The following is a 72,089-nucleotide window of genomic DNA, read 5'->3' as shown; positions in this document are numbered from 1 at the left end:
TATTTTTTTTTTTTTTTTTTTGAGATGGAGTTTCGCTCTGTCGCCCAGGCTGGAGTGCAGTGGCTGGATCTCTGCTCACTGCAAGCTCCACCTCCCAGGTTTACGCCATTCTCCTGCCTCAGCCTCCCAAGTAGCTGGGACTACAGCCCCCCCCCCACCTCGCCCGGCTAGTTTTTTGTATTTTTTAGTAGAGACGGGGTTTCACTGTGTTAGCTAGGATGGTCTCGATCTCCTGACCTCGTGATCCGCCCATCTCGGCCTCCCAAAGTGCTGGGATTACAGGCTTGAGCCACCGTGCCCGGCCTGAAGTGTGTTTCTTATAGGCAACAGATGATTGGGTCTTGTTTTTTCATTTATTCAGCCAGTCTGTGTATTTTGATTGAAGAGTTTAGCTCATTAAAATTTAATATTATTAATTGATAAGTAAGGACTTACTCTTGCCATTTTCAGATTTGTTTTCTGGTTTCTTTGCAGTCTTCTCTTCCTTCCTGTCTTCATTTTCATAAAGGTGAATTTCTCTGGTGGTGTCTTTTAACTTTATGTGTGTGTGTGTGTGTGTGTTTATGTGTGTGTGTGTGTATGTATGTATGTATTTGTTGTATGTCTTTCAATTTTAGGTTACAACAAGGCTTGCAAATACCATCCTAAAATGCATTATTTGAATCTGATAACAACTTAACACTAGTTGCATGTACAAACACACAGGCACACACACAAATAATAAAAACTCTACATTGTAACTTTTCTCTTCATTTTTTAACTTTTTGCTGTTTCTCTTTATGTCTTGAAATTCTTTTTATTGGTTCATCATCTAGTTTTTCTACTTAAGATAAGAGTAGTTTACACACAACAATTACAGTGTTATACTATTCTTTGTGATATAGTTTGGCTCTGTGTTCCCAACCAAATCTCATCTTGAATTGTACTCCCATAATTCTCATGTGTTGTCAGAGGGACTCAGTGGCATATTATTGAATCATGAAGGCAGTTTCCCCCATAATGTTCTCATGGTAGTGAATAAGCCACATGAGATCTGATGATTTTATCAGGGGTTTCTGCTTTTGCATCTTCCTCATTCTCTCTTTGCCTGTTGCCATCCATGTAATATGGGACTTGCTCCTCCTTGGTTTCCACCATAATTGTGAGGCTTCCCCAGCCACATGTAACTGTAAGTCCAATTAAACATCTTTATTTTGTAAATTGCCTAGTTTCGAGTATGTCTTTATCAGCAGCATGAAAACAGACTTAAATTTTGTGTTTTTCTGTGTGCTTACTCTTACCAGTGAGTTTTGTGCCTTCAGGTCATTTCTTTTTGATCATTAACATCCTTTTTGTTGAGACTGAAGTACTCCTTTCAACATTACTTGTAGGGCAGGTCTGGTGCTGATGAAATCCCTTGGCTTTTGTTTGTTTCGGAAGGTCTTTATTTCTTCTTCAAGTTTGAGGGATATTTTCACTGGGTATACTATTGTAGGGTAAAAGTTTTTTTTTTTTTTTTTTTCATTCATCAGCTTAAATATGTCATGATATTTGCTTCTTTCCACTGAAAAGTCTATTGCCAGACATACTGGAGCTCCATTACATGTTTTTTGTTTTTTCTCTTGCTGCTTTTAGGATCCTTTCTTCATCCTTGACCTTTGGGAGTTTCATTATTAAATATCATGAAGTAGTCTTATTTGGGTTAAATCTATTTGTTGATCTATAACCTTTTTGTTCTTGAATGTTGATATCTTTCTTTAGGTTTGAGAAGTCCTCTGATATTGTCCCTTTCAGTAAACTTTCTACTCTACTCTGACCTTTTAGATTCACACTTTTGAGGCTATTTTTCTAGATCTTATACGTGTGCTTTATTTTTTTTCTTCTTTTTTTAATCTCCTCTGCATATGTATTTTCAACTAGACTGTCTTCAAGCTCACTAATTATTTCTTCTGCTTGATCAGTTCTAAAATTAATAAACTCTGATGCATTCTTCTTTGTGTCAGCTGCATTTTTTAACTCTAGATTTTTCTGCTAAACTCTTTTACTTATTTCAATTTATTTGTTACATTTATCTAATAGAATTCTGAATTTTTTCTCTGTGCTGTCTTGAATTCATTTGAATTTCCAAAGAGAGCTATTTTGAATTCTCTGAATGAAAGGTCATATACCTCTATTTCTCCAGAACTAGTTCCTGGTGCTTTATTTTATTCATTTGGTGAGGTCATGTTTTCCTGGATGGCGTAGGTGCTTCTTGATTTTCACTGGTGTCAAGGCATTGAAGAGTGAGGTATTTATTGTAGTTTTCACAGTCTGGGCTTGTTTGTGCCTGTTCTTCTTGGGGAGGCTTTTACAGTATTTGAAGGGGCTTAGGCCCTTGAATACCAATAATGCTGTGGTTTTGCAGACTCATAGAGATACTGCCTTGGTGGTCTTGGGTAAATGCTGGAAGAATTATCTGGATTATCAGAAGGAGTCTAGATTTTTTCTCTTATTTTCTCCCAAACAAAGTGTCTCTCTCTCTCTCTCACTGTGCTGAGCCACCCAGAGCTGGGGGTGTTCTGAGGAAAGGACCCCTGTGGCCATTACCACTGAGACTGCACTGGATCAGACTTGAAGCCAGCATAGTACTGGGTCTTGCCTAAAACCCTTTCCTATAAGGCCATGAGTTCCCCCAGGCCTCAAGTATTTCCGGAGATACTGTCTGGGAGTCAGGGATTAGAGTCAGAAATATTAGTTAGCAATTTACATGTTCTATTTTCCTGTGGATAAGCTGACATTCATACCACAGTACGAGTTCTTCCTGCTCTTTCTTCCTCTTTCCACAAGCAGAAAAGCTTATCCCTATGTCCACCACCAGCACTGTTTGTGCCAGATGACTGCTGATGTTCAATCGAAGTCCAAGGTCTCCTCTGTCAGCTTGTGCTAAAAGCTGCCAGGCCTAGGACTAATCTTCATGGCTGTGCACTCCTCTCTGGCCCAAGGCAGGTCCAGAAATGCTATCCAGGAGCCTAGGTCTGAACTCAGGTACCCCAAAACCTGCTTGTTGCTCTATCCTACTATGGCTGAGCCAGTACCTAATGTGGAAAACAAAGTCTCCTTTACTTTTCTCTTTGTTTCTCTCAGACATAAGGAGTCTTTCACCATAGCCACAAGAGCCCACAGCACATTTCCTACATATCACCGTTGGTTATTCAGGGTCCAATTTCTCTTTAGTCAACAACAGCCAAGACTGGATCTTTTTCCTCAAGGCAGAAGATTTCCTTTTGGCCCATGGTGTGTCTAGCAGTATTGTCTAGGAGCTGGGATATGGAATGGGAGCCTCATGACTCCTTCTATTGCCCTATCTTACTGTTGTTGAGCTGGTATCCAAGATGCAAGACAAATTCCTTTTTACTCTTCATTCTCATGTACTTATTCACATTCCTTTTTTTTTTTTTTTTTTTGAGATGGACTTTCACTCTTGTCGCCTAGCTGGAGTGCAGTGGCACAATCTCGGCTCACTGCAACCTCCACCTATCGAGATCAAGCAATTCTCCTGCCTCAGCCTCCTGAGTAGCTGGGACTACAGATGTATACCACTGCACCTGGCTAGTTTTTGTATTTTTGGTAAAGATGGGGTTTCACCATGTTGACCAGGCTGGTCTCAAACTCCTGACCTCAGGTGATCCACCTGCCTTGGCCTCCCAAAGTTCTGGGATTACACACGTGAGCCACCATGCCCAGCCTCTCATCTTCTTAAGCAAAAGGAGGGAGTCACTTTTATTGCTGTAAGACTCACTGCCTAAGATTGGAAAAGGAATGGTGCAAGCATTCTTATAGCTGTGCCAGCTGGTGTCTCCCTAGGTCATGTGCCATCCTACTACACTGGCTCTAAGCCAAGCTAGCATTAGGAGTTGCCTAGGTATCACAATCTTTGTATGTTAGACTGCTTTTCAAGTTTACCTAAGAGCCTACGATGGCAAGGCTCGCCAAGAAACTCAAGTTCTGACTGCTGGCACAAGCAGTCCCACTCTGGTGAGAGCTGGTCCAAATACTCCCTCCATGCATGAGTGCAAGCTGAGCCCAGCATGGCTTTATTCTTCACTGTGACAGGGAAGCACTGAGTTCAGTAAAGTCCCCCATCACTGCCCTCTCCCTCCCCAAAGTGTGAAGTTTCTTTCTCAGGACTACGTGGCTACTGCTGGGGGATGAGAGAAGTGTGGCATCAGAGATTCAAACCTGTCTCTCCTGCCCTCCTCAATGCCTCTTTTAGCAATATGAAGTTCAAAATAGTTACTGTGATTGCTCACCTAATTTTCGGTTCTTGTGACAATGTTTTCTAAGTGTAGATAGTGGTTAAAATTTGGTGTTCCATCATGGGGGACAAATGGCATAGGTTTCCTTTTGCCATCTTGCTCTACACCTTGGTTTTTCACTTTTGAGTACCATTTCCCCTGAGCCATTTGGCCAGGTAAACCGTGACCTCCCCTATGGCTTTACCATTGGTAAAGATGCTAACTTGATTATTTTCTGCTACTCTTCTTTCACAACCTTGCAATTGTTTCAAAGCCAGAAATATTAATTATTGACATCTCAAATATCATAAATGGCATAGTGTGTCATAATTGCTCTCAGATTATTTCTTATGCAAATTCTTATTCACTCCCACAGTGCCATTGCTCCAATGGGTCTTTTTTTTTTAAAGTTAGGATCACATAAATCTACCTTTAAAATCATATGAAAACTCCAGAAAGGATAAGGTAGAAATCAATTTCTTAATTAAAATTTGTAGCAGAATGAGATCTTCTATGGCCTGTTTCCATGACTATATATGTATTTATTACACCCCATTGTCCGTTCTCCATTTTCATTCTCCATACAGCAGCTGTATTAGTCCGTTTTCATGTTGCTGATAAAAACATACCTGAGACTGGGCGGTTTAGAAACAAAAAGAGATTTAATGGACTCACAGTTCCATGTGGCTGAGGAGGCCTCACAATCATGGCAGAAGGTGAAAGGCAGGTCTCAGCAGCAGAAAAGAGAGAATGAGAATCAAGTGAAAAGGGAAACCCCTTTAAAAACTATCAGATCTCGTGAGACTTATTCACTACTACGAGAACAGCATGGGGTAAACTGCCTCCATGATTCAATTATCTCCCACCGGATCCCTCCCATAACATGTAGGAATTATGGGAGCTGCAAGTCAAGATGTGGGGAGATTTGGGTGGGAACACAGCCAAACCATATCAGCAGCCGAATGAATGTTTAATGCAAATTTGATCATCTGACACCCTGGCTGAAAAGCACCTTCCAGTTTTCCATTGCACCTGAGATAAAGACTGAAACCAACTCGGATGACAAAGTGCTAAGTGAGCCATCTCAGAGAATCTCTGGAGGGTCGCCCAGTACGATCCACCCGCTTGTTTCTGTGGTCCAGTTATACTCATCTTCTCTCAATTTTCCAACTCCCTTGTGCAACCTTTACCACAGAACTCCTGCATCTGTGGTTCTTCTCCAAAGAAAAATTCTATATTTCCTACCCCACATACCCTACTCCTGTGGCACCTATTTAACAATAAATTTCAATAAATATATTACTTCTTTAGGTTTATGATGAGCCATAGCACACTGTGACCTTCTTGGTTTTGTGTGTGTGTGTATGTGTGTGTGTGTGTGGTGTGTTTGTACATTTTCAAACACTTCTGTTTCACAGTTTAATAATGTGTAGATATGCTATGATATTGATATATATTGTATATATGCATTTATAGAGTGGGCATATGTATAACATCATTGCTATTTGTTTCTCTTATTTATTTATTTTGTCATCCCCAGGAAACTATAAGCTCCATGAGAATAGGCAACAAACATTAGTTAAGTTAGATTTTCTCAGCATTTTATTGCAAGTACCAAACAGAATGCCTAAAGCTCTGGGTTCCTATTGCATCTGGAGTAAGTGAATAAATTGCCTTACCTATTTTACATTCTTTATTACTCTAAAGATAAGCTTGTGTGTATGTGTCTGCATACACAGAAGAGTTTTGATGATTTAGACAACCTGCAAATGCTTAAAACATTAATGAGGGAATAAAATAGATGCCAGATGTTTCTTCCATTTGGCAACTGTTTGGATCCTGAAAAAATTTTTTTAATATAGGCTTTTGTGTTTTCTTACTCTACAGTTTTACTTTTAACTTTTTTTCAATAAACTATTCCAAAAAGAGCATGATAAATCTAAAGACATCCAGGCCCAAGGGAAAAAAAAAAAAAACAATATTAAACTGAATTAAAAGTTAATGAAATATTTTACTACTGCATTTTACCACAGCATTTGCAAGTTGTATCTGAGCATCCTAATAATTTTAAAACCACTATCCTCATCTCAATCAGTGAAAGACTGTGAAAAAGTTCTCATTTTATGATCCAGAAAGTTACTATTCAAAAGAAGAGAAATTAGGTTATAAAAAGAAGGTACTGTATAACTTGCCTAATGGCCTGTAATCTGCTAAAAGTACAGCTGCAGTAGGCTGTTTAACAGGTGCTATGATTATGGAGCATAGCAAACATGTTAGGCTTTGTAGTGCATTTAATACCTTATAAACAATTGGACTAATTTGGACAAGGCTAATAGACTAGTTCAAATGACACTCTTGTAAAAGGTCTGTGATTATGTTGCACAAATTTGACTGAAATTCTAAACTTAGCAAGGTACTCAGCTTTAAAATGACTAGAATACTATTTTTTAATGTTCCAACACTGATTGCTAATGTTATTCGCTCCATATATAACACCATACTTTAAAATGGGGATAGTCATTTTGAAGGTATTCTCACAGTTTCCAACATTACAAAACCATGTATTAGAATGTTCCAATAGTTCTACCATAATAGTCCATGTACTTTTTGAAAATGGACATAAATCCCTGCCCTGAAATCATCAGAGCAAATGGTTTGGGGTTTTCCTGCCAAACAATTAACCACACATGTGTTATTTAAGTACCTCTGAGTAAAGTGATTAGATTTTATATATAGATTGAAAGCCAATCACTTAATAATTGAAGGAAGCTTATCTGCAATGACTGACTTAATGGCAGAACATGTGAACCAAAGGAAAGTATAGCTTGCTTAATGTCAAAAAGAGAAAAAAAGAAAAAAGAAGAAATAAAAGCAATATATATATATATAACAAAACCAAGGTACACTTTGAAAAGTTCACTAAACTTTAAGAACAAAGAACAGATACAAGGGTCATGTAGGAAAAACAAGAAAAATAATAAGTCTTCCGGCATGGGCAATAATACAGCAGCCACCCTATTGATAATGTCAAGAGAGGTATTAGCTTGATCAGTCTCCACTCAGAAGGTAGCACCCGTCTACAGGAACACATTTAAGAATTATTAACAGATATATTTTGAGCCATTTGAATAGGTAAATTAATTAAAAGAAAGTGTGACAAGAAATCAGAAAAGACCTCAGGATCAACTGCTGAAAAGCAATTACATAAATAGATGTAAAGAGAAGAGGCAGCAGAAAGACTAAGAAAGAGAAGATGTTTAAGTACAATAAAAAAAAAAGTGGTGACATTGAAACCAAGAAAAATAAATGTTCAGAGAAACAGTGTGCTTGAAGGTTCTGTTGAATATTTTCCATTAGCATGAACCATTTTGGTTGAGTTGTAATAGGAAAAGCGTCACTGGAGGGTATTAAAGTGTAATTGAGATATACCTATGACAATATGTGACCAGATAAATGGAAACCCCATTTGCATTTGCTGTTTATCACCTAAAACTTCTAGATATTTATAATATAACATCAACTAAAATTCAGTGCTGAACTGGGAATGCAAAGAGAATGTAGAACAACGGAGATTAAAGGAAAACCAAAATTGTCTTTGAAACGTAGAATAGTGGTTTGAAGATCCAATTTCAAACAATAACAACGTAAAACAATGAATCAAACTAAAAGAAAGTAAATGAAAAAATATATCACAAAAATTAAAAAGAGCACACACTTAAAAGTAGTAGAATGAATCAACAATGAGTTTTTGTCAACAGGTGTAATTTTGAAACAGGTGTAATTAAAAGAGTTATAAGAATGCAAAGTAGGAAATGACCAAAGGTATAGAGCACAAACTTAATATCTAAAATGTAAAACTGTATGGTAATAAAATCGAAAAATTTTTAAATTTTCTAAGGAAACTCAGCTTACCAAACTCATATGAAAATAAATATAATGCATAATTAGAATTAAAGTAACTTAGGAGATCGAGACCATCCTATCTAACCCGGTGAAACCCCGTCTCTACTAAAAAATACAAAAAACTAGTCCCAGCTACTCGGGAGGCTGAGGCAGGAGAATGGCGTAAACCCGGGAGGTGGAGCTTGCAGTGAGCAGAGATCCAGCCACTGCACTCCAGCCTGGTGGACAGAGGAGACTCCGTCTCAAAAAACAAAAAACAAACAAAAAAAAAAAAACAAAAAAAATTGCAACAGTAGAAAATAATACACATATGTAAGGCCTCTTTAGAGGTCAGATTTTCCAACTCTCCCAAACAGATTACTTATATAAATCTTATATAAACTATCCCTAAGAAGATAAACATTTTAAAAAGAAATTCTTCCCAATCTATTTAAACTGCAAGTAGAATCTTGAAATCAATGTTAGCCAAGATAGTACATTATTTATAGGTTAAATTAATGAATTCAATGCAGTAACAAATAAAAAATCTTCCAGTATCTTTGAATCATTCTAAAGTGAGAAACGTTTTAGGAATGGAAAGACTAATGCTGGAAAATAAGAAAGGTAATCATATTAACAGATTAAATGATTAAACTATATGATAATCTCAGTGGATGCAGAAATTACTTTGAAACATTTTATAGCCACCAGGATAGAAAGGCAAATAATTTCTTTTAGAATAAATGCTGTCCACCAGAAACCCCAAGCAATATAATATTTAATAGTGAAAAAAGAAAGTGTTTTCTTAAATGTAATGTGGAAAACGCATGGTGCTTCCTATCACCTCTTTTATTAAACTCATTAGCAGATCTACATAATGCAGTAGAATATGCACACACACTCACACTTCCTAGTAGATACGATTTTTTTTCTTTTATATGGAAGAGTAGCATTCCATGTCTTTTGCTGCAACACAGAGAGAACTCAGCCCATTACCTTCGGTAAATGGACTTGGAAAGTCAACCACCTCATGATCTCATGTACAAGCGGGAGCTAAACAAGGAGTACACATGGATATATATCCATGTCGGGTGTGTGTGTGTGTGTGTGTGTAAAATGTACATATACATATATGTGTGTGTATATATATATGCATATGTATATGTGTATGTATATATGCATATACACACCGCATTTTTAATCCAGTCACTTGTTGATGAGTGCTTAGGTTGCTTCCATGGCTTTGCTATTGTGAGTAGTGATGCAGTAAACATATGATTGCAGGTGTCTCTTTGATTAAATAATTTTTCCCTTTTTAGATACCCAGTAGTGGGATTTCTGGATCAATTAGTAGTTCTATCTTTAGTTATTTGAGAATTCTTCATACTGTTTTCCATAGAGGTTGTACTAATTCCTACCAACAGTGTGTAAGTATTTCTTTTTCTCTGCATCCTCACCAAGATAGGTTGTTCGTTGACTTTGAATTAATGTGGTTTAATTGTGCATTTCTGGCTGGATGCATCGGCTCACGCCTGTAATCACAGCACTTTGGGAGGCCAAGGCGAGCAGATCACCTGAGGTCATGAGTTTGAGACCAGCTGGCCAACCTGCTGAAACCTCGTCTCTACTAAAAATATAAAACATTAGCCGAGCATGGTGATGTGTACCTGTCTGTAGTCCCAATTACTTGGGAGGCTGAGGCAGGAGAATTGCTTGAGCCCTGGAGGTGGAGGTTGCAGTGAGCCAAGATAGCACCACTGCTCTCCAGCATGGGTAATGGAGCAAGACTCTGTCTGAAAAAATAATAATAAAATAAAATAAAATAAAATGTGCATTTCTCAGATGATTAGTGATGTTAAGCATCTTTTCACATGTTTGCTGGCCACTTGTATGTCTTCCTTTGAAAAGTGTCTGTTCATGTCCTTTGCCCGCTTTTTGATGAGGTTTTTGTTTTTTTCTTGTTGAGTAGTTTGAATTCCTAGTAAATTTGGGTATTAACGCTCTATTGGATGCACTGTTTGCAAATATTTTCTCACATGTGTAGGTTGTCTATTTTACTTTGTTGACTATTTCTTTTGCATGTTTAGTTTATTTAAATCCCATTTGTTTATTTTTGTTTTGGTTATGTGTCCTTCTGAGAATTTATTCATAAATTATTTGCCTAAAGAAATGGTCATAGTTTTTCCTAGGTTTTCTACTAGAAACTTTATCTTTAAACTTTAATTCATCTTGAGTTAGTTTGTTTATGGTGTAAGGTAGGGGTACAGCTTCATTCCTCAGCATGTGAGTCTCCGTTTTTCCACCACCATTTATTTTATAGCATGTTCTTTTACTAGTGCATATTTTCATGGACTTTGTCAAAGATCATATGGTTGTAGATATGTGGCTTTATTTCTGGCTCTCTACTCTGTTCCATTGATTGTTGTGTCTATTTTTATACCAGTACTGTGCTGTTTTGGTTACTATAACCTTATAATATCATTTGAAGTCAGGTAATGTGATGCCTAGAGCTTTTTTTCATTTTGCGTAAGATTACTTTGACTATTTGGGCTTTTTTTCTTTGCTGATGAATTTTTTGGATTGTTTTACATAATTCTCTGAAGAATGACCTTGGTAGTTTGATGGGAATTGCATCGAACCTGTAGATTGCTTTGGGCAGTACAATTTAATGATACTGATTCTTCTAATCCATGAGCATGAGATACTTTTTCCATTAGTTTGTGTCATATATGATTTATTTAATCAATGTTTTGTAGTTCTCCTTGTAAATATGTGTCATTTTCTTGGTTAAATATATTCCTAGGTATAATTTTTAGCCAATTGTAAATAGGATTGAATTCTTGATTTGGTTCTCAGCTTGATTGGTATTGGTGTATAGAAATACTACTGATTTTTGTATGTTGATTTTATATCCTGAAAATTTACTGAAGTAATTTATCAAATCTAGAAGTCTTTTGGAGAAGTCTTTAGGGCTTACTAGGTATAAGATTATATCAACAGTGGACAGAGATAATTTGACTTTCTCTTTTTCAATTTAAATGTTTTCCATTTCTTTCTTTTGCTTGATTTCTCTAGCTAGAACTTCCAGTACTATATTGAATAGCAGTGGTGAAAGTAGGCATCCTTGTCTTGTCCCATTTCTTAGGGAGAATGCTTTTCCCCATTCTGTTTAATGTTGCTGGCTGTGGGTTTGTTATATATAGCTTTTATTATTTTGAGGTATGTTCCTTCTATTCCTAGTTTGGCAAGGGTTTTTGTCATGAAAGAATAACAAATTTTATTAAATGTTTTTTCTCAATCTTTTGAGATGATTCTGTGGGTTTTGTTTTTAATTCTTTTATATGGTAAATCACTGATATGGTTTGAATCTTGTGTCCCCACCCAAATCTCATATTGAAAGGTAATTCCTAATCCCCAACAGGAGGCGAGGCCTGTTGAGAGGTGATTGGATCATGAGTGTAGTTTCTCATGAATCATTTAGCACCATCTTCTTTGGTCACCATAGTAAGTGAGTTATCATGAGATCTGGTTGTTTAAAAGTGTGTAGCACCTCCTCTCTCTCTCTCTCTCTTGCTATTTAAAATTTGCTAAAATTTATACCTAGGAATATATTTAACCAAGAAAATGACACATATTTACAAGGAGAACTACAAAACATTGATTAAATAAATCATATATGACACAAACTAGTGGAAAATGTATCTCATGCTCATGGATCAGAAGAATCAGTATCATTAAATTGTACTGTCCAAAGCCATCTACAGGTTTGATGCAATTCCTCTCAATCTGCCAAGGTCATTCTTCAGAGAATTATGTAAAACAATACTAAATGGGTTTCACCATGCTAACCCAGATGGTCTCAATCTCCTGACCTCGTGATCCGCCCCCCTTGGCCTCCCAAAGTGCTGGGATTACAGATGTGAGCCACTGCACCTGGCCGCCACATTCTTAAACAGTTAAATCTCACAAGAATGCACTGTCATGAGAACAGTACCAAGTGAGTGGTGCTAAACCATTTATGAGAACCCATTCCCATGATCAAATCACCTCCCACCAGGTCCCCCCTCTGACACTGAGGATTACAATTCTACATGAGATTTAGTGGGGACACCGATCCAGACCTTATCAGGTGGGTTTTTTATATGCAGCTTATGTTTAGAAAGTTTTTATATTTTTATCCATTCTGCCAACTGACATATTTTAAGTGGAGCATATATTCCCTTTACCTTTAAGATTAATAATGATATGCAAGGTTTTCTTCTTGCCATAATGTTAATTATTACATATTTGCTTTGTGATCTCAATTGTGTAATTACTTTATGTGACTTGTAAGTTTTTATGATGACAAGTATACCCCTTCCATTTCCATGTTTAGAACTCCTTTGAGCATTTCTTTTAGGACTGACCTAGTGGTGACAAATTCCCTTGGTGTTTTCTTGTCTCAGAACAACTTTATTTCTCCTTCACTTAGGAAACTTAGTTTAGCAGGATACAAAATTCTTGGCTTGCACTTTTTCTTCTTTAAAAATACTGAAAATGGAACCTTAATCTCTTCTCATTTGTAATGTTTCTGCTGATACATCGGCTGTTAGTCTGATGATATTTCCTTCATAGGTGATTAGATGCTTCTCTCTTGCCCATTTTAGAATTTTTTTCTATCTTGTTGACTTTGTATAGTCTGATGACTATATTCCTTGATGAGTTTCTTCTTGCAGTGTATCTCCCAAGAATTCTTTAAATGTATTGTATCTGAATGTCTAGAACTTTAACAAGACCAGAAAAATTTTTCTCAATTATTCCCTAGAATATATTTTCCTTATGTTTTATTTTACAATTTTTATGTTCTCTCTGGAATATTTACTACTCATAGGTTTGAAGGCTTTATATAATCCAATATTTCTCAAAAACTTTTTTTAAATTCTTTTTGAATTTTTGTTCAAATAGGTTAATTTGAAAAACCTGCCATCTGGCTCTAAAATCCTTTCTTTTGCTTATGCTAGCCTATTGTTAAAGCTTACAGCTATATTTTGTAATTCTGTCAACAAATCTTTTTTTTCAGAAGTTTTATAAAATCATATATCTCTCTTTTATATTCTGAATTGTTTTATGATTTACTTTTATTGGCTTTCAATATTCATTTGGGTCTCATTAAATTTCTTTAAAATCAACATTTTGAATACTTTATTTGGTATTTTGAAGATTTCATTTTGGTTAGGATCCATTGCTGGACAGTCAGTATAATCCTGTTGGGGTGTTTTAACACTCTGTTTTTCCATTCTTCCAGGATTATCTCTCTGGTTCCTTCTTATCTGATTAGCTATCTCCTCTTCTCATGTTTGGATTTACTTTCATTTGAATGAGATTTCCCCCCTTGAAGGTGTGGCTATAATATGTGTTGTGTAGAGTTTTTTGACTTTGGTTCCAGGTGCTTTAGTGGCAAAGACTGTGTAAGTTTCTTGGTTATAGATATCTTTTGTGTGGTGACTTTCTTAAATGCTAGTTGTAGTAGCAATTTGCTGGACATGTGAATGGGCTTATTGCCTCCTGTGGAGTCAGGATGGAGAGGTTTCAGGAAGCTTATCTCATTCCCTAGTGCTGAGGAGTGGGAGGGAGGTGGATCCCATTTGTGCTCACCTGGACTGGAAGCATGAGTCATATCTTTATTTCCTGGTGTCAGATTTTTTGTTTGGTTGTGCAGCTTGACGTCTACACCAGTAGGTGGCCCTATGGGTTAGAACTGGCTGCAGCCAACACATATCTCTCTATGCATGATCTTTGTTAACCTTGAGAAGCTCACTGTTGCCTCAGCCAATGGTGTGTCCTGTGAAATGGATAGTAATCTGAGTTCCCAGCTTAGCTCTGGAGTGGGGAACCAAGCTGAATGGGGCTACACCAAGCAGGCTCGCCTACATGTCACCCAATGGCAGGTGTAAACACCAGCTCCAAGGGGTGGGTATCTGATGGGAAGCTTCCAAGCGCCCAGACAAGTGTCCAGGTGTGGAGTGGAGATAACTCCAATGTCCCAAGTTGGCTGTCTAGGAAGGGAGGGACAGCCTGAATTCATAACCTAGAAGAGTGAGTGTTCCAAATACCTAGATATGTATCTGGGCATGGAGCAGAGCGGGTTCCAATGTACCTAGGTCTCCACAGGAAAAGGGAGAGTCAGCCCAGGCTTTTCCTCCAGGCAAGTGGGTACATTGAATGCTTGGAAGTATGCCTGGGTGTGGAGCAGAGATGGTACTGCAGCACCAAAATCTACGCACAGAAAAGGAGGAGAGACTCAGATTCTAATCCGAGAAAGCCCCTGTGCCGAATGCCCGGAATTCTGCCTGAGTGTGGATGGAAGAGGGTGCCACTGCTCCAAGATTTCCGACCTGGAGAGAGGGATGACCCAGGCTTCTAATCCAGTCAAGAGGGTGGACTGAATGGTTGGAATTATGCCTGGGCATAGAGCAGAGAGTGCCACTGCACTGAGATCTCTTCGCAGGAAGGAAGGGGCAATTCAGGCACCTAATCCAGATGGGAGAGTACGCCAATTGCCTAGAAATATGTCACCTGGCAATAAGTATAGTAATTGCTGCAGAACAGAGGAACTGCTGCTACAACTAGGTCTTTGCAGGGGAAGAGAAGGGCAGCTCAGGCCCCTATTTCAGGGAAGCAAGTGCTCTGAATGCCTGGAAATATGCCCAGGCATCGAGCAATGGGGGTGACACTAGATTAAGTTCTTTGCAAGGGAATAAAGATATGACTCATGCTCCCAATCCAGGTGAGCACAAATGGGATCCACCTCCCTCCCACTCCTCAGTATTGGTGGGGAACACTCTTCTGACTAACTAGGATAACAGGCTGGGGCATCCAGCAATGACATATGCAGATGGTCCCTAGGCCGCAAAGCTGTTTATCCTGGCCACAAATCACCCTCCCCGGGATAAACCGTGGCTTCAGCAACTGTCCGCCCACTCCAGTCCAGTGAAAGGAGATAGCACAATTTTAGTACTTACTCTGGGGATGCACTGCAACAGTCACCACTCAGTTCTGGCTGTGGGGGGCTTTTCCCCCACTACAGAGCAAACACTTCAATTTCTGGGCAGAGATTAAAATATCTATGGTGGCCACTACAGCTGGGTTGTAATACACTGACTGTATGAGCCTGAATTGAAAATGGCATCCTTCTTTCAGTCCCACATCTGGAAAAAATGCCTGCAGTTTTTCTTGGGGTCTTTTCCTCCCATGGTCTCCTGGCTTCTCCCCAGGTTAGCTCCAGGGCTTGGGAGAAACAAGGTGCTCACTAAGAATTTGGTTTTCAAAGAATATATAATAAGATGAAAATATTAAGTTTAAAAGGCCAATACTACATAGAATACTACATGTAAGGTATAATTTGTACTTACTTATGTAATATATATTTGCATATATGTATATATACAGGTAATAATTACATTAGGGAAATAAACAGTTTACACACTCTTATAAAATATATATAGATTTTGGCTTTGTACTTTCCCATATCTTCCAAATTGTACTTATATGATTTTTACAATTAAAAAAACACATTTTATAAATTTGAACAAAAAGATCATGAAAAACAACAGGGAAAAACAAGTCTCTCAGTGTTTTTTGCATATATGTATATGTCAAATTCCAAGCAAACTGACGTGAAAGGTGTACATTTAGTGTCTCCTACACCACACTGTTTCATCAATATTTTTAAAAAATTTTCCCATGAAAATACATCTCAACTCATGTAATGAAAGCCCTTCAAAAATTTCACTGGGAATAAAACAAGTGCATGTATATTTCAGAAATGTGAAAACTTGGAACGAACAGCTGGGACTATAGGCGCATGCTGTCACACACAGCTAATTTTTTGTATTTTAGTAGAGATGGGGTTTCACCGTGTTGCCCAGCCTGGTCTCGAGCTCCTGAGCTCAGCAATCCATCTGCCTAGGCTTCCCAAAGTTCTGGGATTACAGGCGTGAGCCACTGTGCCCGACTGGAAATAGGTTTTAAGGGTGAATAATACTCCATTTTCTGTATATAGCACATTTTCTTTATCCATTTATCATTTGATGGACTCTTAGGTTGCCCCCACATCTTGGCTATTGTAAATAATGCTACAATGAACATGGGAGTGCAGGTATCTCTTTGAGATTTTGATTTAAATTTCACTGTGACCAAGGAGGTAGGGTCACATTTGGCAAGCAAGTGAAATAAATACCTTTTATTGGAAAAATCATTTGCAAATATTTCTTCCATTCTTTAGATTGTTTTCTCATTTTGTTGTTTCCTTTGTGCTGCAGAAACCATTTAGTTTTATGTAATCCCACTTGTATCCTTTTACTTATGTTGCCTGTGCTTTTGTTCTCATATTCATGAAATCATAGCCAAAGCCAATGTCGAGGTTTTCCCCTATGTTTTATTTTAGTTTTATGGTTTTAGGTCTGATATTTAAATCTTTAGTCTGTTCTGAGTTTATTTTTGTGTATGGTTTAAAATAAAGGTTCAATTGTATTTTTCACTTCTTTGCATGTGTATATCCAGTTTTCTCACCATGATTTTTTGAAGAGACTGTTCTTTCCCCATTGTGTATTCTTGGCACCCTTGTCAAAAATCAGTTGAATGAATATGTGTGGATTTATTTCTAGGTTCTCTATTTTGTTCTATTGATCTCTATGTCTGTTTTTATGCCATTTGTAATATATTCCTTACTCAAAATTCCTTTGGCTCTTCAAGAATGTTTGTGTTTCCATATAAACGTTAGGATACATACATATATATATATTAAATATATACATACATTTAATATCATATATTCAATAATAAATAAATATATATTTAATATATATTTCTGTGGAAAAATGTCATTGGAATTTTGATAGGGATTGCAGTGAATCTGTAGATTGCTTTTGATATTAAAGACACTGTCACAATTTTAATTTTTCTAACAAATGAACACAAGATATCTTTTCACTTATATGCATCTGCTTTAAACTCTTTCTTCATTTTATAGTTTTCAGTGTACAAGTCTTTCTCTCCATTGGTTAACTTTATTCCTGAGTATTTTCTTCTTTTTGATGCTATTGTAAATGGGATTATTGTCTTGATTTCTTTTCCAGATAGTTTCTTGTTAGTGTATAGAAATACAACTGCGTTTTATGTTGATTGTGTACCTTGCATTTTACTAAATTCATTTATTAGTTTCAACAATTTGGGATGGCATCTTTAGGGTTTTCTACATGTAATGTCATTTATAAATATAGATAATTTTACATCTTCCTTTCTAATTTGAATGCCTTGTATTTCTTTTTCTTGCCTAATTTATTTGGCTAGGACCTCTAGTGCCATGTTAAACAGAAGTAGCAAGCATAGACCAGGCACAGTGGCTCAAGCCTGTAATCCCAGCACTTTGGGAGGCCAAGATGGGCAGATCACAAGGTCAGGAGATCGAGACCATCCTGGTTAACAAGGTGAAACCCCATCTCTACTAAAAAATACAAAAAGCTAGCCAGGCAAGGTGGCAGGTGTCTGTAGTCCCAGCTTCTCGGGAGGCTGAGGCAGGAGAATGGCTTAAACCCAGGAGGTGGAACTTGCAGTGAGTTGAGATCCAGCCACTGCACTACACCTTGGGCAACAGAGCGAGACTCCGTCTCAAAAAAAAAAAAAAAAAAAAAAGTAACAAGCAAAAATAAGCTTGCCTAATTCCAGATCTTAGAGAAAAAGTTTTTAATTTTTCACCATTGACTGTAATGTGAACCTTGGGCATTTCATATATGACCTTTATTGTGTCAAGGTAAGTTCTTTCTATACCTAATTTATTGAAAGTTTTTAATCACAAAATTATCTTAAATATTTTCTAACATTTTTTCTCTCTATTGAGATGATTGTGTGATTTTAATCCTTCCTTCTGTTAATGTACTGTATTTATTAATTGCTTTGTATATATTAAACAGCCCTTGCATCAGAGGGGTAAATTCTATTTGGCCATGATGTATGGTCTTTTTATTGTGTTATTGGATTCAGTTCGCTAGTATTTTGTTGAGGATTTTTGCGTCTACATTCATTAGGAATATTTGCCTGTACTTTTATTTTCTTGTGTTGTCTTTGCTTTGTGTTGTTATTAGTGTGATGCTTGCTTAATAAAATGAGTTTGGATATGTTCCACCTTCTTCTATTTGAAGGAAGAATGTACAAAGGTTTGGCATTAATTATTCTTTCGTATTTTTTAGAATTCACATGTGAAGTCATCATACCCTGGGCTATTCTTTTTTGAGAGGTTTTGAATTACTGATGCTTCTTTTTTTTTATTATTTGCCTGTTCAGGCTTTCTATTTCTTCTTGATTCAGGCTTGATAGGTTTTATGTTTCTAAGAATTTGTTTATTTATTATAGGCTGTTCCATTTGCTAATAAATAATTTTCATGGTAGTCTCTAATCTTTTTATTCCTGTGGCATCTTTATTATGACTCCTCTTATGTTTCTGATTTTATGTCAGCTTTCTCTCTTTTTTTTCCCCCCATTGGCTAAGGGGTTTTCAGTCGCATCTTTCAGAGAACCAACTCTTTGTTTTACTGTTTTTTTTTCCTAATGTTTTTGTATTCTCTATTTTATTTATTTCTGTTCTGGTCTTTATTATTTCTTTCCTTTTGTTAATTTTGCATGTAACTTGTTCTTTTTTTAGTTTCTTAAAGCATAAAGTTGTTTATTTCAGATCTTTCTTTTAATGAAGGCATTTATTACTATAAACTTCCCTCTTAGTACTGTTTTTGCTGAATCTCTTGTGTGCTTTTATAAAAGGTAGAAACACCCTCAATATATAAAGAGATGAAAAAATGTACTACTTCTGCTGGCAAGGAAGTTTTAGTGGGATTAAATTCTCATTACTTAAAATCACCCAAATTCTCTCAGGGTTCCCACATTCTCTTAACCAAAGTTACATATTTCTCTTGGCGCGGATGTGAATTTTGAACCCATTTTTTAAATTAATCAGAGCTGTAGCTGCTATATATATGGCACTTAAAAAAATAAAAGAAGCTTCTTGATTTTCTGACAAAGCCTTGCATTGGCCATTTAAAATCTTTAAATTTTCATTTTATCATCTTTCCTAATTAGAAGGAATCAACCCATTCCATAGTCTTGAATTTCCTATGGCCCTTAAACTGTCAAATGATAATATCCAGTATGTCTACAGAACTTTTGCACCTTTCCACCCACCTTTCCTTGTAACATACAAAAAAAAATCTTTACCAAATCTTTTGACATGATTTTTCTTCCTCAACTTCTAACTAGAATTCCACAGCCCTTGAACCCATTCAAGTCAGATGCCATCAATTCTTTATTTAGATTGTACTAGGCCTCTAATGTCTTCATTGCTGCCTGCTATCTTAGCTGGACAAAATAGAATACATTCTTGCTAGTTTAAGAAAATAATAATTTAGTAAAATATATAGACTAGAAAATAAAACTTGGATTATACATGGCAGAAAATGGCCAGAAGAAACACTGATGGCATTGTTATAAAACTTGTTTTTCAGTCACCTGAAAGTAGTAACCTCTGATAAGTCACTGTGGTATAAGTCATTATTAACTCTATTTCACTGACAGCTAAATGAATGGAATTTTTTTCTTATTTCAGGACACAGAGAACTATTTAAAACATTCATTCTGAAATATAACGCACTGTATAATTCTGTATAAAATATCTATCAGAGGTTTCAGAAGAGAAACAGCCAAAAGACCAAAACTTCTTCACCCATCTATTTGATCATATTTCTTTCTTCTGCCTGCAAGTTTTATGTGAGTACATCTACCTGAAGAATCTTAGCTTCAAAGGATTTGAGGGATTGTTATTTTGTTTATTTCTAATTTTATAGTCTCTTGAATATATAAAAGAAAACTAGGAGGTTAGAATGAAGACTTAAAGAATATTAAATATGCCCAGGTTTCTCACTTTAGATATGGCTGTGACTTATAACCCTCCTTGTATGACTTGAATGCAAATAATCTGTCTTGGGGATAAAAGACATGATGAGGAATAATATGATTAATGACCTAACATTTCAGTTTACCAGATAAAGCACTTTTCCCCTCAGTTCGCCTCCAGATAGTATTTGGTATTCATTTTCTAACACAGTCAGAACTAAATTATACCAAATACAAAAATGTACAAATCTAAAATAGTATGAAAAATGTATGATCAATTGTGCAGCCCAAGAAAACTCTTGAAAAGATAAACTAATTCTGAAATGAATGATGAATTTTATACACAATTATACAGTGCATGTTATTTCAAAATAAATGTTTAAAACAGTTCTCTATGTCCTGAAATAAGAAAAAAAAAATCACCCATTAATTTAGCTGTCAGCAAAATAGAATTAATAATGACATATCAGAATTATATACATTGTTTAGGGCAATGATTTCCTGGCAGGAAATTAATAATGAGCTAATTTTAAAAAGTACTGCAAATGATTTAAAGACTTTGTCAGCATTGTCTATGGTACTCTGTCATTTTGCTTATGAATTTTTTGTATATTGTACTAGGACACCAAATGGGATTGTTACTGACTCAATATCAGATGTCTCATGTTATGATCCCCAACATCTGTGAGTTGTGAGATGATTTGGGAAGGGATGAGCAAAGAGGTGGTCAAAAATTAATTTTGAATTATTTAGGTTATCTCCTTTGAATGTATAAAGGCAGTAGTTTTGAAAAATCAGATGGGGAGGATTTTTTTGGAAGAAATTGCTGATACAGTGTGAGTGTGACCCTTTTCCTGGCAGTCAAAATAGAGGATGTTGCTTCGATCTTGTTTTTAACCCGGTAGGAAAAAGTTCAGAAGATCATAAAGGAATCTTGGACTGTTTTCTTTGACATCTTGGGTGAAAGGGAACACAATGACTGGTTCCATACTCATGGCTGAGAAACCTGAAATCCTGCAAAGATGATTGGCTAACCATTTGATTGACTGAGGGGAGATGGCTGTCTAGGAAACAGGATTCTCTTCAGAGATTTCTGGGCAAATGATGTCAGAATATATTCCCTTTAGTCTTAAGTAACAAAGATAATTTATCTGGAGCTGCTTTAAAGGGACTTTGTCTAAGACAGTTACCTGATGAAGCACCAGAAGAGAATATCTATGTTGGATCTATTGTTGGAAACCAGAAATTGAGAGCAAAGAGCTGAGATCCCAAATGGAGAACAGAAGTGTTAAGAAATCTACAGAGGAATTATGTATGTTAATGGAGAAACCTCACAAATTCAACTCTAGTAGAATTGAGCTCCAAGCATCTTCATTGTCTATTAAAAAAAACAGAAACATATTAATGTCAATAAAATAAATCAATTCCTGACTTGCCTCCTTTCTGTTCCTCCACACTCCAACTATGGGAGAAAAAGAAAATGAGACTGAAGTACTAGGAGTGAGTTGAGGCCTAGAAGAAAAGCAACATTGGTGTGGAGAAGAAAAGTGATCATGCTTCTTCACCCTACTTCAGACTTCTGTATGAGAAGCAGCCTACACTGAGGGAAATGAGAACCTTGAATTTTTTTTTTTTTTATTATACTTTAAGTTCTAGGGTACATGTGCATAACGTGCAGGTTTGTTACATATGTATACTTGTGCCATGTTGGTGTGCTGCACCCATCAACTCGTCAGCACCCATCAATTCATCATTTATATCATGTATAACTCCCCAATGCAATCCCTCCCCCTTCCCCCCTCCCCATGATAGGCCCCAGTGTGTGATGTTCCCCTTCCTGAGTCCAAGTGATCTCATTGTTCAGTTCCCACCTATGAGTGAGAACATGCGGTGTTTGGTTTTCTCTTCTTGTGATAGTTTGCTAAGAATGATGGTTTCCAGCTGCATCCATGTCCCTACAAAGGACGCAAACTTATCCTTTTTTATGGCTGCGTAGTATTCCATGGTGTATATGTGCCATATTTTCTTAATCCAGTCTGTCACAGATGGATATTTGGATTGATTCCAAGTCTTTGCTATTGTGAATAGTGCCACAATAAACATATGTGTGCATGTGTCTTTGTAGTAGAATAATTTATAATCCTTTGGGTACATACCCAGTAGTGGGATGGCTGGGTCATATGGTACATCTAGTTCTAGATCCTTGAGGAATTGCCATACTGTTTTCCATAATGGTTGAACTAGTTTACAATCCCACCAACAGTGTACAAGTGTTCCTATTTCTCCACATCCTCTCCAACACCTGTTGTTTCCTGATTTTTTAATGATTGCCGTTCTAACTGGTGTGAGATGGTATCTCATTGTGGTTTTGATTTGCATTTCTCTGATGGCAAGTGATGATGAGCATTTTTTCATGTGTCTGTTGGCTGTATGAATGTCTTCTTTTGAGAAATGTCTGTTCATATCCTTTCCCCACTTTTTGATGGGCTGGGAAAATTGGCTAGCCATAAGTAGAAAGCTGAAACTGGATCCTTTTCTTACTCCTTATACGAAGATTAATTCAAGATGGATTAGAGACTTAAATGTTAGACCTAATACCATAAAAACCCTAGAAGAAAATCTAGGTAGTACCATTCAGGCATAGGCATGGGCAAGGACTTCATGTCTAAAACACCAAAAGCAACGGCAGCAAAAGCCAAAATTGACAAATGGGATCTAATTAAACTAAAGAGCTTCTGCACAGCAAAAGAAACTACCATCAGAGTGAACAGGCAACCTACAGAATGGGAGAAAATTTTTGCAATCTACTCATCTGACAAAGGGCTAATATCCAGAATCTACAAAGAACTCAAACAAATATACAAGAAGAGAACCTTGAATTTTTAATGAACTCCAGAGATGTGACTATATATCAGACTTTTTTTTCTATATCACAAACAAGCAAGCAAATGCACATTTTTACATCATTTGCATAATAAAAACTCATGGTAAAATAAGTAAAATAACTAAATATATGGTAGAAATTGAGGCTTATCAGAGTATTGGAGCTCAAAATTAAATAATCTCTTTTACTTCATGGTATTTTTATATTTGAATATTAACTTAAAAAGATATTGTATTTTTGTCAATAAAGATGTTTTGGAAAGTTTTACACCAGATATCTTGAGAAACATGAAAACATGCGTCTATTCTCTTTATGCTGTAAGGTGAATCAAGAAGAAAAAATGAATTATACTGCCAGTTATTTTAACTATAATTATAGCAAAATTCTGTGTTTATATTAACTACTTAACAATGAATTCCCTCAGCTAAACCAAGTACCCTGTTTATAAACTGCTACAACAGTATGTCATTTTACTTTGAGACACATATTACAACTATAATAAAATAATTATAAAGTTATTCATTTAATATCTCCCTCCCTTGTGGCTCTATAAGACTCATTTTCAAATATCATTAAGAAATAAAAATGTATATACTTTACATAGGTTGAAGGCATCGTTGCATGCATGATCTCATTCATTCTTCATTATAAACTTGAGGGAACTTTTTAAAAAACTATATTTAAAGAAAACTAAAAATTACAGCATTTAATGGGTTGGCTCAGTAGTATATAAAGTAGTCATTGAATCCTATGCCTATAATGGTTTTTCTAAATGTATTTCATATTCATCCTGTCCTATGTAATTTCATTGTTACAATTCTCGTTTATTATATCATATCATGTTTACCAAATTTACATTTAGGGTAAGATCCCTGGTGCCTCTATAACCTATTTTTAAATACACCTTTACAGGGTATTTATTTTTAAAAGTTTAGGATTTTTGCATGTGTGTTACCATGGGTAAATGTGAAAAAGGGAGAAAGTTTACAATACGTTGATATATTTTGGTATTTTGGGTTTTTTTTTTAAGCAAAATAACCTTGTACTTCTCAGCAACTACTTCACTTACAAATGAACCTGTTTCTTTAATTGCTGCATTTTACTAAAGAATATTTCCTTTAGTGTTCTGCAATGCTCAACTGCCAAACTGCTAACCTTACACAAATTACTCCATAAATTACATGTAAAAAATACCTTGTGTAGAAAATGTCCTTCCTGTTGGTCTAGTACAAGGATGAATGTCACAAGTGCAAACACAAGGCAAGCAATATTTTCCTCAAAGTAAAAATGCTCACTTTCGGTCAGCTCTTGTTTCTGTTACCAATGTTGGTCATTTCTGGTCTGGTGTAATTACGCTATTTGTTATGAACTGGATGCTTGTGACTTTCCCAGATTCACCTTCTCATATCCTAAACCCCAGGTGTTGGTATTAGGAGTTGTAGCCTTTGTGAGGTACTTAGGTCATGAGGGTGCAGCACTCATGGATGGCATTAGTACACGTATAAAGGGGACAGCAGAAAGCACTCTAGCCCTCCTTCCCCCATGTGAGAATGTAAAGAGAATTTGGCAACCAACAACCTGGAAGAGGGTGCCTGCCAGAACCCAATAAGGCTGACCATGCCCTCTGATATTAGACTTCTAGCCCCCAGAATTGAGAGGAATAAACGTCTGTTGTGTATAAGCCACCTAGTTCACCATACTTTTTTATGGCAGCCTGAACTAACTAAGATATTATTTTAGACTTAATTGAATTACTGTGTACAATTCCTGCGAAAGAATTAAAAGGTTGAAAATAGTTTTTTGTATTAGGTGGAGACCTACAAAAGAAAAAAAAGGCCATTACCAAACAAACCCTTGTTTTGATTGTAAGGGAGATGAAGAAAAGTGTGTCTTTCCTGCCTTGTCATGGACTGAATGTTTGTTGTCCTAAAATGCATATGTTGAAGACTTAACTTCCAGTGTGGCCATATATGAAGTTGGAGAGTCTAAGGAGGAAATGAAGGTTAATTGTGGTCGTACAAATGGAACCCTGATCCCATAGCATTTGTGTTCTTATGAGAATAGACAACACAGGGCTTGCTCACTTTCCCTCTATGCATCAAGAAGAGGTCATGTGAACACACAGGGAGATGGCATTCATTTACCATCCATGGAGAGAGCTTTTACCAGATACCAGCCATATTTTCACCTTGATTTTGAACTTCTGGTCTCAAGAACGGTGAGAAAATAAATTTCTGTTTTTTAAACCACCCATTCTGTGATATTTTGCTATGGCAGCCCTAACAAACTAATACGTGCCTCTTGACCTTTGAATGTGTATTTTTCAACCAATCTGACCCTCACATTATTGACTCATTAACATAACGTCTGTTCCCCCCGATCATTCCCAAGGAATTATTTCAATGCATGTAAAATTTAAATTATGTTAATGAGTTTTGTTCAGAGAACATTGTACTCAATAAGAATCCAATGACAAACAGAGGACAAAGCCAGGAAACAATGCTAATTTATGACTCAGAAGTATAGGTATAAGGGAAGACTTGGTTATCAGTTCCATTAATTTACATTTGTACACCACATTTCTGGAAGTAAGACCCTGGGTTATGATAATAATCTATTATTAATTTGAATGAACCACACATGAATGAGTTGGAGCAGAAGAGAGTGAAGATAATTTGTCCCTAACATGGGGGCAGTTAGCACTTACCTAAGCTTGCTATGATTAGAATTAACCATGTACTTATGAAAAGAAGCCATATGGGAACCTAATTTGTCTTACTTTGAATAAAAAAAAGTGACTGTAGTGAATCCAAGTAATCCTTAAGGTGCCAAAAAATTGTCCATGAGAGGAAATACATACCCTGGAATGAGAATAGAGACCAGGAAAAGCACACTTAATAGATTCAGGTATTTTTTCAGTGTTTTATTTATTATGATTATTAGTTTTTATTATCCCTTCTGTCTTGAAAGTTATATGACCTAAACCCAAAGTATCTCTTTTACTTGTTAGATAATCCGGAGCCACTGGGAATACCACATTGGTTAACAAGCAGTAGTCTTTCAGCTCCATATATTCATAACTCTAAGCATCACAAGCCAGGGCTGTGGCTCTACAGTTACTATTAGAGAGGAATAAAAGGCTACTGAAAGTGAAAGACTTCAACCTGAATGCAAATCTATCATAGATTTTAAAAGAAGGGAAGGAAACTCAGCTCCTAGGAACATGTTCTCTGATATTCTAGATACTATAATCCCAACCTCTTCCATTTATTCCTCTCATTCAGGGGTCAAAAGAAAAAATGCTTATCATCACTAGCCATCAGAGAAATGAAAATCAAAACCACAATGAGATACCATCTCACACAGTTAGAATGGCAGTCATTAAAATGTCAGGAAACAACAGGTGCTGGAGAGGATGTGGAGAAATAGGAACACTTTTACACTGTTTGTGTGACTGTAAACTAGTTCAACCATTATGGAAGACAGTGTGGCGATTCCTCAAGGATCTAGAAGTAGAAATACCATTTGACCCAGTCATCCCATTACTGGGTATATACCCAAAGGATTATAAATCATGCTGCTGTAAAGACACATGCACGCGTATGTTTACTGCAGCACTATTCACAATAGCAAAGACTTGGAACCAACCCAAATGTCCATCACTGATAGACTGGATTAAGAAAATGTGGCACATATACACCAGGGAATACTATGCAGTCATAAAAAAGGATGAGTTTGTGTCCTTTGTAGGGACATGGATGCAGCTGGAAACCATCATTCTCAGCAAACTATCCCAAGAGCAGAAAACCAAACACCACATGTTCTCACTCATAGGTGGGAACTGAACAATGTGAACACTTGGAAACAGGAAAGGGAACATCACACACTAGGGCCTGTTGTGGGGTAGGGGGAGCGGGGAGGGATAGCATTAGGACATATACCTAATGTAAATGATGAGTTAATGAGTGCAGCACACCAACATGGCACATGTATACATATGTAACAAAACTGCACATTGGGCACATGTACCCTAGAACATAAAATGTAATAAAAAATATGAAAAAAAGAAGCTCAAAGTACTAAATGTATATCATCTTTGGAAATAAGGATAAATAAATGTATTGTTCAAAATTTAAAAATAAATACTTTTATTAAAAGCCCATACAGTAAATATTTCAGGTTCTGAAGGCCAACAGGCATCATCAATATTAGTATGTAGAAGTTTATATAAAAGTTAATCAATGTTTACATTGTTCTTAGTTTGTCCTAAAAATGAGGTGACTGTCTGGATTTGGCCCACAGATCATAATTTAGTGATCCTTGCCCTGGTCCTCAGAGTGTAGCTGCTACCTTCACTTACTATTAGTGTGGTACCTTAATTTTTATTATATTTCCCTTTTTCCTTTCCTTTCTTTCTGACTGATAAACATAATATTGATAAACATGCTTTAATTGTACCACCCATCTGCTCAAAAATATCTGGGATCCTGAGAAACAGAAAGGCATAAGAGGGAAAAAATATGGAATGCCATTGTGAAAAGTTCAATGAGGAAATCACTTACTTTAATAAAAATAACTATTGTATGGAACTTGGCAAATAGAAATGTTTTATATTTTACTTATAGAGAAAAAATCAGAAAGCTCATATATTGTTTCCTTTGACATCCATTATTTCTACATATTTGAGAAAGAAAACCTAGATGGGATGAGATTTTGATGCTATAATCTTAGGTTGCTGAGAGTTGGCTTCTGAAATAAAATTACAGAAGAAAGTAGTATAAATAATCAATAGACACATTGTATAAGTTTGAGACTACATTAAGATTAATGGAGAGCTAGGACGGCCACTATCTAGACTAATAAAAAAGAAAGGAGAAGATCCAAATAAACACAATTAGAAACGAAAAGGAAAATGTTTCCAGACCCCACAAAAATACAAATAACCATCAGAGACTACTGTGAACACCTCTATGCATACAAACTAGAAGACCTAGGAGAGATAGATAAATTCCTGGACATATACACCCTCCCATGATTGAACCAGAAAGAAATTGATTCCCTGAAAAGACCAATAATGAGCTCCAAAATTGAATCAGTGATAAATAGACTACCCACCGAAAAAGAAGCCCAGGACCAAACAGATGCACGGCCAAATTTTACCAGCTGTACAATGAAGAGCTGGTACACCATTTCTACTGAAAATATTTCAAAAAATTAAGGAATAGGTACTCCTTTCTATCTCACTCTGTAAGGCTAGCATCATCCTGATACCAAAACCTAGCAGACACAACATCAACAACAAAAACATGAGGCCAATATGATGAGCACTGATGCAAAAATTCTCAAGAAAGTACTTGAAAACTGAATCCAGCAGCACATCAAAAAGCTAATTCACCATAATCAAGTAGGCTTTATCCCTGGGATTCAAGATTGTTTCAATATATGCAAACGAATAAAAGTGATTTATCACATAAATAGAACTAAAGCAAAAAACACATGATTGTCTCAATAGATGCAGAAAAGCCTTTCAATAAAATTTAACATCACTTCATGTTAAAAACTCTCAATAAACTAGATATTGAAGGAACATAACTCAAAATAATAAGAGCCGTGTATGACAGATCCATAGCCAGCATCATACTGAATCAGTAAAAGCTGAAAGCATTCCTCTTAAAAACTGACAAAGGACAAGGATACTCTTTCTCACCACCACTCCTATTCAGCATAGTATTGGAAGTCCTGGCCAGAGCATTCAGGCAAGAGAAAGAAATAAAGTGCATCCACATAGGAAGAGGGGAAGTCAGACGATCCCTGTTTGCAGATGATATTATCCTGTATCTAAAAAGCCCCATTGTTTCTACCAAAAGGCTTATTAAGCTGAAAAAAGAAAAATCCGTGTTTGCAGATGATGTGATCCTATATCTACAAAGCCCCATAGTTTCTGCCAAAAGGCTCCTTAAGATGAAAAAAGAAAAATCTTTAGCAAAATTTCAGGATACAAAATCAATGTACAAAAATTATTAACATTCCTGTACACCAACAATAGCCAGGCTGAGAGACAAATTAGGAACATAATCCCATTCACAATTGCCACAAAAACAGTAAAATACCTAAGAATACAGGTAACCAGGGGGGTGAAAGATCTCTATAATAAGAATTATAAAACACTGCTCAAATAAATCAGAAAGTACATAAAAAATGAAAACATATTCCATACTTATGGATAAGAACAATCAATATCATCAAAATGGCCATAATGGCCAAAATAATTTACACATTCAATGCTATCCCTATCAAAGTATCAATGACATTCCTCACAGACCTAAAATAAACTGTTTTAAAATTCATATAGAACTGAAAAAGTACCCAAATAGCCAAGGCATTCCTAAGCAAAAAGAACAGAGCTGGAGGCATTACATTACCTGACTTCAAACTATAGGACAGGGCTATAGTAACTAAAACAGCATGGTACTGGTACACAAAAAGACACATAGACCAATGAAACAGAACAGAGAGCCCAGAAATAAGGCTGCACACACACAACCATCTGATCTTCAACAAACGACAAAAACAAGCAATGGGGAAAGGACTACCTATTCAATAAATGGTGCTGTAATAACAGGCTAACCATATGCAGGAGACTGAAACTGGACCCCTTCCTTATATCATATACAAAAATCAACTCAAGATGGTTAAGACATAATATAAAACCCCAAACTATAAAAACCATGAAAGACAACCTAGTCAACACTGATCTGGACATAAGAACTGGCAAAGATTTCACAAGAAAGATGCCAAAAGAAATTGCAACCAATAAAAAAAAAATAACAATTGGAATCTGTTTAAACTAAAGAGCTTCTGCACAGAAAGAGAAACTATCAATGGAGTAAATAGACAACCTAGGCAGAGCGAGACTCTGTCTCAAAAAAAAAAAAAAAAAGACAACCTACAGAATGAGATAAAATATTTGCAAACTATGCATCTAACAAAGATCTAATTTCCAGCATCTATAAAAAACTTAAACAAATTTACAACAAAAAAAACCCTATTAAAAAGTGAACTGATGCTTTTCAAAAGAAGACAAATATGGAACCAACAAGCATATTTTTAAAAGCTCAGTATCACTGATCATTAGATAAATGCAAAGCAAAGCCACTATGAGATACCATCTCGCATCAGTTAGAATGGCTATGATTAAAAAGTCAAAAAAATAACAGGTGCTGGTGAGGTTGAAGAAAAAATGGGAATACTTATACACTGCCGATGGGATTGTAAATTAGTTAAACCATTGTAGCAAGCAGTGTGGCAATTTGTCAAAGAACTAAAAACAGAATTACCATTCAACCTAGCAATCCCATTACTGGATATAAATCCAGAGAAATATAAATCATTCTGCCATAAAAACCCATGCACACAAATGTTCATTGCAGCACTATTAACAATAGCAAAGACATTGAAATCAACCTAAGTGTCCATCGATGGTAGATTGGATAGAGAAAATGTGGTACATATATACCATGGAATATTATGCAGCCATAAGAAAGAATAAGACCATGTCCTTGGCAGAAACATGGATGGAGCTGGAGCCATCACCCTTAATAAACTAAAGCAGGAACACAAAACCAAATACTGCATGTTCTCACTTGTAAGTGGGAGCTAAATATTGAGAACTCATGAACAAAGGAAGGGAACAACAGACACTGGGTCTACTTGAGGATGGAGGGTGGGAGGAGGGGGAGGAGCAGAAAAAGTAACTGTTGGGTTCTAGACTTAGTGATGAAATAATCTGTCCAAGAAACTTCCTTACATAAGTTTACCTATATAACAAACCTGCACATGTACCCCTGAAGCTAAAATTAAAGGTAAAAAATTAGCAAATATAATTTATATGTTTCTTCAACAATAGTTCTAAGGTGTTGCCTATATAACTGTTTTATTTTACACATCTTCTGTTGATAGAAATATAAAAACTCACAGTTATAGACTTTTAATTTGGGTAGTGAGATTATTATCTATAATTTTACTTCAAAATAAGATACTGGCATATAGCCAACATCTTTTACCAGTGTATTTATAAGGTGAAGTTTCACTATTTGGGATAAAAATGTGTGTTATGTAGTTCTAATATAGTTATATACTTCAAAAAGAAACAAAATCACAAAAACGGTTTTATAAAACTATTTTGTCAGTTTCAGAATAAAGTGAAGTGACTGTAATATTGATTTAATATTCTATGTAATACAACGGAACTATCATTATGTCTATTTAATTACACTGGCCAATTACGTAAAGAAGATAAATGTCCACTAACTTTCAAGTTGTTTGGACAACCATGGACATAAGGAAAAGAAAGCTTTTCTGGGATGATCCATTGAGTTGGCAGTCCTCTGTCTCATCTGCATGTAATGCTCCTAAGCATCATAGAGAGAGCTTTCTGGACATAATACTCACACTTTCTCTCAGCTTGGGAAAAATGTCAGCCAATTTAGCTTCAGGCACTTTAATGTACAATCATACTCAATGATGTGAATATACAGTCTATAATAAAATGAAAATAGACAAGTTATGCTAGCAAGCGTCAATCCAGATTGGAGTCATCGTGTTACAAACAAGTTAATTATGTTCAACCCTGATATATAATAGATAATATATTTGTTACATGTATACTTCTTTAAAAGGTATTACAGCATATGGCTTATCTTTGAAGCTGCCCTTGTAAGAATACAGTCATACTGTGTATTAGCTTCCTAGGGATGCCATTAAAAGGTGCCACAATCTGGATGGCTTAATAAACTGAAATTTGTCATCTGAAAGCTCTGGAAGCTAGAAGTTCAAAATCAAGGAGATGGTAGGATTTGGTCCTGAGACAAATTAGCAAATGTAAGAAGCCATGTTTGCTTATTTCTGTTTGCCAGCATAATTTCCCAAAACCCCTGACTCTGTGATGACATGCAGCTCTCTGGAAAGATGCTTTGAAGACAAAACAGGATAGAAAACAAGTCCCTCCATGTCTCTTGCCTGAGTCACTATATTCCTTAAAAGATAAATAACCCCAGTCCTTGTCTTTTCCTACACATAAGATAACATCTGACCGAGTTAGTGATTATATTTCTGCAAATTATAACCAGATGTACTCCTGCACCCAAACTTAGACGTAATTGTGCATACTGAATCACCACATATGTATAAACTGTGAACTGAAATACTGCATTGGAGCAGTCAGATCTGATCTCTCCGAACGATTGCTCCCAGGCTGTAGGCCTTGGTCTTCATTAAGACTTCTGAAAAAACTAATGTTAATTCTTTAAAAGCTTGATTTTTTCCCTTTTAATTTGGCAGTTTCTTCTGAGGGCTGTGAGGGAAGGATCTCTTCCAAGTTCTCTCCTTGGCTTTTAGATGGCTGCTTTCATGTTAACATGGAATTTTCCCTCATATGTGGCTGTGTCCAAATTCCCCCCTTGTATAAGGATACCGTTACATGGGATTAAGTTTCCACTCTACTCCAGCATGACCTCATCTTAACTAATTACACCTGCAATGACCCTATTTCAAAATAAGACCTCACTCTGAGATTCTTCAGGTTAAATTCAACATATGAATTTTGGGAAGAAGGAGAATACAATTCAGCTCATAACATAACGTCTGTTGCAGCATCTTAATATAAAGGATCGCAAAGAGATAATACATTACCAGTGATAGATGCAGATCTCCTGTATTCCCAAATGTTCCAAGTCTTCATGCTTTTGCCATGATGACTATAGTGCTTTTAATAATATTAAGTAATTGATGGAACAGTGGTCAAGCATAGAGAATAACAGTAAGGATCAACGGTGATTGAGAAAGACATAAAATACCATGTGATGGTAATGGAGCACTTATGAGGAAGCGTATTGTACTAAATGTTCTTTATTTGTGGCTACAAAAATGTACTTTATGTGACACTAATATGTTCACATTTAGTGTCCAGAGTAGTGCACCTTTTCCAACCATCATTAAATAACAAGAACTTAATAAAGGCTGACTAAATAAAAAACATATTTTCAATTATATTTCAAATGGTTCTAGAAATTAAGTGATGCACTAGAAGAGAAGTTTAAAACTAGCTAATATTTTAAAATTAGATTCTCTTAGCTGAATCACTACTTTAAAAGTGTCTAGCTACTTAGCGTTTCATAATGAGAAAAATTATGAACACAAAATAACTTTTGCTTTAACAAATCAATAATGTTTTAAAAAATCAACACCTATGACTCATGGAGGTGACTGATTTTAATGCAAGTCAGTGCCTTAAAAACCACATTAAGTATTTGTGTTTTACAATTACATATAAATTGGTTTTATTTGGCAGGGTACTCTTATTAAAGTTCATTTGTGAAAATTGTACACTGCCATATTTTCTGCTTCTACAACCCTCAAGGATAAACCTTTTGTGTTTTCTAGAAAAGACCATATGTACATAAATTACTCTTTAAAAATCAATCATTTAGAAAGCACACATTAGAAAGTTAATTATATGTTGATACACTTCAACTGCAAAGCTACATCATACAAAACTAATGCTGATTTAGTGTTATCAAATTAAGAACAGTTCTTGTGTTCCTAAAGATTAGAATGAAACTTTGAGCTAAATTTTTTTTTAATTTCACACAGGTTATAAATCTTTAAAATTAATAGAGATTCAGTAAATTTAATCATTCCTTTATTTGTGGGTCTATGAACAAAATGAATGGACTCATTATTTCTTAAGGTAACAAAGAAAATATGCCCTTTAAAAAAAGCTTAGTGTGGGAAAATGAATTTATAAATTATAACATATAAATTGAGGAGTTGCTATTCCAAATACCACAAATACATTAAAGATATATGTTGACAAATACATTATTTATATTTCATAAGCCACTATGAGACAAAAAGTAGGCATTATAAAGAAGGATATATTTTCTGGTAAATTTGGCACACTGTGATAATATATGCAATAGTATTACACTGATGATAATTGAATGCAAAATATTGAATAAACAAAATCTATGAACACTTTTTGTGTGTGCAAGAGAGAATCAACTCACCACTACTGAAAATCATTATTATAACAAATTCTTACAATGAAAATTTTTAACTAAAGGGAAATAGATATGCATATAAACATTTGGCTTGCCTTGCTAGAATAAATTACAATTCATTTCCACTTGATAAAAAAGACTTTTTTTTGTTTTCCTTTCCTTCTTCCTTCTAAACCAAGAGAATGCCAGGTAATAATTGTAAAAGAAACAATAGTTATAAATCGCCCTCATACCTCTGAAATAACTGATTCAAGCGAGATCGTCATTGGATGCTAAACACTAGAATTTGAAGAGCTAATGTGAACTGATTAATTGCATAGTCTCAGAGTATTAAATCAAATTTTACTTGCTAATTATGAAGAAGGAAAAATTTTACATTTGCAATGGAAAAATCCAGTGGTTACAACCTCAACTGGGTGAGTAAAAAGTACATCATAAAATGGGGAATAATTTGACCTTCTGTACAATATAATATGATACAACATGAAGAACTACACTATCCTCTATGGAACATCCTGCAAAAAGTTCAATCTGAATTTTCAAGCCTTTAGCAGTAATTCCTAATTTACTAGAAATACAGGAAATACAGAAACAAGTTAGATGACAACAGTTAGACAAATTCATACTATGGGACGTTTTATTTCAGTACAACTAGCCTAGTCCCCTCCAAAAGGCAGTACCATCAGAAAGTAAAAAGGTTTGGGGGAAAATAGCAGTTGTCAGTGTACTTCTCTACCCTCTTGCCTTTACATCTTTTGTGTGCGTCAGTCTGTACAGTATGCCAATTGTGAGCGCCAATTTGGCTTCCTGAGACCTTTTTCTTGCCACCAAGGTACAATTTGCTCTTTTTCATGAGAGTGACATGTATCAGGGAAGTAATGTTTGGGGAAGAAGTCCTCAAACTACAGTTCACTAGAGTTAGATTAAAATATTCTCTCCTACTTACCATCTGGTTACCCAGTAATAGACAGAGGATACTTAGAGGTGTTTGCTTTCTCTTCTGTGGCTTCCAGAGTTTCCCTGGAAAGATTGGGCTCAGACACTCACAGTGGTAGCTGACTTGGTTATGCCAATGTACCTCTTTTGTTGTTGATTTTTGTTTGTTTGTTTGTTTTTGAGACGGAGTCTCGCTCTTTTTGTTGCCCAGACTGGAGTGCAGTGGTGCAATCTCGGCTCACTGCAACCTCTGCCTCCCGGGTTGAAGGGATTCTCCTATGTCAGTCTTTTGAGTAGCTGGAATTACAGGAGCCCGCCACCACACCCAGCTAATTTTTGTATTTTTAGTAGAGACTGGGTTTCACCATGTTGGCCAGACTGGTCTTGAATCCTGACCTCAGGTAATACGCCCACCTCGGCCTCCGAAAGCCAATATACCCTTTATTGGCTGCCTTTTTCTTCTCTCTCTCACTTCCTCATTCCCTACCTGTGTTTTCTTCACTTTCCTAGTAATTACTTATGCTTGAGTCATCTTCTGTTCTATTTCTGGGAGAACCCAAGCTAAGACAGGGGCTTCTTCTTGATCAAAATTGAATCCAGAAATATAACAAAACAAGTGCATGAATGTTATTTGGAATCTGGTTAAAAACATAGTAAGCAGTATATTGGGAGAGAGGCATGTCATGATATCTGCAACACAGTTTCCCCTGGTTCCACAATAATTAAATAAATACATTGAGATACACACACACACACACACACACACACGAGATATAGATACATCTAGGACAGATGGCAAATTGCTAAGAATATTTAACACAAACATCAACAAATTATATAAGAAAATTTATATTGAAGAAGAAACCTAGTGATGATAATAATTTTAGTGTTAATATAACTTTATTCACCTTAAGAAAAAGTTGTTGTGTGTCTGTTCTATGTACAGAGCCATGCAGCATACTGAGAGCAAAGTGCAGAACCAGACAGGTAGCCCTCGACGTAGTTTACAATATCTTAGAAGAGCCATGCTGTAGACTAACTACACATTTTGTTTTTTCAATTAGAGTTGCAGTAAGGGCAATAGGAGATGTGCAGAGTGTGAAGGCAATGTGAATGGAGGGTAAGGCTTTCTCAGGTGATCAGGGGAGGTTTCTTTGCAGAATCAACATTCAAACTAGTAGCTGAAGGAGTGTGGACGTTAGCCCAATGTGTGTGTTCTTTGGTGTGTGTGTGTGTGTGTTGTATGAGAGAAAGAGAGAAACTGTGTTGTGTACATGTGCATAGGAGTAGAAATCACCTTATTTATAAATATCCAAAATTTGAAAGAAAACAAGTATTTTCAAGGGAGTAAAAGACAGCCAGTGTGGCTGAAGTATTTATTTTATTTGGGGAAATGTGCAAGGTAAGTTTCGTGAGGAAGGCAGAGGACAGATTATACATAAATCAAAGAGTGCCTTTTAAACTATGTTTCATAGCACTCTAGCTGTAACATGAAAACGACAAGAGGGTTAAATGGAATTTGGTGTCTGTGTTTGTATTAAGAATACCTTTTTATCCCCATGTTTTTTATTCTGACATCTTGGGGCCTTGTTGCCTTCAGAGGGACTGCCCTTCTGTGGTTAGCTTACTCACTCAGGAGTTCACCTTCCATATGCAAACCAACCAATCTGAAGCTCATAGTCCAAACATCTCTTATCAGGCTCTTACAGGGCTTTCACATTTGGGTCACTATTTTATTTTCCTAATTGCCCAGGACCAGGTACCAGACAATTAGAGGGATACTCCACACCCCAGAGCCTGCTGACATTATTCAAATTAACCTAAACCTGGTTAGTCTGCTTACCCTGCCTTGTTTATTTCTTCCTCTAAACAATGAGGGATCTTACAGTGCTTTCCCTGGCTCCATCTGCTTCCTGACTGACGCTGGTGCCTCTCCGTGTGATCTTGCATGCTGTGGTATGGACACTCCTCTTGGGAAGTGTGAGTAAGGAACTATCTTCTCAGTGGCAATTGTCTCCTGATATGTTGGCCTCATCATACCTAAATAACAACAACATCTACATTTTAAAAATTGTTTTTTAAGCAAATGTATAAAAGTATTTGATGCTGGAACAGTAACACAAAGATGTTAGTGAAAAACAATGAAAATTGACATTTGTTTAGTTAATAGTATGATGCCAGTGTTAATCTCCTTGCTTTGACAAATATACCATTCTATAAACTGCTAATATTAGGAAAATGTGACTAAAGTGTCTTCAGGAGCTCTCTGCACTGTCTTCGAAAATTTTCTGTAAATCTAAAATTATCCTTAGATTAAATTTAAAAAATCAACTTTACACATAAAGAAAGCAAGAGTGGATGTGGAAGTACTAGCTAGGGTCTGTAACAAAAGGAAAAAGGTATCGTTAGGTTAATGTCCTTAAGGATGGGTTTGATTTCAGCATTCATTTTCTATTGCCCATTTCTCACACAACTGCACAGAATAAATGTACTGAGTTACACAATTGGTGAATTATAATCATTGATTCATATTTATAGCTTGATGGAGTCTAATTTAAGAATAAGGATTTAGTCTCTTTCTGTTTTTCTGAGTTTGGACAATTTTGAGGCACATATTCCACTATATTTGCCCTGAATCTAAAATTTCTTCCCTGGTAGCCTTGTCCTAAGTCTACTTCATTAACAGCTTGAAACCATAATTCTCCAATCTGATGTTTATCAATAAAATGGTGATAGATTTCCTTCTGCCTAATCCCAAACTCTGCTGTGAAATAGAGAAATCAAGTACTAGCTCCTTTAAATCCAAACCAAAGCAGAAAACAAATAGGGAAGGCATATTTTTTAAAGAATTCAATTTCTATTGTTTCATACCTGTCTGTAACTCAATTCCCAGAAGTAGAGTCCATCATTTTAATAAAGTTTGAGGAGGATTTAAATTGTAAATCCTGCTGAAACAATATTCTTAGATGCTTCCAAATTACCAAGAAAAAAACGTTATCCTTTATTTCCACCAACACCCCAGAAGAAGTTTTAATAAAGGAGAAAAAAAAGGGAGTTCATTTTTTCATTTAGTTCAGTTTTATTCGTGTGTGGCTGGCTACACACTGACTGAGAGTAAATAGAGATATTGCCACAGTTGGTCATAAGGATTGGGCAGGAGGGAAAGAACATTTATTATCACATTTCACGTTGATCATTTTGGCCAGTGACTCTCAATCCCAAGTGACAAAATACACTTTCTCTTTCAGGCTGTATGCTGGTGAATCATATAAACTACCCATTTCAAGTAGCCTTGACTTTAAGGAGTGAAAATGATAATAATTACATTTTTATCCCATCTTTACATGTGTCCTTTTGAAATACATATTTGTTGCACATACTCATGAGGAATGTATGCATTTATCAGTGCTAATTTCCTTATTATAAATCCAGTGAAGTTATTAAAAAAGATTAGAAAGCATTATGAATTTTTAAAGTTTACATATGAAGGAAATTTAGAAAGAAAATAATGCATCATATTCCTTTAAGTCTTGAATTCAAAATCCATGCCCTCTGTCTGCAGAGAAAGAGGATAGTTGGCTTTCGAAGATAGAGAAAGCGCTTGCTTATCTTCACTGGACAGAAATACTTCAACACAACACATCCCTGCCTACCAATACATTGTAGTATGCAACTCAGCATGGCATTTGGTTTTATGATTTATTTCATTATAGTCCAATATATAGCTACACATTTATATACTGGGAAGGCAAATAATTACATAGGTAACATTTCTCATGTAAGTTACTTTTATAATGACCTCATTTGCTTAAATGAAATTACGTTCATATCAACCATTTCTTTAAAAATCTGGATAAAATATAAACATTCAGATTTATTTCACAGAGCACCCAAGCAATACTTCAATTTAAAAATGATTCAATTGTATGATAAATGAACTTACTGAAAATTCTTCACAGAAAAATCTGTTACATACGGAAGGAAAAATTTAATTTTTGTCGTTTAAAAGTCATATCTAAGTATATTTGCTACAACACTGTTTCTCTGTATATATTAATTTTTATTTACAAATTACAGTTTATCTTGCTTTTCAAAGTAATGAAATGCCCTCACCTATTATGAGGAGAAATTTTCTGTAAATTCTTTATTTTAAAGTTTTTCATATGTTAAGTATTAATTATTGCAACCAGAAGTAAAAAAAAAAAAAGGCAATGTAATTATTATCTTCCTGGAAACCTAGCTGACCTCTCTGACTTGGTCAATTCTAAATTATTAAGAAAATATCATGTAAACTTCCATCACGTAAAAATTTGCATTTACTCTGTAATTATTTGATTAATATCTGATATTCCAGATTATAAGCTCCATTAAGGTAAGAACTATTTTTATGACGATTTTATCCTTAGTATTTCGCACTATGCCTAGTATATAAAAGATGCTAAAAATCTTGTTAAATAAATTAATCTATGACTCTTGCACTTAAAATGTTCTTAGAAATATGCTTTACTTGGTATGAAAAAAATTCTAAACCATTCAAAACATTCTTAGCACAGTTCATAACTTTAGTCCAATAAGTATTTAGTCACTTTATTGATGCATACTTGCTTGATTTAACTGTAATTAGAAAATTTAAAAAACAAAAGTTTATAATAATGGCAGTAAAGATTTATGCAGTGCTTGAACACTTATTAGTGCTTAGTAATTATTTAGTACCTTAAACTTTGGTATGCATTTACAAACTTTCTATCATTTATTCCTCAGAATAGCTTTATGACAGTGGAATTCTAGCATTCACTTAATCGATGAATAAGTTTAGACTCAGATACATTAATTTTACTATTGTTATACAACCTGTGGTATTCGAATTCATATTCGAGAAGATTTAACTCCAAAATTAAACTTTCATTAATCCACTATGTCTTATTGGCCCCCCAAATAAACTAAGACAGAATATTTTAATAGTCTTTAAAGTTCTTTAGGTCTTAGTATTCAATTGTATCTTTCTTACACAAATGCAATCTGGTCTTCCAACAAATCTTTCTTAACTTTCTGTTTGGAACTTGGAAAAAATGAATAGCTCTGTATGTGTGTGTGTGTGTGTGTGTGTGTATGTAAACACCATTATATATATATATATATATATATATATACCATTCAACATATGCTTAGCACAGTATATATATACTATGTATTATATAGTATATGTAATGCATATATAATATATAATGTATTATATATATATATAATTCATAGACCAAAATGGATATAGGAGTATATGAGTTTGTGTGTATAGATACACATAAATAACATTTAATTTAATTATATTAAGACTAAATTTTATTATTACATTTAATCTTTTGATACATGTAGACAAAATTTGGTATATTATCATGAGCATATACATTATATCAATTACATAAAATGTAATCAATATGTATTTTTAAATGAACAATGTCAAAACTTATGAAACTTTGTTTGGAGTGGTATATCAATGATCAACATCTTATAAAATGACATATTTCACCTAAATTTTTGCTTTGGCCTTCCTCTATGTAACTAAAGCAAATTTCCCTTTTTCCTATATGAATCATATTCCTGACACAATGATCTGAAAGCTAATCAGCTCCTAACTCCCCCATACCTGTCAGTTTTCCAACTTGTTGGGTTCTACTTAAAATTTCTTCCCACAAAATCTGAATTAAACAAAGCTAATGCATTGTGAATCATTCTAATGTGTGTATTACTTATACCCCTAATTATAGGCATTGTAATAATTGTACTTTCTCTAATAAACTCTTTTGCTTGGAAGAAAAACAAAGCAATGGCTTTCACTTTACACAGCTACAAATTAGAGACCAAGAATAACCTTTCACATATTCCAGCCACTGCAGTCTGATTTGCAAATGGGGGTCATGAATCATCTAATCAGACAAGCTTCATTTGAAATGACACACACTATACAGCATTCACAATGCAGATTTTGGTTGCAGAGGTTCATAGGCCAATTGATTTTTCTCTGTTGCTATTGTTCATGTCAGTCAGTGGATTTTTAGACTTAAAAAGAAAACGGGTTATTCTAGCTAAATAATGTTGTTGTTAATTGTATATATTTATCTGTATACAGCAAATTAAAGCCTAGATAGAATTTCTACTTTTAAGGAGGTCGAGGGGCAAACAGTGGGAGAAATAATAAAGAGACAATAAAGAAGTGTCAACACTTTTTTTTGTTTGTTTGTTTGTTTTTTTGAGACGGAGTCTCTGTCGCCCAGACTGGAGTGCAGTGGTGCCATCTCAGCTCACTGCAAGTTCCGCCTCCTGGGTTCACGCCATTCTCCTGCTTCAGCCTCCCGAGTAGCTGGGACTACAGGCCCCCACCACCACGTCCGGCTAATTTTTTTGTATTTTAGTAGAGACGGGGTTTCACCGTGTTAGCCAGGATGGTTTCGATCTCCTGACCTCGTGATCCACCCGTCTCGGCCTCCCAAAGTGCTGGGATTACAGGCATGAGCCACCGTGCCCGGCCAGAAGTGTCAACACATTTTGTAAACATTGCTGAAGCTTTACAACTGTGCCTGTTTTCTTTAAAATAATATTATTTAACCAAGTTTCTTAAAAGATTTTTTGCACTATTTTTTATTTCTGGTAGGTTTATTTCGTTCTTGGTTAGTTATTTCACCTGATTTCAGAATCATATTAATATAACTATTTTTTAATCTTCATGTAGTCTTTGCTTCATAGTATAGTAAATAAGAAATGTATTTTCAGAAGGAGGTAGGGCCTGGGAAAGAGTAAGATAAAAGGGATTTTAGGGAAAAATGGTGAAATATATATATATACATGAACAATGTATATGTATGTATATATACTTATATACACGTATATATACTTATATAATATATAAGTACTTATATATAATATATAATATATATAGTATATTGTATATAGTATATATACTATATATAAGTACTTATATATTATATAAGTATATATACATGTATATGTCTATATACATACATATACATTGTTCATATATATGTATATATAAGTACACGTATACACATATATACATGTATATATACTTAAATATAAGTACATATATAAGTATATATACGTGTATATAAGTATATATATAAGTATATATACATATATATGTATGTGTTTGTGTGTATATATACACATACACATGTATACACATATACATACACACACACATATATATATACACTGCTTATTGTATGTAGCTTGTTCAACAAAATCATGTTTTTTTTTGTAAAGGATCATTTCCTATTGCTACCATGTTGTTCAACAGGTGTTCAATTCAGGATTAACCCTAACAAAGGCTAACAGGTGTTTCTTTTTATAGTTTAAATATATGCGTGAAGAACATGAGTATAGATTATATTTCATTTGGATTAACAGTTTTGAAATGAAGTATTCTTCAGAAAAGTTTTTTTCATTATTTCAAATGCTGAGCACAACTTGATATTTTAAAACATTTTGTTAATGTTTAAAAACATTATAATCACAATTTATGAAATGTGACCCCAGTGTATAAATTGGATATGAATATATATTTCTGAAATATATAATAGTACAATGCATGTTTTATATAATCCTTTGTGAACAAATATAATCTTTACTTTTCTATAAATACACCCTTATGTTTTTCTTTCTAATAGACGTATAAAATATAGTTTTATGTACCACACAAGAAAATATAAAATATTTAGTAAAAATGTGAATGTCAGTTCCAATAGAAAGATTGTATACAATAGACAACCAAGAGTTTTGTCTTAAAACGCAAATTGTGTGTGTTTGTGTGTGCTTATATGTTGTCATCATATCCTGATATTTTGGATATGATGATTTATGTGTTACTATCCTATCTTAATATATCATCACCTTAATATTTTCTATATCATTCATTAAAATGATAATATTTGAATAGTTCAATGGATAAAAACAGTGGGTTGTTTTTGGTGGAACCTCATGAAAAACTCAATAACACCCTCTCAGTCCCACTATTTGCCTAAAGGGCTGAGAACATGACATCTTAAGAACACACAAATCTTCACATGAGTTAGAAATCTCTGTTATAGATACATTTTCAAATGAGAAAGGTATTTGGAATTAAAAAATACTTTATGATATTAAAATAATTATTTCTTATGTCACATATTTATTTTTGAAAAACAGTAAATGTTCTGTAAATACAAATCCAAAGTAAGTTTTCTTAGAGGTTAAAAAGTGCCATACAGTTTGTTTAAAGTCTTATATTTCATGGACAGACAAAAATATAATTACATTAAGTTGATGGCACAAAAATGCTTTTTGACATGTTTTAAATATTTAATTGTCATTTGTAAAATATTAGCAGAGGTTTTTATTTAAAAAAAGCTTCATAAATGTAAATTTATTATGATAAACATGCTGAATTGATGTGGGATTTATGCATTATTATATATCCACAATAAGAGTTATAAAAGTATAATTTACTATACGATCAATCTATTTTAGTACCAGTCAGAATTTCATTTCTCTATAATCAATATTGGTGCCCCTTAAGAAAAAAAAATTATGGCATATAAACAGATCTGATGAGTGTTTTAAATTGCATATATATTTCAAAAAATATTCTTACTAATTTTTTTAGAAAATGAAGCATTAATATGATCTAAGGTTCTTACTCCCTAATGGGAGTACTCATCAATATATTGGCAAAAAGCAATAAAAGCTAGAGGATAAGCTAATTCTAAAATATGTCTGCTAAAGAATATATTTTTTCCAGATTTTGAGTATATGCCAAAATACTTTTTGTAAAAAAAGATAATTCAGGCAGGCCACAGTGGCTCATGCCTATAATCCTAGCATTTTGGGAGGCTGAGGCAGGCAAGTTGCTTTAGCTCAGGAGTTCAAGACCAACCTGGGCAACATGGTGAAACTCCGTCTCTACAAAATATGCACAAAAAAAAAAAAAAATAGCTGGGTGTGGTCAAAAAATAGCGCACACCTGTGGTGCCAGATACTCAGGAGGCTGAGGTGGAAGGATCACTTGAGCTCAGGAGATCAAGGCTGCAGTGAGCTGAGCTGTGATCAGGCCACTGCACTCCAGGCTCGGTAACAGAGAGAGATCTTGTCTCAAAAATTCAAAAAATCAAAGTTTATAAACTAGAATTGTTTTTATAATTATTTGTGTAACCACTACTATGTAGCTATTTTAATTACCAAGTACATTTGACTTTTTTTTTTTTTTTGGAAGAGAGGATCTCACTCTGTCATCCAGGCTGGAGTGCAATGGTGTGATCATAGCTCACTGCAGCCTTTAACTCCTGGCCTCAAGTGATCCCCTCACCTCAGCCTCCCGAGTAGCTGGGATACAGGCATGCACCACCACACTTGGATAATTTTTTTTTTTAATTTTTGTAGAGAAGGGGTATTGCTATATTTTCCAGCCCTCAAGCAATCCTCCTGCCATGACCTCCCAAAGTGTTGAGATTATAAGCATGAACCACCACCCCTAGCCTGATACTTTTGAAAAATAGCTTTATTAAGATATAACTCACATAACAGAAAATTAATTTTTCAAAGTTTACAATACACTGACTTTATTGTGTTTACAAAGTTACATAAACATCAAAACAATTTAATTTTAGAACATTTTTATTACCCCTAAGTGAAACCCTTGGAACCATGAGTAGTACACTTATTATTCCCAAGCACAATTCTAGGCAAATACCAATCTACTTTATGTCTCTATGGGATTTCCAATTCTTCACATTTCAAATAAATATAATCAAACAATATATACTCTTTTGTGACTGTATTATTTCACTTAGTATGCAGTTTTCAATTTTGAGGCACATATAATTACTTTGTTAATTTTGATAACTAATATTTCATATGTGATACAACTCATTTTTGTTTATTCAGCTGATAAAAATTTGTGTTGTTTCCATTTGTTGGCTATTGCTAACAATGCTGCTAACAGCATTTCTGGACAAATATTTATGTGGACATATATCTTCTTTATTTTGGCAGAGCACATATCTGTATGTGGAATTGCTGGGTTGTAAGGTAACTCTATGTTTAACACTTTGAGGATTGCCACACAGTTTTTGAAATAGATTGCACTATATTACATTTCCACTGGCAATGTGTGAAAGTTACCATGTTTTTGCTTTTCTTTTTCATTTTGGCTATTTTAGTGAGTGTCAGGTGGCCTTGCTCTGTGGTGTTGCTTTCCTAACAACTAAAGGTGTTGAACATATTTACGCGTGATTATTAGTCATTTGTTTATCATTTCTGATGATATGTTTATCCAAATTATTTGCTTATTTTTAAATGTTTTTTATTTGTATCAATTTAGAAGGTACAAGTACAGTTTTGTTACATGGATATATTGTGTGGTGGTGAAATCTAGGCTTTCAGTATAACCGTCAGTGGAATAGTATATATTGTACCCATTAAATTATATCTCATCCCTCACCCCCTCCCACTCTTCTGCATTTCCCAGTCTCTAATACTATGATTTCACAGTCTATCCACGTGTCCACTTTATTTGGCTCCCACTGCAAAGTGAGAACATGTGGTATTTGATTTTCTAATTCTGAGTTGTTTCACTTAAAATACAGTTCCATACATGTTGCTGCAAAAGACAAGATTTAATTTTGTATGGCTGAATAGTATTACAGTGTTTGTGTGTTTGGGTATGTGTGTGTGTGTGCACCACAATTTTTTAACTACTCAAAATTTAGAAAGTATTGGTCATGATTTTTTCAACTGTTCATTGTGATTTTCTCTCTTCCCTCTCCTTCTGGGATTACACTATGAGTATATTGGTATGTTAAATGGTGTCCTGCTATTCTCTGAAGAGAATGAACATCAAAATCAGTTCTTTTTTAATTCTTTTAAAATATTTCTATTCCTAAGAATGTATAGTGTTAATTGATCTATGGCGAAATATCTAACTTATATTTTCTCTGACAGTTCAAATCTGCTTTTGAGACCATCTAGCGAAATTTTCATTTCAGTTTTTATATCTTTACACTTCAGGATTTCTATTTAGCTCTTTTTTATAATTTCTATCCCTTTATTAATATTCTTTAATATTCTTTTTCAGTGAGACATTGCTGTCATCTAGTTTTTAAATTCTTTAGATAATTTTTCTTTTAGTCTTGGAACATATTTATAATATCCATTTTAAAGTCTCTCTATAATAATTCCAACATCTAAGATCCTAAAAAAAGTTTCAATTGACTACCTTTTTCCTGTATATAAGCCATATTTTTCTGTTTATTTTTATGTCTCATAATTTTCTGTTAAAAATTGGATATTTTAGATAATATGTTGCAAAACCATAAAAATAAAACAAATACACACTTCACCTCAAGATTTGCTGGTGTTGCTGTTTTAGGGATTAATTTGTGGTGTCACTATTTGTTTAATAACTTTCCTGTTCTAATTTTCTAAAGTCTATATATCCTGAGGGTTTCTGCTCAGGTAGGGTAATGGTCAGCTAATGCTTAACAGAGAGTTCCTTAAATACCTTGAACCAGAGTGTCTTCCATCCTTTATTGGGGGATGTGGACTGTGTGTTTGGACACACCTTCAACACTCCAGCAATCTATAAATCTATCTTATCATTTACTTTCTACTTGCTCAGATCCTTAAAATCAGCCAGAGTTGAGAGATTGAGGACCACTCAGTAATTTCTTGTACATTCACACAGGTCTGCACATGTGCAAATACTTCTGGATCTCAAGAATTATGTTAGAGCTTTTTAAAGCCAACTATGGGCATCCTGTACTCCAGATTTTTCTTTTAAATTTTTGACAAGGCTCTTTTTTTCACTACTGATATTGCAATCTCAAGCAACTGTGAAGTTAAGCAGTTGCCATTGATTGTTTTCAACAAATGTCCTAAGAGAATTGGGCTCAGAGTCAGATCAAATAAAAGCAATGCTCTGTTTATGAAGATTTTTATAGAAGCTGAAATATATGTCAAAAAGTCACAATGTTCTGTAGAGGACATCTCAACCCTGTCTTCTCCCTCTGCAAGTTGGAAGACAGGTGTTTTTCACAACTGCCTTGGTTGCAAGTCTACTGGTTTTCAAGGGCACTATGGAGCTGGATGTGGGAATGGAAGAGAAAATGCTAGTTATAGTGTGACAAATTCTACTATTATTTTGGAGGTTCAGCAGTTTTTATTGAATAAATACTGCTTTATTTTTTCACTCTTAGGTGAATTTTCAAAGTTCTATAAACACTGACTTTGAAAAATTTTCCTAGCATTTCTGTTGCTCTTATGGAGCAGCAAAATTACAGATATTGTCAATCCACTATTCCTGAAGTCTCATCTCATGATTTCCTCTTATGATCATGAATCACATGTTGCCTTTCACATTTCTATTTTCTATTTTGGGTAGGTAGTGAAATTCTTAAATAAAAAGGACAACAGTTCAAATAAAGTTAATGTAGAACATTAATTTTTCGAAACACTTTCATTTGAGATTTTTAGCTTACTTCCTTAAAATGAGAAGTTGAGAAGCCAAGATGAAAATCAAACAGGCATTCCCTTCCATGTTTGTGACTATGCACAGCTGTGCAACGGAATCATACTTTTCTCATCCTTGTAATTATTTTCTTAGTCCTATCTTCCTAAAGCTAAAAAAAGCATAATTAATTTCTGTGTATTAACATTATTCTTTTCTCTTTTGGTCATCATTTCATCTAAGACATTGGACAATACGGCCTTTCCTTCCTTCCTTCCTTCCTTCCTTCCTTCCTTCCTTCCTTCCCTCCCTCCCTCCCTCCTTTTCTCTTTCTTTCTTTCTTTCTTTCTTTCTTTCTTTCTTTCTTTCTTTCTTTCTTTCTTTCTTTCTTTCTTTCTTTCTTTTCTTTCACAGAGTTTTGCTCTTGTTGCTCAGACTGGAGTGCAATGGCAGACTCTCAGCTCATTGCAATGTCCACTTCCCAGGGTCAAACAATTCTCCAGCCTCAGCCTCCAGAGTAGCTGGGATTACAGGCATGTGCCACCACACCCGGCTGTTTTTTGTATTTTGAGTAGAGATAGGGTTTCACCATGTAGGTCAGGCTGGTCTCGAACTCCTAACCACAGGTGATCCATCCAGCACTTAGCCTCCCGAAGTGCTGGGATTACAGGCATGAGCCACTGACCCTGGCCAGCATTCCCTAGTTTCAAACTGAACCTCCATTGCTGATGACAGAATAAAAAAAGGTAATTTGTAGAATGATGTTTAAAGCATTTTGACAATATGAAATATGAACATTTCATTTCTTCTGAGGGATAGAAGAAAAACAATTATGTAAATAATAGCATACTAAATGTTAAAGAATATGAAAGTTTTAGTATGAAGGATGTGGAGGTAAAAGACATAAGCGTAATGATGCAAGAGGAAGTGAAGATTATGAAATTGTTGTTAAACCTTCTATAAGTAAGATGCTTGTGATTTAACTTGAAAAATATGATGTAATGCAAGATATCTCTCTTCAACCTCTTGAAACAAGATGTGCTATTTTAATTTTGGACTATGCTTAATTTCCAGTATACTAGAAACTGTATACTAAGCAAATCAGTCTTAGGAAGAGTCATACTTTTACTCTCCATCAAAGCTTAGAGCTAATTCTGAGAAATGATACAGACCACCTTTTTTGTTTCTTTAATAACCTAACAAACAATATAATTAAAATACTTTAAAATAAGGACATGAAACTTTGTACCAGCCTTGGGAGATATGTATTTTACATGAATCTGAAGTAGGACAGATTAAATTAACAATTAGAAAATACCTTGCAATTAATTATTAGATTGGCAATTTCCAAAAGTATTCTGAAATTAAGAATGCAGCAAAAATATTGAAGTCATTTCAGCAACATTTGAATACATTTTATATACTGTGAAAGAGAAAAATTATTAAAGTAATTGTATTAATTACAGTGAATATTTTTGCTCTTTTTCCAATGCCAAATTCTTTTGACTTGCATATCAAGCATTTAGGGGGAAATTGAAATATTGGTTACATTTACATAGATTTCTAATAATATTTGTATATTTTAAACATAAGTGTAAGCCATATATTGACTTGGGGAGAAAGCTGTTTAACTTCGATTTTTTTTTTTTTTGGTATTGATAAATATATATTGATAGATGACTGCAAAGTTATGTGTATTACTTTAGTACATAGGAATGTTTTGACAACCTTTCCCACTAAACTTCCTTTTTATAAACTTTAAACTTTGCTAAGCATTATCAATTTTGATTTTCTATAAAACATGCATTTTTAACAAATGTCATAGACATAATATTGCTTACTAAATCATTTTATCCTAGGAAAAAATGATGATGACATATAATTCACACACACACACACACACACACACAAAATTTAGAGCTTTGAGTTGAACACTCTCATCCATTAATACAGAACAAACTAAATTTGTGAACGTGGTAGATAGATGCTTCTCACAGAGGTGAAGAATATCTTTATTTCTTGATTAGAATTGTGAACTTGAGATAGGTTAACACACAGGAAAATACTACATATCTCCTGAGAAACAGCATCTAGTCTATTAATCTTAAACAATTTTCTTGTTTAATGGCTATCATTTTGGATTGGGTAATAAACTTGGAGGATGTGTAGGGTACCATTTAAGATTATCAGCCTGTTAATACTGACAGATACTAAATCCCATATTTCAGGGATTTCCTATTTAAACAATATTATTTCAATAGGAAATTGTTTTGTCTTTCAAAGCAACTTTTTAAAAAAATTTGTTATTTCCATAGGGTTTGGGGGAACAGGTGGGATTTGGTTACATGAGTGAGTTCTTTAGTTAGTGGTGATTTGTGAGATTTTGCTGCACGTATCTCCCAAGCAGTAGACACTGAAACCAATTTGTAGTCTTTTATCCCTCACTCCTCTTCTCACCCTTTCCCCTTGACTCCCCACAGTCCATTGTTTCATTCTTATGCCTTTGCATCCTCATAGCTTAGTTCCCACTGATGAGTGAGAACATATGATGCTTGATTTTCCATTCCTGAGTTACTTCACTTAGAATAATAGTCTCCAATTCCACCCAAGTTGCTGTCAATGCTATTAATTCATTCTGTTTTAGGGCTGAGTAGTGTTTCATTGTGTATATATACTATGGTTTCTTTATCCACTTGTTGATTGATGGGTATTAGGGCTGGTTCCACATTCTTGCAATTGCAAATTGTTCTGCTATAAACATGTATCAGCAAATATCTTTTTTGTATAATGACTTCTTTTCTTCTCGGTAGATACCTAATAGTTGGATTACTGGATCAAATTATAGTTCTACTTTTAGATATTTAGTGAATCTGCATACTGCTTTGTGGTTGCACTAGTTTACATTCCCACCAGCAGTGCGGAAGAGTTCCCTGTTCAACACATCTAGGCTAACATCTATTTTTCGGTTATGGCCATTTTTGCAGGAGTAAGGTTGTATTGCATTGTGGTTTTGTTTTGCGTTTCCCTGATCATTAGTGATGTTGAGCGTTTTTTCATATGTTTGTTGGCCGTTGTTATATCTTCTTTTGAGAATTGTCTATTCATGTCCTTAGTCCACTTTCGATGGGATTGTTTTTTTCCTTGCTAATTTGTTTGAGTTCATTGTAGATTCTGGACATTAGTCCTTTGTCAGATGTATCAATGGTGAAGATTTTCTCCCACTCTATGGGTTTTCTGTTTATGCTATTGACTGTCCCTTTTGACATGCAAAAGGTTTTTAGTTTAATTAAGTCCCAGCTATTTATCTTTGTTTTTATTGCATCTCTTTTTTGGGTTCTTGGTCATGAAATCTTTGCCTAAGCCAATGTCCAGAAGGGTTTTTTCAATTTTATCTTCCAGAATTTTTATAGTTTCTCACTGCATATTTAAGTCCTTGATCCATCTTGAGTTGGTTTTTGTGTAAGGTCAGAAAGAAAGGTCCAGATTCGTTCTTCTTCATGTGGTTTGCCAATGATGCCAACAGAATTTGTTGAATAAGTGTCCTTTCCCTACTTTAGGTTTTGTTTACCTTGTTGAAGAGCAGTTGATTGTTAAGTATTTAGGTTTATTTCTGGGTTCTCTATTCTGTTCCATTGGTCTATGTGCCTATTTTTATACCAGTATCATACTGTTTTGGTGACTATGACCTTATAGTATAGTTGAAAATCATGTAATTGTGATTTGTACTTTTTGTACAAATTATATTATCTGATTTCCAACTATACTATAAGGCCATAGTCACCAAAACTTTTTGTACTTCCATGTGGGCTCTTTGGTGGTTCCATATGAATTTTAGGATGTTTTTTCTAGTTCTGTGAAGAATGATGATGGTATTTTGATGAGAATTGCACTGAATTTTTAGATTACTTTTGGCAATATGGTCATTTTCACAATATTGATTCTATCCATCCTTGAGTATGGCATGTGTTTCCGTTTGTTTGTGTAACCTATGATTTCTTTCAGCCTTTCTTTGTAGTTTTTCTTGTAGAGGAACTCTTTCACCTCCTTAGTGTGGTATATCACTAAGGGTTTTGTTTTGTTTTGTTTTGTTTTTGACAGCTATTGTAAAAGAGTTGAGTTTTTTATTTAATTCTCAGTTTGGTCGCTGTTGCTGTATAGGAGAGCTACGGCTTTGTATGCATTACTTTAGTATCCGGAAACTTTGCTGAATTATTTTATCAGTTCTAGGAGCATTTTGGAGGAGTCTCTAGGATTTTCTAGGTATACAATTAGATCATAAGCAAGCAACGACAGTTTGACTTCCTCTTTACTGACATGGATGCCCTTTATTTCTTTCTCCTGTCTGATTGCTCTGGCTAGGACTTCCAGTATTATGTCAAATAGAAGTGGTAAGAGTGGGTATCCTCCTCTTGTTCTGATTCTCAGAGGGAATTATTTCAACTTTTCCCCATTCGGTATTATGTTGGTTGTGGGTTTGTCATAGATAGCTTTTATCACATTGAGGTATGTCCCTTTTATGCCGATTGTGCTGACAGTTTTCATCAAAAATAGATGCTGGATTTTGTCGAATGCTCTCTCATCAAAAATGGATGCTGGATTTTGTCAAATGCATTTGTTGAGATGATCATGTGATTTTTTTTGTTTTTAATTCTGTTTATGTGGTGTATCACATTTATTGACTTTCATATGTTAAGCTACTTCTGCATCCCTGATATGAAACACACTTGATCATGGTGGATTATCTTTTTGATAGCTTATTAGATTTGGTTAGCTAGTAGTTTGTTAAGGATTTTTGCATCTGTGTTCATCAGGGATATTGATCTGTAGTTTTCTTTTTTTGTTATGTCCTTTCCTGGTTTCAGTATTCGGGTAATACTGGCTTCATAGAATTATTTAGGAAGGATTGCCTCTTTCTGTCTTGTGGAATAGTGTCAATAGGATTGGTACCAATTCTTCATTGAATGTCTGGTGGAATTCAGCTGTGAATCCATCTGCTCCTGTACTATTTTAGTTATTGGTAATTTTTTGATTATTTCAATTTCACTGCTTGTTATTGGTCTGTTCAGGGTATCTAATTCTTCCTGATTTAAGCTATGAGGGTTTTATCTTTCAGGAATGTATCCATCTCTTCTAGGTTTTCTAGTTTATGCATGTAAAGGTGTTCATAATAGCCTTGAATAATCTTGTATTTCTGTGGTGTCAGTTGTAATATCTCCCATTTTGTTTCTCATTGAGCTTATTTGGATTTTCTCTCTTCTTTTCTTGGTTAATCTTGCTGATGGTCTATCAATTTATTTATCTTTTCAAAGAATCAGATTTTGTTTCATTTATCTTTTGTATTGTTTTGTTGTTGTTGTTGTTTCAATTTCGTGTAGTTCTGCTCTGATCTTGGTTATTTCCTTTCTTCTGCTGGGTTTGGGTTTGGTTTGTTCTTGTTTCTCTAGTTCCTTGAGGTGTGACTATAGATTGTTTATTTGTGCTCTTTCAGACTTTTTGATGTAGGCATTACGGCTATAAACTTTCCTCTTAGCACCACCTTTGCTGTATCTTACAGGTGTTGATAGGTTGTGTCACTATTGTCATTCAGTTAGAATAATTTTTAAATTTCCATCTTGATTTCTTTGTTGACCCAGTGATTATTCTGGAGCAGGTTATTTAATTTCTTTGTATTTGCATAGTTTTGAAGGTTCCTTTTGGAGTTATTTCCAGTTTTATTCCACTTCGATCTGAGACAGTACTTGGTATAATTTCAATTTTCTTAAATTTATTGAGAATTATTTTATGGCCTATCATATGGTCTAACTTGGAGAAAGTTCTATGCACTGTGGAACAGAATGTATATTCTGTGGTTGTTGGGTAGAATGTTCTGTTAATATCAGTTAAGTCCATTTCTTCCAGAGTGTAGTTTAAATCTGTTGTTTCTTTCTCGACTTTCTGTCTTGATGACCTGTCTAGACTGTCAGTGGAGTTTTGAAGTCCCCCACTATTATTGTGTAGCTGTCTATCTCATTTCCTAGGTCTAGTAGTAATTGTTTTATACATTTGGGAGCTCCAGTGTTAGGCTCATATATATTTTGAATTGTGATATTTTCCTTTTGGACAAGACCTTTTATCATTATATAATGTCCCTCTTTGTCGTTTTTAACTGTTGTTGCTTTAAAGTTTGTTTTGTCTGATGTAAGAATAGCTACCCCTTCTTGTTTTTGGTGTTGATTTGCATGGAATGTCTTTTTCCACCCCTTTACCTTAAGTTTATGTGAGTCCTTATGTTAAGTGGGTCTGTTGAAGGCAGGATAGTTGGTTGATGAATTCTCATCCATTCTGTAATTCTGTATCTTGTAAGTGGAACATTTAGGCCATTTGCATTCAACGTTAGTATTGAAATGTGAGGTACTATTCCATTCAACATGTTATTTTTTGCTGGTATATATATATATTTTAGTTGTATTTTTATTTTATAGGTCCTGTCAGATATATGCTCTAAAGAGGTTCTGTTTTGATGTGTTTCCAGAATTTGTTTCAAGATTTAGAACTCCTTTTAGCATTTCTTATAGTGTTGGGTTGGTAGTGGCAAATTCTCTCCGCATTTGTTTGTCTGAAAAAAACTGTATATTTTCTTCATTTATGAAGCTTAGTTTCACTGGATACAAAATTCTTGGATGACAATTTTTATTTAAGGAGGCTGAATACAGGGCCCCAATCCCTTCAGCTTGTAGGGTTTCTGCTGAGAAATCTGCTGTTCATATGATAGCTCTCATTCTTTTCTTTATAGCTTATCTGGTGCTTTGGCCTTACAGCTCTTAAGATTCTTTCTTTCATCTAAACTTTAGATAACCTGATGACAATGTGCATAGGCGATGATCTTTTTGTGATGAATTTCCCAGGTGTTCTTTGAGCTTCTTGTAATTGTATGTCTATGTCTTTAGCAAAGCCAGGGAAGTTTTCCTTGATTATTCCCCAAATACATTTTCCAAACTTTCAGATTTCTCTTATTCCTCAGGAACACCAGTTATTTTTAGGTTTGGTTGTTTAACATAATGCTAGACTTCTTGTAGGCTTGTTCATTTTTTCTAATTATTTTTTCTTTGTCTTTGTTGGACTGAGTTAATTCAAAAACCTTGTCTTTCAGCTCTCAAGTTCTTTCTTCTGCTTATTTGATTCTATTGCTGAGACTTTCCAGAGCATTTTGCATTTCTCTAAGTGTGTCCATTATTTCCTTAAGTTTTAATTATTTTTATTTATGCTGCGTCTTTCGCTGAAGACTTTTTATTCTAGTATCACTTTTTGTTTATTTCCTTAAATTGGACTGTAACTTTCTCTGGTGCTTCCTTGATTAGTGTAATAACTGACCTTTTGAATTCTTTTTCACGTAAATCAGGAATTTCTTATTGGTTTGGATCCATTGCTGATGAGTTAGTGTGATTTTTTGAAGGAGTGTTAAAGAACCTTGTTTTTTCATATTACCAGAACTGTTTTTCTGGTTCCTTCTCATTTGGGTAGGCTATGTCAGAGGGAAGATCTAGGGTTCAAGACTGCTGTTCAGATTCTTTTGTCCCGGGGTGTATTCCCTATACATAGTACTCTCCTATTTTTCCTAGGGATGTGGCTTCCTGAGAGCTGAGCTGTGGTGATTGTTATCTCTTCTAGATCTAGCCACCCATCAGGTCTACCAGGTACTGGGCTGGAACTATTGGGTGTCTGCACAGAGTCTTGTGATGTGATGTGAACCATCTGCAGGTCTCTCAGCTTTGTATACAGCACCTGCTCCAGTGGAGGTGGGAAGGGGTGTGAAATGAATGAACTCTGTGAGAATCCTTAGTTTTGATTGTTTAATGCACTATTTTTGTGCTGGTTGGCCTCCTGCCAGGAGGTGGCTTTTTCAAGAGAGCAACAGCTGTGATAGTGTAAGCAGGATCAGGTGGTGGGCAGGGCCCTAGAACTCCCAAGAGGATATGCCCTTTGTCTTCAGCTACCAAGGTGGGTAGGGAAGAACCATCAGGTGGGGACAGGGCTAGGCATATCTGAGCTCAGACTCTCCTTGGTTGGGTCTTGCTGAGGTTGCTGTGGGGCATGGGTTGTGGTTCCCAGGTCAATGGAGTATGTTCCCAGAAGGATTATGGCTGCCTGTGATGTGTCATGCTGGTTGTCAGGGAAGTGGAGGAAAGCCAGCAGTCACAGGCCTCACCCATCTCTCACGTAATGCAAAAGGCTGGTCTCACTCCCACCATGCCCCCCTCAACGGCACCGAGTCTGTTTCCAGGCAGTGGGTGAGCAGGGTTGAGAACTTGCAACAGCTGCAAAACTAAATATGGGCTTCATGCATCCCCACCTGTGGAATCAGCACACTGGTTTCATGCCTTTCTCGATTTCTGGCCAGAATACTTTGCATTTGGTTGGAATTGTTACAACGTTCAGCTGGAGGTTTCCTTCTCCCTGTGGCCTTTTCCCACTGCCTCTGGCTATCCTCCCCAAGGGCTCCTGTGAGGCAGGGCAGAAATAGCCGGGGGACCCAGCAAGCCCACAGGGTTTTTTCCACTCCTTCCTCTACCCCTGTATTTTGCTCAGCTCTCTAAATTGAGTCCGTGCCAGGTAAGGTCACAATTTTCTCCCATAATCTAGACCTTCTTGTCCCCCAGTGAAGGTGTGTGTTCAGGGGTGGACAATCTCTTTCCCACTTCCACAACGTAGGCACTCACTATATTTGGGGTGTCTCCTAGGTCCTGCAGGAGCAATTCACTTCCTTTAGAAGGTCAGTGGGTTCTCTTGGCTTTCTTAGTTTATTCCTGCAGTTGTTCTGGAGCAAAAGTTCATCATGTGAGTCTGTACACACTGCTCTGTCTGAATGGGAGCTGCAATCTAGTTCTACCTCTTGTCTATCATGATCCTCTCTGAAAGCAACTTTATATATATATATAATACATATACATGGAGACTGAAAGGGCACTTTATGTTTATTCAAATATATCTGCTTAAATTAATTTTAAAAGTATTATTAAATAGTAACTATGAATAGGCAGTAAAAAAGTTTTATATAAAAGTGGTGTTACATTACTTGAATGATAGCTTAGGAAAAAGCTGTGAATTATTAAAATAAACCAACTGGAAAGTATTTGATGTATTATTTTATATCATCAATCCTTTGAAATCTATTTCATTTTCTTTTAGAGTTATGCTAAATTGAAATAGAAAATGTAACATTTGTCTTTGCTTTGAAAAAGATATATGCTTAGTGTATTTTATTGTCACCAAAATTTACATATGAAGTGAAATTTAACTTTTTGAGGTTTTAAATGAATAATACTGATGTTAAGGATGTGTGTGATTATCCTATTTAAATGGAAATTGAAGAAGATACTATTGTTAATTTTATATTGAAAACTACACTTGTTGATGTTTTATTTCACAACATGAAAATATTATTCAAAGTTATTATATAGCATAACTGAAAAATATGATAGTTCTGAAAGTAATTACCTGAAGGAAGAAATAGTACTGAGTTTTTAACCACTAGTTTAATAAACTCTTTCTGACAGCCTTCAGAGTAGACCATCTGTCCCTCAAAAGTGAAAATAATAAAAACATAAATGTTTGGGTTTTTAAAAATCAAAACATAATTGATCAAAGCAGAAAAAATTAAAGTTGTCTTAAGATCCAGAATAGTTACTAGGTCAGCCAGACTTCATTGCCACCTGAGTGAATGTTCAAATCTATCAAGAGAAATAAAATCTCATTCAAAAGGTATCCTTGTCAGTCACTTGTGTCTTTGCCCAAGAACATAAAACTTTAAGGCATTGAGGGTAGTTATAATTTCCAGTGTGAGATAGATTCATGAAGATTCACCAGGCTAAGATAAGATAGTCTCATTCTATATTCAAATTGTGATTATGGGGAAAATATATGCAGTACCTGTGGCAATATATTTTTAGTGCCAATTAATTAATGTCCTTCTTTATATGTCTTTTGTTTGAGTTTGGTTGTCATGAGTCAGCCTCTGAGAGTTAGACTCCATGATATAGATTGCAACTATTCACAATTACTCTCTGACTCTTGGTAAACATGTGGATGTACTACAAATCCCAGTCTCTTATCCCCAACATTTAGGGAGGCCATGAGATTGATCTTTGCCAATGAAATGGGAATAGTAGTAAGAAGAGGCATTCCTAGGGCCTTCGGCAGATATAAGCCGGTGTGTCCTTTCCACACTCCCTTTTTCTAAAAATGCCAGACACACAACACAAATAATATAAGCACTGAAAATTTCTATCATAATTTAAAATTTATGTAGATATATATGGAAAATTATATAATTATTTCCAATCTGGTAGAATTCCAATAGTAATTTCTCATAGCTCATTATTTTTCTTCACCTATTAAACAAATCAGTTTTTCTTCTCTGTTCATCAGATATCTTTTGAATATGATTTCAGCAATTCTTTATGAATGTTTCTATCTCCATTTAAACATACTTTAAATTGTATAACAATACAGGCCGGGCATGATGGCTCACTCACACCTATAATCCCAACACTTTGGGAGGTGAAGTAGGTGGATCACCACCTGAGGTCAAGAGTTCGAGACCAGCCTTGCCAACATGGTGAAACCCCATCTTTATTAAAAATACTAAAACCCTGTCTCTACTAAAAATACAAAAATTAGCTGGGCATGGTGGTGTATGCCTGTAATCCCAGCTACTTAGGAGGCTGAGGCAGGAGAATCGCTTGGACCCAGGAGACGGAGGTTGCAGTGAGTTAAGATTGTGCCAATGCACTCCAGCCTAGGTGACAGAGCAAGGCTCCATCTCAGGAAACATATATATATATATATATATACACACACACACATACACAAAGTAAAATAAAAATTACATAAAAATTAAAATTTAATTGCGTATTTAAATAATGTATATAACTTTTGAATACAACCATCCTTGGAGCCTGTTTAAATTTGTTTCATACATCACTACATATGCTTCATGTATACCTAATATATCATGTTTTTAAAAGCTTTTTAAGCTGTGTTTCATTTTGACTTTAACTCTAGGTTTCAGTTCTCTGAATTCAGATGTCCTTTTGATCTCTGTTTACATTGCCAGAGCATACATCCACTTGCTTCAGAAGTATTCTGCCAAAATCCATGTTTATCTGCTGAACTCATTCTTTATTTCAAAATTTTTCTAAGACAGAAGTGCCTTTTTTCAGGCACTATTACTATGATGTAATGAGAAATACTAATATATTATTCATGATTTAAACACTGACATTTTACCACAATTGTTCATTGGGAGTTTCCTCACTTAGGTCACACTCTTAAAAATGTCTAAATAATAAAAGTACATGTGCCTTTGAGCATGGCCCAGAAATGAAAATAAACTTCAAGTTGGTTCTTCAAGTAGGTTAACTTTCAATTCATTTCATGAAGTAGGTTTAACTTGTCTTGTAATCCATCTTACGTAAGAAAACTCTCTATTCTGGCCCTGCCTACGGTCTCTACTTACCTTTTTGCCTCTTGAGGTCTCAATGTCATTCACCTCAATTTACATCTGACTGAAACACTATGGTGTTAGAGTTATAATATAACAATAGATATTTCTTAGTAGATATCTAAAATCTTCCAAAATTCAAATATTAAAAAAGAAATCTTCTACTATTCTATTTCTGTAACTAACTAATAACGTTAATGAATATTTCTGAATACCTAATATGCCCAGATTCTATGCTATAAAATAATGGTAATAATAGTTATAAAAATTGACATACAAAATAATAGTTCTTTTAGTAATGAAAAGGACTATGGAATTCCACTTTCTTCAGTTGGTATAGGAATAGTAGTGTCAGCAAGGCAAGATGAATGTCCAACTATTCTACTGATGTAAAAATCAAGTAATAGTAATGGCACTGTGGGGATTCTGGCTCCACTCAAAAGTCTGTATCTTCTTTAATCAGGAAGGGTGTCTCAAGGTTTTTTGAATAACACCATTGGTGGAAATGTAAACTAGTATAACTGCTACGGAAAACAGTATGGAGATTTCTCAAAAAACTAAAATTAGAATTACATTTGATCTAGCAATTCCACTCCTGGGTATCCTCCCAAAGGAAAACAAAAGAATACATTAAAGGGATACCTGCACTCACATATTTATTGCAGCATTACTCAAAATCGCGAAGATGTGAATCAAGTGTCCATCAATGGATTAATGGAGAGTAATGTGATATAATGCTATATATTATTTAGCAATCAAAAGAAATGAAATCATGTCATTTGAAGCAACATAGATGGAACTGGAGGTCATTATCTTAAGTGAAATAAGTCAGGCACAAATAGAGAAATATTCCATGCTCTCACTTACATTTGAAACCTAAAACTTTGAACATATGGAGGGTTGAGAGAGGAAAAGTAGATAAAAGAAAATGGGAAGGGTGAGTTAAGAGGAAGAAGAGAAGATGAGGAAAAGTGTGTACAAATACAGTAAGACAGAAGAAATAAATTCAATGTTTGATAACAGAATAAGGTGACTATACTTAACAACAAAAAAAAAAATGTATTTTCATCGGGTAATAGACATGCTAAATCCCTCACTTGCTCACTATACATTATATACATGTAACAAAATCTCACACGCACACCATAAATTTATACAAATAAAAATAAAAATTAAGAGATAAAATAAATAATATTTTAAATTATTTAATGCTGACTCAGATTTCGCAAATGTGTTTATAATTTGGATTACCTTTTATATTTACCAGAGAAGGAGAATTTGCCAGTTATGAGAACGAGATTTCAGTCTCTGTAACTGCAGAAATAAATCAGTTGCCATTTCTGTTTTAGGCAACAACTAGGTTATAGTGACTTGCATCCTTAGCAACTTATTTCATGAAAATGAACGGATTTGGGCCACTGTGGGTAAAGTTCTGCTATGTTCTATCAGCTATGACCAAGATAATGGGGTCACATGGCAAATAGCAGAGTATAAAAAAAAATGAGCAGAAAGGAGCACACCAGCCTATCTGTAAATATTTACCTTTTCTTCAATTACAACTCACTACATATATGATTATAGTAATTCTTAATCAATCATTGGTGCTATGTTTGATTTGGTATATAAATGTAATCACAGTTTGTGAATAAAATTGAAAAAAAATGATCAATAATCTGGAATCCTGTTTAGAGTATTTCCTGGTTACACTATCAATGGAGGAATTTTTAGTGATTGGGATATACTTCTGATTATTTCTTCTATTCACTAAACCTTGTTAAACAAATAAGAAACTGTTCTCAGATTAGGAAAAATGCCATTAATAAATGTGAGCCAAGAAAAAACAAAATTCAAGCTCCAACTAATATTTCTGAAGGCTTTGGGCTTTTGAAAAATGTTTTGTAACCAAAATTGTGTATCATGTCACCATTTGAGGAAAACTCTGTCAGTGATATTTTTAAAATATCACTTGACTTCCACTAAATCCCATTTTGGGTTAAGCACTGTAATTATTATTATTCATTTCCAGAAATGTTTGTCTTTATCTTCCTTGCAATTTCTGTCACTTGAAATTGCTCTGAGAAAAGAAGAGCCATGCTGGAGCCCCAAAACACATAAAAACTGAGATAATAACTGTGTTTTGTCTAAATGTGTGAAGTTTGTGGTAATATTGTTATGCAATAGAGAATAATATTAATAACAATATTAATAGTATTATTAAGAAATACCCTAGTTTCATAAAAATAATCATTAACAATGTATATCGTGGCAGCCATGAACTTGTTGTTGTTAAAATAAAACTTCCCAATAACTGATTTAAATTTGGTGGGTTCTTTATGTTCTATGTGAATGAACCTACTGTCCTATTTGTACATTTGATATATATTTACATTTTATACAGAGGAAAAATCCTTTACATATAGATTGCAATTCTCAAAGGATTAAACTACAATACAACCTTCTTATTTAAAAATGTATCTTTGGCCTCTGTGATGAAGCATTTATTTTTTTGGACACAATGCCCCTTCATGTAACAGTCTAGTTGTGAACACATTAATGATTCTAATCTGCTGTGTTTCAATTACTTCAATGTTTATCAGTTTTCCTCTAACAATGAAAGGTAGAATCAAAGAATCAATGATCAGGACAATTATCACTTCATTATAAAATTTTAGGAGTCCTTAATAATGATGTTCAGCACTTTTGCATTTTCTAGCTTTTTAAAATTATTTTTTCCATAAACCATGAGAGGAAAATTCTTCCTCGCTATTCTAAAAACACAGAACTAAGTGTTGAATTAAATAAACTAAATGTTTTGGTCTGATAAATGAATGTTCACTCACATAAAAATTATACATTTCAGCTAATTGCTTAAAATAGAAATAAAGATTCCTCTCTGGTATCTGATATCTGACTTTAAGCTAGCACTTTAATTTTGACCATAGCTCTTATGTTTGGCATTAAAATCCTCTAAAAATAGAAAGATAAAGCAATGAACTCTTTATGAATTAAATTAATATATCATGCTTAGAATTATACTTAGTACTAAAATTTGAAACTCTGTTATAAAATTTCATTTTGAAAAAATGTATTTGTTATTTAAAACAAACTAATATTCAAAGTTGGGTTTGTACCTGTATTTGATACCTAAGTTATATTATTACAGATAAGAAGTGTCTTTGCATCACTGCCCTTAATCAACCCTTCTTAGACCAAAACACAAAAGAGAGAGAGAGAAGTGTGTGTGTATATAGGTGTGTATGTGTATTTTTCATTGTCCATTGAAAATAGAACTGTATAGTATATCAGTGTTGACTAAAAACAACAAATAATTATTAATTACAATCTTAATCTTCTAACTTGGATATCGGTAAACTCTTTTTGTGAAGGACAAGTTAGTAAATATTTTCAGCTCTGTAGTCTGTGTGATCTCTGTTGCTACTCTTCAACTCTGCCATGTAACATGAAAGCAGCCATTTGTTGTATGTAAATGGATGACCATACCTGTATTCTGATAAAACTTTACTTACAAAAACAGATGAATGGCCAGATTTAGCTGAGAGGGTTTTCATTTGCTGACTTCTGTGCTAAGGGATTTCAAAAGTGTGAGTCTCAATAATTGAAAAACCTGTTAGTTTATCTGACCATCCTGATAAACCAGAATATGATAAAAGTTTGAGGGCTGCAGCTGGAATAAAGACAAAAATTAAAGTGCAGATTAAAGTTGTGAGGATTTTTATTTTCCAGGTTGGGAGAAATCCAAGAGATACCAAAAAGGTGAGTGAACTGAAAACTCTGTGAGAAAAATGTCAGAAAGAAAACCCAACAGTACAACATTGGCAGAAAAAAAAAAAAAAATAGAGCGAGACCAAAATATTGAAGGTGCATTTTTAAAGTCATATGCTGTAATGGATTACCCCCATTAGAATCTTTGGTAAAGTCTGCATTGTTCACTTAAATTGCTTCTATGAGTAAGTAAGTTTTGAGGACTAAAAGAGGGTTGAATTTTAAGGATCAGGTGAATGCAGAGCAAGAATCAGAAAGAAAGACTGGAAAATAAAGTTGTTAGGTACCGCTTGTTACGAGAGGTCTGGGCAGGAGGCTTCCATGAGTGGGCAAAGAGTAATGTTCCTTAGGAAAATTGAATGTGCTTTTAAAGGCATACAAAAAAAAAAAAAAATCACACAGGATTTCTTCTTCTTAGCATTATTTCTCCCAAGAATGACCAATAAAATGCTGACAAATAAAACAAATTTGTATTGTCTACATTTCCACAGGAACTCTCTGGGGTCCAATAATATTTTATTTTTCTAGCTTTTCTTTTCTTGCTGGCTTTCCCCACAGAGTAAGAAGTAGGTGAATAAAATTCAGGGACACTTTTACTCTTCTTTGCTTTACTCCAAAATTACACTACCAAAATATTTATCACATGATCCTGACTGGTTATTAGCTAGTAACCAAGAGCCAAGAGAGATAAAATGATGTTTCCTTATCTATAATCAACATTTAATGGTTGAGGTTATATACATTGAAATTATCTGTGTGTGTATATATATATATTTTTCTTTGTATTCTCCATACTATAAAGAAAAATGTCTTAGAAAATATTCAAAAACCTTCATAACACTGGAAATAAGTAATTTTATTGTGTGACATTCTGTTTTTTACGTCAGTTCCATAGATAGAAGTCTGCCTTATCTGAACATATTTCTTTGGTTCTAATCCAAAATGAAAAAAAAAATGCAAATTCACATCTGGCACAATTGAAACAGGAGACTAAATACTGAACTATAGAAAGTTAAAGTATGGTCATGATGAGAAATGTCTTAAATCAAGTTGTCTTTCCTGTATCTCACTGTTAATCTCTTTTAAACTTTGGCAAACACCAAAGTAGGTAACATTTTAGCTTATAATTTCCACCTTATTATCCTTACATCAAACATTGTCATCAGAGTGAAAACATCAAGACTGTTTCCTTGTATATTTAGTCATATAATTTAATTTCAAGAATCTTCCATAATCCTAATCAACCAAAACTACACTCTTCAGAATGTTTTTCTGTTCTGTCTTGCAGACTATAGCAGCCTAAAATTATCTTCCATTTTTTGGGAGTCATAGGAACCGTTTCTATAACCTTTACCTGCGATTCTACAGATTTTCAATAGTTATCTACAGAAAAAACATTTATTGTGGTACATCATTTGAGTATATGGGCTGAAATTCAGCCCTTCTGAAGTCAGGTTTTTGAATTGTGATTCAACAAAAAGGGAAATTACGTTTCTCTACACTTTGTGGCAAGTCTTGTGTCTTGCCTTGTTCAATGGAAAAGGAGCAAACCTGATGTGAGAAGAGGCCTGAAAAAAATGTTTGTGTATTTCTACTTCACCTCATGAACAACCAGCCACCATCATGAGAACATATTCAGACAACCCTGCTGGGAAGATATGAGAGACATACGGAGGAAAGACAGCTGTCTGAAATAAAGCCATCCTCACCCTAACAGCTGCCTCTAGCCAATCCACTAGCATTCCTAAAATCATGTAAGATAAGATCAGCTGAATCTATCACACATCAGTAGAATCATATAAACAACCTCTATACTCAAGAAAATCACAAACTTAGGAGTCATATATTACTTGAAAATAATGGAATAAAATACGTATAACACAATGGGTAAAGAATGTGCCTCACATTTCATAAAGACTAATTATTTTGTGCTAAAAAGGAATGGGTTCAAAGTATAACATCTGTTCTATCTTTTTCATGTGTTAAATTTAATTCATGACATCTGTCTTTTCTATCCAAAATTGATGACTTGGGAGTACAAATGTGATAAACACAAGATACTTCTTAGTAGTAAATTTGTTTATTTTGTTTTAAAAATTTGATGTTCATATGTAAGGTTTTCCAGGTAAACCATATTCTGCATTCACCATGATTAATATTTGACTTAAAAAATAATGATAAAGGATATTTTAAAAGACCACAGAAATAGCCCCTTCTCAAGTCTTCCAACTCTTTCTTAACGTTTGCCAACTAATATACATAAGCTATTTCCTGACTTCTACTTTTTCCTCTTCATCCCTGATGCTTCTTATCCCAGCATTACCTAACAGTTCTAATCAAACCAACTGCCAATCAAATAACTCCTGGCCCTTTTGATTTGTGTTTTCTGTGTATATTTGCAGTACTTCTATGCTCTGGTATGTACTAAACATACCCAAAAAAGTAACCATATTTAACTCTCGTGATAAAAATTGAACTACATACTTTACTTCTGGAGAAACGTAATTAAATCTTTCCTTCAAAGCTTAATTCTCCTAATCTGTCAACCAGCAAATTTTATTAATACTAGTTATGTCACTCTGTGAGATTGAAGTGAGACTAAAGTAAAAAAGTGCTTTTAAAAATTATTTAAGTTCTAAAAATCCATACAAATATTAATAGCTCCACTATAATGACAACAAAACCCTCCTAAAAAAATCTCTGTAATACCATAAATTATAAGTTAATGATTGTGGTTGTAATAATTTGAAATAGGGTAAACAGTAAGTTAGTGAGTTTTTACTGATGCTGTGAATACATTTATCAAAACGAGTGCATAGAGATTTATTTAGTCAGGTAAATTCAGTTAACCAGACTTAATAGTTTCAATTTTCTTACCCATCACCTTTAGATCAGAAGGGTCATCCATTAAAAGGAAAAATAACTAAAGGACTAGAAGGCATTTGACAAATACTAAGTAAATAAAATAAAATGACTGCTACCAAATTAGTAAATATAAGGGATGCAGCCTAACACAGAAATAAAAGTCAAAGTTTTGAGAATTTATATTGAGTTCTGTCCATGGGTTACCTTGCAACCTAAAGAAAAGGAATTTTCCATCTTCTTCTTGCTTTATTATATAGCTTTGCAAAGGTAATGTATCATCCACTACACAGATACCTTAATATCACAGAACTTTCTTAAAAGAATGATGGTGTGCACCACAATAAAGTGTGGTCACCTAAAATAATATCACTTAAAAACGTTAGTAAAGGAAAGAGAGTAAAAGAAAAAGTAAACCAAAACTTTTAAATTCTTACCAAGTTTGAAAAATATTTTCAAATGGACTGTGATAAGTTTTATGAATGGGATTTCCTCCTGTGTTACTTAGTGTTTATTGATTGTCCATACAGTGGAAAATTATATGCCTGAAATACGCATGTTGTATAATAAAATTTCTTCTATCTTTAAACACAAAAATGTTTCAAAGGAGTATTTACATAAGCACAAACATGGAATTTTGTTTTATTGTGTCTACATTGTGTTTATATATGATTCTTAAAAAATGCAAAATAAAAGAAAATGATAAATTGCACAGGTCTAAGACATAGGAATCATTTGAAGTAGGCCAATGGTGAGAAAACACATTTGTTTTCTACAAAGCATTTTTCTTCTCTTAATTTCTAAACTTTATTAGTATTTCAGAAACTCTAAAGGCATTTAAGTAATGTGAAAAAAGTCAAGCTAGCTTAATGGTGTAATAACAAAATATCTGTTCAATTAAAACATTGGCCATACTACCTAAGGTAATTTATAGATTCAATGCCATCCCCATCAAGCTACCAACAACTTTCTTCATAGAACTGGAAAAAACTACTTCACACTTCATATGGAACCGAAAAAGAGCCTGCATTGCCAAGACAATCCTAAGCCAAAAGAACAAAGCTGAAGGCATCACGCCACCTGACTCCAAGCTATACTACAAGGCAACAGTAACCAAAACAGCATGGTACGGGTACCAAAACAGAGATATAGACCAATGGAACAGAACAGAGGCCTCAGAAATAACACCACACATCTACAACCATCTGATATTTGATAAACCTGACAAAAACAAGAATTGGGTAAAGGATTCCCTATTTAATTAATGGTGCTGGGAAAACTGGCTAGCCACATGCAGAAAACTGAAACTGGATGCCTTCCTTACACCTTATACAAAAATGAATTCAAGTTGAATTAAAGACTTAAATGTTAGACCTAAAACCATGCAAACCCTAGAAGAAAACCTAGACAGTACCATTCAGGACATAAGCATGACTAAAACACCAAAAGCAATGGCAACAGAAGCCAAAATAGACAAATGGGAACTAATTAAACTAAGGAGCTTCTGCACAGCAAAAGAAACTACCATCAGAGTAAACAGGCAACCTACAGAATGGGAGAAAATTTTTGCAATCTACCCATCTGACAAAGGGCTAATATCCAGAATCTACAAATAACTTAAATAAATTTACAAGAAAAAAAAACAACTCCATCAAAAAGTGGGCAAAGGATATGAACACTTCTCAAAAGAAGACTTTATGCAGCCAACAGACACATGAAAAATGCTCATCATCACTGGTCATCAGAGAAATGCAAATCAAAACCACAATGAGATACAATCTCACACCAGTTAGAATGGTGATCATTAAAAAGTCAGGAAACAACAGGTGCTGGCAAGGGTGTGGAGAAATAGGAACACTTTTACACTGTTGGTGGGAGCGTAAATTAGTTCAACCATTGTGGAAGACAGTGTGGCAATTCCTCAAGGATCTAGAACTAGAAATACCATTTGACCCAGCCATCCCATTACTGGATATATACCCAAAGGATTATAAATCATGCTGCTATAAAGACACAAGCACATGTATGCTTATTGTAGCACTATTCACAATAGCAAAGACTTGGAACCAACCCAAATGTCCATCAATGATAGACTGTATTAAGAAAATGCAGCACATATACACCATGGAATACAATGCAGCCATAGAAAAGGATGAGTACATGTCCTTTGTAGGGACATGGATGAAGCTGGAAACCATCATTCTGAGCAAACTATCGCAAGGACAGGTAACCAAACACTGCATGTTCTCATTCATAGTTGGGAACTGAACAATGAGAACACGTGGACACAGGGTGAGGAACATCACACCCTGGGGCCTGTTGTGGGGTGGGGGGCTGAGGGAGGGATAGCATTAGGAGAAATACCTAGTGTAAATGACGAGTTAACGGGTGCAGCAAACCAACACGGCACATGTATACCTATGTAATAAAGCTGCACATTGTGCATATGTACCCTAGAACTTAAAGTATAATAAAAAATAAATAAATACATAAATAAAAAATAAAAATAGAGGAAAAAAATCACAATGTTAAAAAAAAAAAGAAAGGAAGAAAGGTAATTCTCTGGCTGGATGTGGTATCTCATACCTGTAATCCCAACACTTTGGGAAGTTGAGGGGTTGGATCACTTGAGGTCAGGAGTTTGAGACCACCATGGCCAACATAGTGAAAATACGTCCCTACTAAAAATACAAAAATTAGCCAGGCATGGTGGCATGCACCTTAGTCCCAGCTACTTGGGAGGCTGAGGCAGTATAATTACTTGAACCTGGGAAGTTTCAGTGAGCCAAGATCATGCCACTGCACTGCAGCCTGGTTGACAGAGTAAGACTCCATCTCAAAAAAAAAAATTAAAAAAAAAAAAAAAGGAAAAAGAAAAAAAATTCTTTTTAAGAAGCATCTTCAATTTATTGTTGGTTTTGTTCTTGTGTTAGTGTATATGTGTGCATTGGGAGGAAAAGGGCCAGAGAAAAAAAGAAAAGGAAAGATTTATTTTAGTTCTGAGATTCTCCAAATTTATGAAATTGATAGTCTGCATAAGAACCACTATGGCCAGTTTAACCATTGCTTATCACCTCCTAATTCCTTAAAACTAACTAGAGAGAGAAGACAGTGCAAAATAGTGCCATTCTTATAATAATATTCTGGCATATCACTTTTTTGTGCATGAGACAACTGCACGTTAAGTGTACATAGGTCAAGGAATCATCACAAAGTAACCACCATATAACCACCAGTCAGATCAAGAAACAGCATGTTGGCCTTTTATCTTATTGCTTCTTTCCTTTCCTTACCTTTCATACAGCCTGAGCCTTAGATTTGGCACAATACTCAAAATAGACTACTGAATTGCATCTGTTTTTTCTGTATGGGACATTTTACATTGTACACCCATTTCTTCTTATTTTTTTTTTAAATAGAGACAGGGGCTTCACTATGTTGCCCAGGCTAGTCTCGAACTCCTGAGCTCAAGCAATCCATCCGCCTCAGTCTCCCAAAGTGCTGGGATTACAGGTGTGAGCTACTATTCCTAGTCCATTGTATACCCATTTCTTAAGCATCAGCTGTAAGCCAACTCCTTCTAACCATGCATAAGTATCTAAAACCCATGTGAGCACTTGTATTAAAAAAAATAAAAACAGTCATATTGTATGACAAAAAAGAGGATGATATGGAACAATCTCCAATATACTGTTAATTTCTAAAAGTTAGACAAAGGATGTAAGTCTAAATGAATCTAGCTGTTCAGAACTCTCAAAATGAATGCATGCAGTTGAGTTTATGAGTGTTGGAGGCTTATTGGTTTAGCTGAGAGTTCTCCAAATTAACTTACTTGTAGAATACAATTTTTGCTAAAGAATAAGTGGTAAAAATGTGCTAATTTAAAGCCAGTTTAATCATATACATGTATATATTAGATTAAAATTGGAGGAGGGGAGGATTGGGTAGGGTAAATAAAAAAGAACTGAGATACCTAAAAAAAAAGAAAACAATTGAGTTCTTCAGGTGTTTTTATTTTTACTTTTAGAGTACTCATTAGTCTCTATAATATCAGAAAGAATTGTGTATTTTCCAGCTTATTATTTTACATTTTTGACTTTGAAATGGAAAGGAGACATGCCCAACATTAGTATTACTTAACTCTTCCAATAGTTCTATGTGAGCTTTGGGTGAGTTGACTTGTTGTTTTTAACTGTAAAGAATTATCAACTGGCATGTTCCAATTATTTTCCTTTTTACTATTTATTCATTTAAGCAGCTTTTTGGGAGTGTCATATTTTATTTCTAGTCACTACCAGCTGCAAAAAATACTTGCTTCTTATGATAACCATAAAATGAACTGCTAAAGAAATGGGAAATGATACTGTTTCTTTCTCATTCTGATCTCCCATCAACAATTTACAATTTCAGAGCACTATTAGCTCAATATAGAAAGAAACAGCTGCTTAATTTACCTTAATTGTTAGACAATATCTCATTTTCTCTAGAGAGCAAATTCAGCAGATTCTGGGGAGCATGTGTTTATTGTTCTTTCAGTGCTCACAGGAAACCATGCTCTATGCTTTACTCTCCTAAGACAAAGGTTCCAGAGACTCGGGCTTTGAAAGTAAAAAACACAACCAGAGACTTTCGCCATCACTGGCGTTAGTCATTAGTTTGATCACATTGTGACAGATAACCTGGATTAAATCAACCGGAAAAAATAAAAAAATTCTAGTTGATCCTGTAACACCACTGCTTTCAATGTATGATCATGATTTAAATAGCATTAGAGAAAGTTGCCCTTATCACATATCTATAAATTTGTATCTGTGCCACTCACAGTCTATTCTTAGTGTAATAGGGACTTTATCAAGCTTTAAAATCTGCTGAAATGACTAAGACACTATATTGATAAATGCAACAAAAGAAAACTCATCAATGTTTCAAAACTACCTTTATTCTTCTCTACAGGTGACATATCTTGTGATGGTAGAGGTGAATACTATTAGGGAAGGATTGAAGAAATGGTTATGATGCATTTTTTTATTATTATTTAATCTACGGTTAAATTTGATTTATTAATGTTTTAAGATCTTGATCTGTGTTAATAAATAATATTGTTATATAAGGTCCCTTTCTTTTCTCTTATTGTCCTTGTCAGTTTTGGTACCAGAATTATAAAATGAGTTGCAAAATAATGATCTCTCTTTTTATTTTCTCTAGAATAACTCTGTAAAATTGCAATGATCTGTTTCACAAATTTTTGGTAGTAAGCACCCTTAAAACAATTACACTTTTTTGATGTGCAACTGTTTAAATGCTTAATAAAACAGGCTAACAGTTTCAGGGATGACTGATATTTTCAATTTGTGCTTAAGTAAATTTTGGCAAATTATTTTCCTACAAATATATTTATTGTATTTGACATTTTACATCTATTGGCAAACATTTGTTGATATCCTAGATAACTTTATATCTATTCTATTTTTTTCTTTCATTATTAATTTTTCTCTATTTGGCTTTTAAGCTTGTATTTTTATTTTATTTTATTTTATTTTATTTTTTATTATTATACTTTAAGTTCTAGGGTACATGTGCACAATGTGCAGGTTTGTTACATATGTATACATGTGCCATGTTGGTGTGCCATGTTGGTTGGTATACATGTTACATATGTATACATGTGCCATGTTGGGCTGCATCCATTAACTCGTCATTGACATTAGGTATATCTCCTAATGCTATCCCTCCCTCTTCCCCCCTCCCACAACAGGCCCCAGTGTGTGATGTTCCCCTTCCTGTGTCCAAGTGATCTCATTGTTCAATTCCTACCTATGAGTGAGAACATGTGGTGTTTGGTTTTCTGTTCTTACGATAGTTTGCTGAGAATGATGGTTTCCAGCTGCAGCCATATCCCTATAAAGGACACGAACTCATCCTTTTTTATGGCTGCATAGTATTCCATGGTGAATATGTGCCACATTTTCTTTCCTTATTTTTTTTTTTATTACACTTTAAGTTCTAGGGTACATGTGCATAACGTGCAGGTTTGTTACATATGTATATATGTGCCATGTTGGTGTGCTGCACCCATCAACTCGTCAGCACCCATCAATTCATCATTTATATCAGGTATAACTCCCCAATGCAATCCCTCCCCCGTACCCCCTCCCCATGATAGGCCCCATTGTGTGATGTTCCCCTTCCCGAGTCCAAGTGATCTCATTGTTCAGTTCCCACCTATGAGTGAGAACATGCGGTGTTGGTTTTCTCTTCTTGTGATAGTTTGCTAAGAATGATGGTTTCCAGCTGCATCCATGTCCCTACAAAGGACGCAAACTCATCCTTTTTTATGGCTGCATAGTATTCCATGGTGTATATGTGCCACATTTTCTTAATCCAGTCTGTCACTGATGGACATTTGGGTTGATTCCAAGTCTTTGCTATTGTGAATAGTGCCGCAATATACATACGTGTGCATGTGTCTTTGTAGTAGCATAATTTATAATCCTTTGGGTATATACCCAGTAGTGGGATGGCTGGGTCATATGGTACATCT

This window comes from Piliocolobus tephrosceles, chromosome 11 (genome assembly GCF_002776525.5).
Source record: "Piliocolobus tephrosceles isolate RC106 chromosome 11, ASM277652v3, whole genome shotgun sequence".
Lineage (NCBI taxonomy): Eukaryota > Metazoa > Chordata > Mammalia > Primates > Cercopithecidae > Piliocolobus > Piliocolobus tephrosceles.
This window is presented reverse-complemented; position numbering follows the sequence as displayed.